At 39.2% G+C, this 64,945-nt stretch overlaps 1 protein-coding gene and 1 pseudogene across 2 annotated transcripts; both read right to left on the bottom strand.

Moving 5' to 3' along the window:
- Positions 1-26,043: 26,043 nt before the first annotated feature.
- LOC136793415 (small integral membrane protein 20-like) lies at positions 26,044-26,419 on the bottom strand. 2 transcript variants are annotated; one of them, XM_067023421.1, is made up of 2 exons: positions 26,311-26,419; positions 26,044-26,198 (listed from the first exon to the last, which is right to left on the bottom strand). In XM_067023421.1, exons 1-2 carry the CDS (start codon positions 26,417-26,419, stop codon positions 26,161-26,163), a joined length of 147 nt encoding a protein of 48 aa, XP_066879522.1. In that variant the 3' UTR covers positions 26,044-26,160. The 2 variants fall into 2 exon arrangements, with proteins under 2 accessions (XP_066879522.1, XP_066879521.1); XM_067023420.1 differs by having other exon boundaries at positions 26,044-26,260; positions 26,316-26,419.
- A 32,409-nt stretch (positions 26,420-58,828) lies between these two features.
- Positions 58,829-60,733, bottom strand: LOC131748190 (myoneurin pseudogene; annotated as a pseudogene).
- Positions 60,734-64,945: the final 4,212 nt, after the last annotated feature.

Here is a 64,945-nt window from a genome sequence, read left to right as displayed (position 1 = left end):
ACTTGTGAGCTGGGTGTGTCAGTTATCTATTGCTGCATAAGAGACTACCCCAAAACTTTGTGATTTAAAACAATGACAGTTTTATTGATCACAGTTCTGTGGACCATCAGTTTGGCCTGGGCTCATTAGGGGCAGTTCTATTGATCTTGCGTGGATCATTCATGGACCTGCAGTCAGATGACAAGTTGGCTGGGAGCTGGCTGGCCCCAGGTGACCCTAGTCACACATCTGACAGTTAGCTAAGACTGTCAGCCAGGGCACCTAAGTTGCTCTTAATTCTTCTCGTGGTGGCTGGGTTCCAAGAGGACAGGAGTGGAAGTTGTAGGGCCTCTTGAGGCCTTGGCTTGGAAGTCCTACAGTGTCACTTCCACTGCTTTCTGCTGGTCAAAGCAAATCATAAGACCAGCCTGAATTCAAGGGAAGGGAAAATAGTTTCCATCTCTTGACAGAAAGAGCTGCAGATAGTTTGTGGCCATATTCATCTACCACACTAGGTTATTTGGATCAACCTTGTCATTGAAAATGTTGAAATAATACCTTAAAAGTATTGAAGAGGGCTTCCCTGGTGGCGCAGTGGTTGAGAATCCGCCTGCCGATGCGGGAGACACGGGTTCGTGCCCTGGTCCGGGAAGATCCCACGTGCCGCGGAGCAACTAAGCCCGTGAGCCATGGCCGCTGAGCCTGCGCATCCGGAGCCTGTTCTCCGCAACGGGAGAGGCCACAGCAGTGAGAGGCCCGCATACCGCAAAAAAAAAAAAAAAAAAAAAAAGTATTGAAGAGCTAAGAAAACAATAGTGAACTCCCAGGTTAATGTTTAATTTGGGGACGATAGCCTGTAATCCGAGGTATAAGCTATCAGAGCACCAAAGATGAATTGGCTTTACACTTGGGATCCAGATGTCCAGGACCAGGACACTTCAAAATAAAGGGAGTCTTACAGGTGATTCTGCAGCATTATGGAAGGACCCGGGAAGACTGCACCTCCAGGATAAGGAGTAACCCTCACCCTAACCCTTATTCCCTATCGCAGGAGACTACAGAGAAGGCCGCCTTGGCTCTGAGCACAGCTAGAGAAGAAGAAAGAGAAGGAAAAGAGTCCCTGAGAAGTTGGCACATGCCTGTCTCATGCGGATTTGTAACACCAGAACTCATAGCTTCAATGAGCTGGGTCCCTCAAACCCTGAACTTAGTTGATGCATTCTGAACAGGAAGTGCTGCAAGGTGTCTGACCTAATCGAACCACAAAGCCTCTCCATCCTAGGCCTTTGGAGGCCACCAGAAATAATTTTCCTAAGGCATCAAGCAGCATGGAGTCCACGGTGCCACTAGAAGACAAGACATCATGAAAAAGAACCTGCTAAAATAACAGCAGAAAGAGATTTTTGTAATTTCAGATATTATCAAACAGGTTTAAAGAAATCAATGACAAACTTGAAAACATCTGCAAAGCAGGTTTGAAAAAGAATCCATCTGAACTTCTAGGAAAGAAAAATTCATAACCAAAATTAAGAATGCCATGAATGTATTGAGGATTGGACCCCTCAGAAGAGAATGAGTAAACTGGAGGATAGATCAGGACAAATTATCCAACATCGAGCTCAGAAAGAAAAAGTGGAAAACCTCTGCCAGCCCAACAGGGAGTTCTGGAGGGCAGATTGACTGTTAAAGGAGCCCCGCATTGGGCAGAAATGGCCAGACCTGAGTAGCACCACCTGCTCAGTCGTTGGCCAGCAGCCACCCCAAAAAGCATGAGCCCAGTTCAGAAACTGAGAAGGAACCCAAAGGAGCCAACAGCTGCTAACCGCACTCCTCTCAGGTGAGCAGAGCCCCTTCCGTGCCTGTCACAGACACGGTAAGAAGTGAAAACGCTAGTCAGGGAGGGGACAAATATTTGCATCATATATGACCAAGAACTTATATCCAGAATCGAAAAGAACTTCTCTAAATCAATAAGAAAATGGGAGACAGCCCAATTTAGAAAAATGCCTAGAGACATGGAGCAAGCACCTCACCAAAGAGGAAATCCCAAAGGCTATACTATCTTTTTTAGGGAGGCGTATGTGGGTAGTAAAACTATTAAAAATGCAAGGGAGAGTGCAAGTCAGAATAGTGGTTACCTCTGGAAGTCTGTGGAGGGTATTGTGGTTGGACCATGTCTTAGTCCATTCAGGTTGCGATAACAAAAATACCATAGACTAGTGGCTTAAACAACAAATATTTCTTTTTCACAGTTCTGGAGACTGGGAAGTCCAAGAGCAAAGCACCAGCAGATTCAATGTCAGGAGAGGGCCTGCTTCCTGGTACATAGACAGCCATCTTCTCACTCTGTCCTCACAAAGTAGAAGGGACAAGGGAGCTCTTTGGGGTCTCTCTTATAAGGCCAGTAATGGCATTCATGAGGGCTTCACCCTCATGACCTAATCATCTCCAAAGACTCAACTCCAAACACCATCACCTTGGGGTTTAGGCTTCAACAATATGAATTTGGGGGGGACACAAACATTCAGTGTATAGCAGACAGTAACGTGGGAAGCATGTAGGATGACAGCCATTGTATCTCATGAGTGGAGTGGTGGGTACATGGGTGTTCACCTTATAATAATACATCATTTATTTAATTGCATATTTACATTTTATGTACTTTTCTGTATGTAAATTCCATCCCACAATAAAAAGACAAAATATTTAAAATAGGTGAGACCATAGAAGAAAATATCTTAAATGAGAAATAAGCAACATGAGTAAAATCTCAAGCCTATCCAACCCTCTTTACTCTGATATTTTTCCACCATAATACTTCCCACCTTCTGACACAGTATGTATTTTATTAAATGATTTTGCTTTGTTGTCTTTTTCTCTTACCCTCCTCTGGAATGTATGCTCCATGAAGACACGGAGTTTTTTTCTGATTTGTCTATTTCTTTTTTTTTTTTTTTTTGCGGTACGCGGGCCTCTCACTGCTGTGGCCTCTCCCGTTGCGGCGGAGCACAGGCTCCGGACGCGCAGGCTCAGCGGCCATGGCTCACGGGCCCAGCCGCTCCGCGGCACGTGGGATCTTCCCGGACCGGGGCACGAACCCGTGTCCCCTGCATCGGCAGGCGGACTCTCAACCACTGCGCCACAAGGGAAGCCCTTATTTGTCTTTCTTAATCCTAAGTACCTAGGAGTGTGTAGCACATGGTAGGTGCTGAATATATATGTGTTGAATGAATGAATTGCATTCTAAGAATTTACCTTTAGCTACAAAAGAGATTGGTCTGGTGGTTTGGAAATGGCCGTTTTAGGATGCCACTTTATGAATGATGGAACTCCTGGTGGCTTGGATAATAATTTTTCATCATGTATATGGTGATTGGTCACTGGAGTGTTCAGCTTCCCACAGAGCTTGGTCTGAAGGAGGGCTCATGGGCCATCTTATCTCCTAGGAGCTGCCTCTGGAGTCACTTTTCTACTTCTAAATTCTCCTTAAAGGTTGCGGTAAAGTGAAGAAAGTTTAACAGAAATAATCAGAACTCAGAAAGCAATTCTGGACATAGTTCCTGCATATTATAGTCATGCTATTAGAACTCCATGATACTGGTTTTCTCCTACTATGGCCATTGTGATGTCAGTACAGAATGCTATTGAGATTCATAGGAAAGGTCTACACTGAACAATTAATGGTGCTTTCCTAGTGAGGTATGGGGAAGGGGACTTTCACTTTTACTGTGTAGACATCTGTATTGTTTGACTTTTTTTAAAAGGTTTATTAAGAATTGCAACTGTATAGATAACAAACTGAAAGCAAATCACAACTTGTAAGAATCCTGAAGGAAATGAAAATATGTTTTTAAAACAGAGGAAAACTAAGGGGAAAAAGAATGTGGTGGTTAAGATCTTGGGCTCTCTGCCTGGGTTTGACACACAATAATTAGTTGTGTGGCCTTTGTCTCGTTGTTCAGTTTGTTTGCATCATTCCCTTGTCTAGAAAGAAGGACAGTTACAATCCCCAACTCTTAGAGTTGTCAGGATTGAAAGAAATAATACATACAAATTGCTTAGAACAGGGGTGTCACAGAGCAACTGCTCAATAAATGTTAACTATTATTATCTTTTAATAGGAAAAATGGTAATGATAAGATAAGGTGTTACAAAAGGAAGAGGGTCTACTGAGTTTTTTCTCCTTCCTTTTGCTTCCTTCTGGTGCCTTTATGCCTTGTGCCCATGTTAAAATGTCAAGTGCCCCCAGAGGCCAGACAGGAAACTTAAAAAGGGCAGAGAGAAAGTAAAGAAAACAGGGAGAGACAGAGCTCTAGAAACACACCCTGTGTTGCTGCTATGGGGGATTTCAGGCCCCTGTTGCATATCTTAATTAGCATAATGCTACTCATATAAAGTAGACATTTGGGAAGTAAGAGTAGACAACCTCAAATTCGGAAGGTCTTGGAAGATAGAAGAGGTTACCAAAGGCTGAAAAATATTGCATGTCCTTAAAAAGGGGGAGCCAGAATTTGAATTTAGACCTGTCTGTCTTCAAGGTGAAATGCCCAAGAGGTTCAATATCAAGCATTGACCCTCTGGTTTATGAAATGTTGCTCCTGTGAGGTAGACAGTAGTAATAATATTTATTGAGATGTTATTATATATCTACATTAAGTGCTTTTATATACTTTACCATATATTATCACATTGAATTCTCATCAATACCCTTAAAATTAGTTAGTACTATTTCACTCTGACTAGATAATTTACTGAGCTATTAGAATGTGTTTTGTTTTGTTTCTGCTGTATGTTTTTTTTTTCCTTTTAGCGATTGGAGGGTTTTATGCTTGGCTGGGCATAGTGGGATACAAACATAAATGCTTGTAAGGTCAGTGAGTGAGGAAAGAAAGGACACAGAGCCCCATGTCTCCACCAGAGGGGAGACTCAGGTTCTTCTTCCTACAGAAACCCCAGGAAGGAAATTTAGAGGCCTCGTGGGTGGGCAGGGGTTGGGAGGGGCAGATGGTGGAGTGGTGCTCAAGGAGGCTGATCTTAGGACTAGAATCTTCCCCAGGACAGACAAGCTCCCTGAATCCCTAGCCATGGCTCAAGGATGTTGAGTGATTTGCCCAAGGTCAAAGAGCAAGTGAGTAACAGAACTGAGATTCAGGCCCAAGAATGTCAGACTCCAGAGCCAATGCTCTTAACCACACTACCAGATTTTTTAGCACTACTGACTCTCTTCTGATCATGATTGACTGTTGTCCTGCCATATGCATTTCTGGGGCCAGAATCTGCGTGATGTACACATTCAGAAGTGTTACCAAGAAATGATGGTGGGAGAGCAGATGGTCATGTGCAATTCAGCCACATGCCCTGAAATCCCACTGGGTGAGCTTTGATTCCGTATTCTAGTCTATGACATGGGCTTGCTTCCTAGAAATGTGGCTCACTGTCATTCAATAAACTTACCATGATGAATATTTGCAGGTGTGTTTACTTGCAAGCCTTTATTTTCTACTTCCATAACTTCTGCCATTAATATTTATGATTAATCCATAAAGCATATGTAATCGTACCTAAGTAGGTGACCCTAAGTTAGCAAATTCCTATCCCATCAACCACAGAAGATTTATCCATTCTAGGAGTAATTTATTTTTTCATCACTGATTCTCTGGGGGAGATTTCAGAGCTTCTTTTCATGGTCATTGCTTCTCCGATAACTGGCAAAATAGCCTGAGAAGCCTCTGAAAGTGCTAGGTGTTTGATAAATGTCTAGCTAGAACTTTCATTTAAAGTTAAGGATAGAAAATGATCCTTCCTCTGAATAATACCAGAAAAGGAAAGAATGTCTTGATATAGTTGGAATAAAAAGGGCACAGTGAGTGATACACTTGATATCTTAGTTTAGTGAACAAATTTCTTACCCTTCTGTTCTGGCAATTGACAGGTGTAGAAACAATAGACAAACTAAAATGTCTCTATACATTTCATAAATAAAGTGGATCAAAGACAAGGCATCTTTTAAAAAATCATTTTAAAAATTGGAAAAAAATTTGAAATAAAAAGTCAAAGAAACAAGCTACCATGTCTTAAAACCTTTTAAAAACCACATTTTAAACACGGATGAGTGGGGTGAGGGGAGAGGGAGAAGGAGAGGGAAGGGGAGAGAGAGGCAAATTAGAAAACTAACAAGCAAACCAACCAACCGGGGAACTCAGTGTGGCCAGTAGATTTAAAAGATAAGTCATTACTGAAAAATCCTTATCAGCTAACCCTGCGGATTAAGGACAATAAGATATACATGGAGCTGACTCAGATGAGCTGAGATCAGCAGACTCCCCAGCTGACCACAGACATGTGAGCAAAATCAGTGTTTATTGTATGCAACAGATTGTGTTTTGTCAATTATATACTAATAGCTGACTGATGCAATCATTATGTCTGTTAGGAAATGGAAAGCTAACATAAGCAAATGTATAGCGATCCCAGAAACACTTTAAGTCAAATACAAGAGAATATGGAGACCAAAAAATAATTCCAAGTTTCCTCATTAGAAGCACAAAACCAACAGGGGCTGATACTGCAGGGGCTGGAGAGCTTGCTGGGAATCAGTGCATTAGAGCTGTGGTGATGCAGGAGGAGAGTATCCATGGGAGGAGCGTCAATTAATTCTATGCTCTGATCTTGACTACTGAGGACACGTTATGTCACCGCAGCTAGCACCAGGGTTTTAGGCTTGCCACCTGTACTTATGTATCTTCTCACTGTTTTGCCCATTAAGTGAGTTTGTTCTTATAAACTGTTCAGAAGTAACTCGTCTGGTTTCGGGGTGTTTAACTTAAGTTCTCTTTGCTAAAGTTTTCTAGTTAAATCGTTATACAAAAGGTAAAAGGGGTAAGCTTTGCTTTTTGCTGCTTTCAGTGCTTCATTTAATTTACTTTTAATAGTTGAGCTTGGTGGGAAGTTTGGGCTAGTTTTAGTTCCAAATGTTCATACAGTATGAGATCTCCTGGGTGTAAACTAGGTGCTTTTGGTTAAGCCACACTTTTTGATTCATCCAAACACATGTTGGTACTTGTTAATAGGTTATAAGAAGTCTTCGATATTTGGGGAGGGTGAAGGGTGGTGCCTGTGTGCTTCCAGGCCTGATTCAATTAAGCATTTGATTCTTAATTTACTACTAAATCCTGCTTTGGTTTTTAATTTCATAAAAAGTGTCTTATAAAATATTTTATGTTCTTGAGGTAGAAGGCGTAGCCCATTTCTTCCCATCCCATAGGTTACAGCTTGACCTAATATTTTTATGACTGATCATTATGCTTACTGTTATTCCTTTTATGGGTTTGTTGAAGACGGCAGCATATAGACTGTATTAACAAAGGTTGGTGAGGTTTATCGGGGTTTATGGATCATAGAACAGGCTCCTCTAGAGGCGTGTGAAGCACCGCCAAGCCCGTTGAGTTTTAGCCTATTGCCAGTAGTACTCTGGTGAATAATTTTGTTTTTAGAATTATTTGGGTTTAGGGCTAAACATAGTGGGATATCTAACCCCAGTTTGGATCTTAGCTGTTGTGTAATCAGAAATGTTAAAGTCACTTTTGTAGCTTATTTTTATTTTAGCGATGGCTTATGGCAGCTTAGCTAGGACTTTATTTTGGGGTACTCTTTGGCACGCTTTACACTGGATTTCTATTAATTTGGGTTACTTGTATGACTGCCGTGGCTGGTGTGAATTTACCAACCCTGTTTAGTTAATGTAACTTAGTCAAACTCTCACTTTTAATCTTTTATGATGTAGAGGGCATTCTCACTGGGATGCAGCTACTTGGATGTGTAATTTTATTAGAAATTAATAGAAAGGCTGGGACCATACCTATGTGTTTTCAGAGTTAGTAAACTCATCTAGGCATTTTTCAGTGGCTTGCTTTAATTATTAAGCTACATTAACAGGTTGAGTTGGATTTTATATATATAAGAATTATGTATTTAAGTGCTATATTGATATTCGGTATGGTAGTTTGGATTGTGTGTTAAAATTAGTATCGAAATTTTTTTTTCTTTTGGAGACTATTAAAATGTACTTTAATTTTGATTTTGTTGGAGGTAAATGGGAGATCTAGGGGGATGTCTGTCTATATGAGCTTTACATATCTAAGTAATGCATTGATAGTTAGGAGGCTAGATTTTGATAATACCAACTTTGGTCTGGTGAAATAAGGGTAATGTTTTGTTAGGTGATTTAGTTGAATCTTGTATATTTTATATATTTTGCCTTGTTTTGAGGGTATAGCAGGGCAGTAATAGACATACAAAGTATGAGATTTAGCAGGGGATAAGGGGTGTTTGACTAAGCAAACTATTTACTTGATACACCTGTGTATGTGATGCTAGATCAAGAACACCAGGTCAAGTAGTAGTTGTACCTAGATAATGTTGAATGAAATAAAAACGTGGGAGCTGTGAGCTTCAGTTTTATTTGGTGACTTAGGACTGTAGCCCAGGAGACAGCCGTTCAGATAGCTCTGGAGCATTGCTCCAAAGAGCAGGATTTTGTGATTATGTTGATTTTGCAGAAGGGCTACGTGCAATCGTGCACACATCTTGGTAGAAGGTAACTGCTAGTCCTGAAGAACAGGCACCTTAGTTAATGATTTTAGTGCTTTTCTAAGTATGGGAAGATGCAAGAAATTGGTTTCATAAAAATTTCTCCTGAAAATATCTATTTGAAGTCCTGTTTTGCTAGTTTTCCCAGAGCACAGAGGGCCTCATTCCTGATCTCCGCCCTGAACTCCTTTCAGGGTGTGTTGAAGGTCAGCGACTGTAGCGGCTAATGACTGAATCCTCGCAGAGCCAGATAGCGAGTTGTTGTGGTCCGAGCGCGGGTTGGAAAAGAATTTCCAGACACAAGGCAGAAAGTAAATAAGATAGAATTTACTAGCGGGAAGGGGGTCGCTGCCAGAACAGCGGGCCGACTTCCTAGTAGTCTGGGAGAGTCGACCCTGAACATGTGCTATTGATCAGTTTTTATAGCCAGAAAACAAAGGAATGGTCTGAGGTGAAAATTTCATTTACTGATTGGTCGAGGCATGTACACCTTCCTTCTATAGGGTGGGAGTGGGACAGGCCAGATGCCTTTCCTCATTTGGAACAGGTCCCATAGCCCAGGTGGGCTTAGGAATTTCGTAACCATAGCAACATGGCAGGGAGGGCGATTAAGAGTCCTGTAGGGGGTGTAACGCTGACACTTTTTGAGGCAGGGTCGTCCTTTGTCCTTGAAGCACCTTTGTCCTTGGAGCACCACACGAGTGACATTCTTTAGTTGGCAGTAACATTGTATTGGTTCTACATAAACGTAAATAAATCCCTGAGATCATAGAAAATCCTCCCAGTTTTCAAGTCATTCATAGTTAAAACAATGAAACCATGTGTGGCAGATTGTTTCAGTAATTTTCCCCCATTTGGTCACATCTCCCTATATCCATGCCCCTTAGTGATCCTCTTGTACAATGACTCTGGGCTTCACTACGTGACTTGTATTATCCAATGGGTCAAAAGTAAATGAAGTGCAAAGCAGAAGTTTGAAAAGTGATAGCCCTTTGGGAATAGCTTCTCTTGTTATTCTTTGGAGCCCCGAGACCACCATGTAAAGGAGCCAGGCTTGCCTTCTGGAAGATGAGATCAGGTGGAACAGCCAATAGGTCATCTCAGCTGAGAGCTCTTAGTCAGCTAAACTTCCAGCTAACTGCATTCACCAGCCAGAGCCCAGAGGCTAGCAGTAAAGGAACCAGTCGGATGAGCACAGCTCGAATTGCCAAACCTCAAAATTGTAAGTAAATGATTGTTGTTTTAAGCCATTACATTTTGGGAGTGGTTTATGACACAGTAGAAACCGATATATCTTGTGGACGACCTCATGGATTGCCTCTGCAATTCTGACGCGAAAGAAAGTGTGTTGTTTCCATCTCTAACAAGTTGGTAATGTGATCCTGTGATTTAGAATAAGAAATACAGTGTATATATGTTGGGTCTTTGTCCCCATTTCTGGCAAAGAGCTCCTAAAGCCCTTGGAATTTCCTGTGAGGAGAGTAATCAAGGTGTCTTTTGTTATGTTAATGAGGTCATTTGGAAAGCACCTAAGCCGGGGGGCTGGTTGCCAGGGGAACCAACCACGTGATTAGAGGGTTGGAACTTTCAGTCCCATCCTCAGATCGCTGGGGGGAGAGGGCCGCTTGAGGTTGAGTTCTATCACCAGTGGCCAATGTAATGAAGCCTCCAGAAAAATCCTAAGGGACTGGGTTCGGACAGGCTTCAGGCTCGTGAAGGTTGAGTAGAGTGGCGCACCTGGAGAAGGCATGGACGCTCTGCACCCCTTTCCACATGCCCTACAACCCTCTTCTCTCCGGCTCTTCCTGAGCTATGTTCTTCTATCGTATACCCGTGACCAAGTAAGTAAAATGTTTCTCTGAGTGCTGTGCGCTGCTCTAGCAAGTTAATCAAACCTGAGGAGGGGGTCGTGATCTGACCTATAGCCAGTGGGGTCAGAAGCACAGGTAACAACCTGGACTTGTGATTGGTGTCTGAAGGGGGGCAGTTTCGTGGGACTGAGCCCTTAACCTGTGGCATCTTAACGCTGTCTCCGGGTAGATAGTGTCAGAATTGAGTTGACTTATAGGGTACCCAGCTGGCGTCAGAGAATGCTTGCTGGTGCGGGGAAAAGACACAGATTGGAATTGGTATAGATGTAGGCAGAAACCTTACTAAAGGTATTATTCAACCGTTTGGGGACCTTGGAGTCCGCTTTGATACCTCCCTCTCCTTCAGCACGACCACACCCATCACCAGAGTCTGTTTTTACCAACTGTAATTCAGAAATCCATCTCCTTTTCTCCATTTACACGGGCACCACCCTCGTCAAGGCTCCCACCTGGACTACTAAACAGGGATTCCTCCTCCTCGCTTTCCTGCGTCCACCCAGCCCCACACCAATCTCTGCTCCAACATGACAGTCAGCGCAGTCCCTTTAAAAACAAATCTGATAGTGCCCCCCCTCCCACTTAAAATCCTTCAGCTTCTCTCATTTATCTTAAGATAAAAGCCCATGTAGTTACCATGACCCACAGCCCTTCACGGTGTTACCGAACGCAAGTTTGTGTGCCCAACGCACAGTGAGGCCAAACAAACCGAATTGTCGAAGTTGGGAGCAGAGAAAGGTTTACTGCAGGGCTGTGCACGGAGAACAGGTGGCACGTGCTCAAAAATGCGCGAACTTATCCGATGGTTTTTTGGGGGGAGAAGTTTTTATAGGCAGTATTTGGGGTGAGAGCTGCAGAGTGTGTGACTTTCTCCTGATTGGTTGGTGGTGAGGTAACAGTGTGGTTGTTTCAGGATTCTTGTGCTCAGCCTGAAGTTACCATCCTCCACGTGGAAGGGGGCCTTAGTTACAGCAGAAGAACTGAAAGATACAATGGTTTTTTTTGTTTGTTTTTTTGAAAGATACAATGTTAAGTGTATTCTTGAGGAGGAACCAAGGACACCGCCCCATCTCTGTACTGTTGTTTCCTTCTTTCTTTCAAGCAAGGCTTAATTGGGACTCATGGAGGGAGGGAAAACAAGTAACAGGTGCCCTTGCTTGCTCCCGGGTTGGGGGGTGGTAAGTTGGTTCCTTATATGGGGTGAGTGAGGTTTGGGGGGAGGGTAGAGGAGGATGAAAAGATGAAGCATAGGAAATCGTAGGGATGATGAAACAAACTATTCTGTATGATACCATAATGGTGGCTGCATGTCTTGCATTTGTCGTTATTGTTTCTTGACTGCTGCTCCTTTGTTTCTGTATTCCCTCCCTTCCCTGATTAGCAACTGTTTGCACCTGCCCTTTGAAACTCAGGGAAGGTCTAGGGGGTTGAAGCCCTTTTCCTGCAAATAAGAAATGGGGGACACAGAAAAGCTTTTTCTACCCAGGAGGGTCCCACAGGATCCTTCTCAGTTTCAACAGCATGAGCCATCTCCCGTTACCCACCTCCAGTCTCGTCTCCACAACTTCTCACCTCAGTCTCTCTACCCCTCCCTTCCTTCAGTTCTGGTCACGGGCTGTGCTCCTCCAGCCCTTTTTGTGTGCTGTGGCTTTTGCCATGGATTCTTCTTCTCTTGTTCCCCCACTGGCTCTTCCCAGACCTCTAATCTCAGCTCAGACATCACTTAGGAGAGCCTTTTATGGCTCCGTAGTGCAGGCTATTCTTTTCTTTTATTGTGCTTTTTTTTTTTTTTTTTTTTTTTTTGGTGGTACGAGGGCCTCTCACTGTTGTGGCCTCTCCCGCTGCGGAGCACAGGCTCCGGACGCGCAGGCTCAGCGGCCATGGCTCACGGGCCCAGCCGCTCCGCGGCATGTGGGATCCTCCCGGACCGGGGCACGAACCCGCGTCCCCTGCATCGGCAGGCGGACTCCCAACCACTGCGCCACCAGGGAAGCCCTATTGTGCTTTTCTTATATGTCGTTTTGTGATTGAATATACTCATGTTTGTGTGATTTTTCAGATTAATGTCTGTATTCCCAAGTCCACTGTAAACTACAGAAAGTAAAAGAGTGCTGAGCTTTGCTCACCCTTGGAGCTCTGTCTAGCATAGTGCCTGGCACGTAACTGACACTCAGTGCGTATTTGTTGATTGTATGAGTTTGATATGCAGAGTTATAATTGCGTTTGGCATATAAAATATACTCAGTAGATATTTGCTGAATGAATAAGCCTGTGATAGGGAGGGGATAGCAAATGGGAAAACCATATCTTACGTGGCACTGTGTTCCTTGCACATAATAAACTAAGTATTTTTGGAATGAATGAGTAATCAGAGCACTTTGAAGAGATAAAAATATTGACCAAAAGAACAAGAATTTGTTTCTTTTATACTTGAAATAATTAAGTGGTCTCCTTAATGTAGAGAACTAACTTGTAAACCAAAAAATAAATTTAAATGGGTACTTCTCTGGTTGTAGATCTATAAACAGCGTGAGGTTCTAGGGGATCATACATTGTGATCATGATTACTTTATAGAAATATTAAGTCTACAGAATGAATTCTCTTGGTTTGTAAAACACTAAACTTCCCAGTGGGAAAATGAGCATACATTGAAGTCAATTTAAACATAAATAGAAATCAAAACAGAACGTACATACTTTCCTGTCCCCTGATTTTACCCTTCTCATGAACCTTGTTTAAAATCTCATCATCTCTCACATTAAAAAAATAATAATAAATCACCAAGGCCATAGAAAATCCATCCACAAGTTTTGAAGGAACTCACAGATGAAATAATGCACCCCTCTGCAGTAGATGGCTGCAGCGACGGTCCCCAGTTTGTATCCACACCTTTAACTGGTCCCTACGTGCACGGGCTCAGGGTTTGGCCATGTGCTTTGCTTTGCCCACGGAATCATGAGCAGTGAAGTGATTGTTTCTTTAAGCCTCTGTGGGGTTCATGGTTTTACACAGCAAAAACTAACTGTCCCAATCCTGCTGGTCTAATGGTTTTCTAAACATGAACCTGAGATGTCATGCCACTGCTTAAGAGCCTTCAGGATTCAGTAGTGGTCCTCAGGAAGGACCCTTCAATTCTGGGGGGTCAGGGGCTGGATGAGGAGGCCTCTAGGAAGTCAGGGTTCGTTCAGGAGTTGGGTCAGATCTGTGTGAGTGTGTGTGTGTGTGTGTTTGAGTGGGTCAGGGAAAGGCTCAGTGTCCATGAAATTACATATGTTTCTGAAGAATCCAATCTAGGGGCAACTTTTCACCTTATTTTGAAAATTCGAAAAGACTCTAAAACACGGAAACATGGATTGGGGATTTTTTGCCACCCATGACACTGACTGAGAGTTCTAAGTCTTGGAGAATGAGAGATGCTGACAGTCATTTCTCTCCTTGTTGAATTTCTTTTCCATGCATCCTCAGCATCTTAATGCAGTCCTCTGGTTAAGACGCAACCCCCTTCAAGTTGTTAAACAGTGATAAATAGGTCCAGATGCTTTACTTTAAAAGGGCATTTTGGTTAATGTTCCTTGAGAAGCAGTAGTAACCGATACTGCCCATTTGTCTGGTCATTCTGGGCTCCAGATGGCCTCATCACTGCTTGAGGAAATAGGAATGTTTTATTGAGCTGGAAGATTAAATAATATGTGCTGAGCCACTTCTACCACTTGGGGAGGGGTCTCAAATTTAAGCCTCCAGCATTTCTGGTAAAACATACACCAAGTGTGACAAAGTAATCAAAACTGCTCTCTTTTGCAGCAGGATGTCTGAGCTGTTATTGCCTTCACAAACAGCAGTTTCTAGAACTGTCTGTCTTTGCCTACTAGCAGAAAAGCACTTGGGAGTATTACTGACTAAATTTACAAAGGAAGTAGTTTCAACACACAAAATGTATATATATATATATATATATATATATATATATATATATATACACACACAATGTGAGTTTCCAAGATCATTAAATATCCTATGTAAAGTCCTGGAAAATGGGATTACCCTGTTAAAATGCTGGTAGGAGATTGGTTTGAAGCCACTGTTGGTTTATCAATTTCAAATGTGTTTCTTGTAAAGTTTGCCTGATTAGTTACGTGATCGTTGTGCTGAGACATGATTAAAAAAACATTCCACATTAACACTTGAAAAATTAAAAATAGGGACTTCCCTGGCTGCCCGGTGGTTAGGACTCTGCACTCTCACTGCCCAGGGCCCCGGGTTCAATCCCTGGTTGGGGAACTAAGATCCCATGAGCCGTGTGGCGTGGCCAAAAAAATTAATTAAAATGAAAATGAAAAACAGTTTTTAGCAGTAGTTGATCACAAACTATCGGAATCTAGTTTAAACTAGCTGTGGTGGATTGCAAACATGGCCATAATTATTTTCCTCCCTTCACAAGGGATAGTCTTATCTGCCCCTTGAATCTGGGTTGACCATGTGACTTGCTTTGGCCAAGGGGACCTGAAAACATCTGAGGCAGTCAAAGGTTTGAAGAGTGCTTGCACATTGGGACTTGCCCCCTCTTGTATCTCATAGAACCCTGTGATTGCCCTGTGGAGAAGCCTGAGCTGGCCTGCTGAGGACAATAAATCACATTGTAATTTACTGTTAAATAAATTGATTGTTAAATCACTAAATCACATTAGAGCCCAGTCACTTCCATAGCACCCCAGCCAACTCCCATCCACCTGCCAGATGTAAAAGTGAGGTCATCTTCTAGATCATCCATCTGCCAGCACGAGTGGTGCATGGGTGAACTCAGGCAAGGTGGACCAAGGCAGCCCAGCCCAGAATCATTCGGCCGAGTCACCGTATCATGAGCTAAATAAATGTTGACTCCAAGCCAGAGTTTTGTAATAGTATGTTACATAGTGAAAGCTAGCTACCATATAGTTTCAGCCAAACAAGAGTCATTGGAAGACCCCTGTGTGTTTTGAGGCTGAACCAAGTGGAGTAAAGGATGGGGTAAACTTGAGCCTCAGAACAACCAGTACCAGGTACTTGAACATCAGCACAAAGTAAGACTCACCATTATCTGGGGTGAAGATATTTTTAAAGGCACATATAGCTGGTGAACAATAAAAACTCCAACGTTGACCCCAATAGAACTCCATATCCACTTTGAAAATATGCCCTGCATGACTAGAGCAAAAGAAACAATCTGCTTTAATGCTGGGCCCTTCAAATACTCCCTGCCCATATTCACCAATGCAAGTATTGCCTGAGAATACCAAGCAAGCAATTCCAACCTTCATCTGGGATCCTGACGCTCGTTTGGTTTTTCATGAAAGGCAAATACATATTAGCTGCAGAAGCTATAGCCCATCAGAATGTTTCCTTTGGATCTTCTCCATTAGTAACACAAGTCACTGCATGGGCCACATAGACTTTTTTTAAAACAAAAATTTATTTATTTATTTGGCTACACCGGGTCTTAGTTGAGGCACGTGGGATTTTTGTTGCCGCGTGCAGAATCTTCCTTGCGGCATGCATGTGGGATCTGGTTCCCTGACCAGGGATCGAGCCTGGGCCCCCTGCATTGGGAGCTCGGAGTCTTAACCACTGGACCACCAGGGAAGTCCCTGGGGCCTCACAGACTTTTTGAAAAAGTGTATTAAATTTTATAAAGTGGCATGTGCAGATGAATAACGTATATTCCATGTGAAACAGCTGAAATTTAGGAGCAGAGTGTCCTTTGATATTTTTTCGGTTTGTTTTCCAGCACTTTTTACTTCTCAAACATATTCATCCTTACACATTCATTTGTGACTTACATGACTCACACATTTATTATTGATCCTTAAAATGTGCACATGAATTTCATGTGTAGTTTTAACTAGTCATCGCTATTTAAAAATAGGAAAAAAAACAGGAAAAAATATTGCGGAAGATTAAACCCGTGAAAAGACACAGAACCACAGTTTAGTAATGTCTGAGTAGTATTAACATGATGCTATGTCTTTTCTACTTTTGTTTTAAAATGAGATGAAATTGGAGGGGGGGGTGGATTAGGAGCATGGGGTTAGCAGGTGCACATTACAAAACAGATAAACAACAAGGACCTACTGTATAGCACAGGGAACTATATTCAATATCTTATAATAAACTCTAATAGAAAAGAATCAAAAAATAAATATATACATATATATGTATAACCCGGTCCCTTTGCTGTACATCTAAAACTAACCCAAAAAAAGAGATAAACTGTAGTTTATTTTAAAGTAAAAGTAAAGAATACAAAAGAAAACCTGTTTCATGTCAAATAGATGATTCTTTCCTATAGGAGTTTATCATATCCTGAAAGACTCCTCTAAACTTAATAAATAGATCATGGAAAACACGAAGAGGCTGAAGTTAGGTATTTTTCAACCATGCTTCAATTAAGACAATCTTGATCAACTTCCTCCTATGAAAGATGAGAATATTAGTGCTGTCTCGCACACATTCCTGATTTTGGTATTATTTTTATATTACTAAGATTTATACATTTTACATTCTTTTCTGTAACTGTAACTCCCACAATTTGGTATTAACTCTATTATAAAGTGATTTAATAATTTTATTTATTTTATCTATTCCTTTCCAGGGATCTTCATTTTAACTGTTTTCAAATGTCTGAATTTCAACAATGTAATGAAATGCAAATCACTTCCCCCCCAATACAAAACAAAAAGACTTCACAATCATTCTCCCTTTTCTTTTTTTTTGAACATAATCATAGACTTCTTTTATTATTTAACTTTTCTTGTGTCTATTATTTGTTCAACTAGACAGCTCTTAAGAGCAAGAACTGGTTTATGAATTGTAGTCACGGGTCTTACATAAAGCTTGGCTTAATGCTTTTGCACATAGAATTTCAACTAGTAATTTTTGGAATGTGCACTTTTTTTTAAACATCTTTATTGGAGTATAACTGTTTTACAATGGTGTGTTAGTTTCTGCTTTACAACAAAGTGAATCAGTTATACATATACATATGTTCTCATATCTCTTCCCACTTGCGTCTCCCTCCCACCCTCCCTATCCCACCCCTCTAGGTGGTAACAAAGCACAGAGCTGATCTCCTAGCGCTATGTGGCTGCTTCCCTCTAGCTATCTATTTTACATTTGGTAGTGTAGATGTGTCCATGCCACTCTCTCACTTTGTCACAGCTTACCCTTCCCCCTCCCCATATCCTCAAGTCCATGCTCTAGTAGGTCTGTGTTTTATTCCCATCCTACCACTAATCTCTTCATGACATTTTTTTTCTTAGATTCCATATATATGTGTTAGCATACGGTATTTGTTTTTCTCCTTCTGACTTATGTCACTCTGTATGACAGACTCCAGGTCTATCCACCTCATTACAAATAACTCAGTTTCTTTTCTTTTTATGGCTGAGTAATATTCCATTGTATATATGTGCCACATCTTCTTTATCCATTCATTTGTTGATGGACACTTAGGTTGCTTCCAAGTCCTGGCTATTGTAAATAGAGCTGCAGTGAACATTGTGGTACATGACTCTTTTTGAATTATGATTTTCTCAGGGTATATGCCCAGTAGTGGGATTGCAGGGTCATATGGTAGTTCTATTTGTAGTTTTTTAAGGAACCTCCATACTGTTCTCCATAGTGGCTGGATCAATTTACATTCCCACCAGCAGTGCAGGAGGGTTCCCTTTTCTCCACACCCTCTCCAGCATTTATTGTTTCTAGAGTTTTTGATGATGGCCATTCTGACTGGTGTGAGATGATATCTCATTGTAGTTGTGATTTGCATTTCTCTAATGATTAGTGATGTTGAGCATTCTTTCATGTGTTTGTTGGCAATCTGTATATCTTTGGAGAAATGTCTATTTAGGTCTACCGCCCATTTTTGGATTGGGTTGTTTGTTTTTTTTGTTATTGAGCTGCATGTGTTGCTTATAAATTTTGGATATTAATCTTGTCAGTTGCTTCATTTGCAAATATTTTCTCCCATTCTGAGGGTTGTCTTTTGGTCTTGTTTATGGTATCCTTTGCTGTGCAAAAGCTTTTAAGTTTCATTAGGTCCCATTTGTTTATTTTTGTTTTTATTTCCATTACTCTAGGAGGTGGGTCAAAAAGGATCTTGCCGTGATTTATGTCATAGAGTGTTCTGCCTATGTTTTCCTCTAAGAGTTTGATAGTGTCTGGCCTTACATTGAGGTCTTTAACCCATTTTGAGTTTATTTTTGTGTGTGGTGTTAGGGAGTGTTCTAATTTCATTCTTTTCCATGTAACTGTGCAGTTTTCCCAGCACAACTTATTGAAGAGGCTGTCTTTTCTCCACTGTATACTCTTGTCTCCTTTATCAAAAATAAGGTGACCATATGTGCGTGAGTTTATCTCTGGGCTTTCTATCCTGTTCCATTGATCTATATTTCTGGTTTTGTGCCAGTACCATACTGTCTTGATTACTGTAGCTTTGTAGTGTAGTCTGAAGTCAGGGAGCCTGATTCCTCCAGCTCCATTTTTCGTTCTCAAGATTGCTTTTGCTATTCAGGGTCTTTTGTGTTTCAATGCAAATTGTGAAATTTTTTTGTTCTAGTTCTGTAAAAAATGCCATTGGTTGTTTGATAGGGATTGCGTTGAATCTGTAGATTGCTTTGGGTAGTAGAGTCATTTTCACAATGTTGATTCTTCCAATCCAAGAACATGGTATATCTCTGCATCTGTTTGTATCATCTTTAGTTTCTTTCATCAGTGTCTTATAGTTTTCTGCATACAGGTCTTTCATCTCCTTAGGTAGATTTATTCCTAGATATTTTATTTCTTTTGTTGCAGTGGTAAATGGGAGTGTTTTCTTAATTTCACTCTCAGATTGTTCATCATTTGTGTACAGGAATGCAAGAGATTTCTGTGCATTAATTTTGTGTCCTGCTACTTGACCAAATTCATTGATTAGCTCTAGTAGTTTTCTGGTAGCATCCTTAGGATTCTCTGTGTATAGTATTACATCATCTGCAAACAGTGACAGCTTTACTTCTTCTTTTCTGATTTGGATTCCTTTTATTTCTTTTTCTTCTCTGATTGCTGTGGCTAGAATTTCCAAAACTATGTTGAGTAAGAGTGGTGAGAGAGTGGGCAACCTTCCTGATCTTAGTGGAAATGCTTCCAGTTTTTCACCATTGAGAACAATGCTGGATGTGGGTTTGTCATATATGGCCTTTATTATGTTGAGGAAAGTTCCCTCTATGCCTACTTTCTGCAGGGTTTTTTTCATAAATGGGTGTTGAATTTTGTCAAAAGCTTTCTCTGCATCTATTGAGATGATCATATGGTTTCTCTCCTTCAGTTTGTTGATATGGTGTATCATGTTGATTGATTTGCGTATATTGAAGAATCCTTGCATTCCTGGAATAAACCCCACTTGATCATGGTGTATGATTCTTTTACTGTGCTGTTGGATTGTGTTTGCTAGTATTTTGTTGAGGATTTTTGCCTCTATGTTCATCAGTGATATTGGCCTGTAGTTTTCTTTCTTTGTGGCGTCTCTGTCTGGTTTTGGTATCAGGGTGATGGTGGCCTCATAGAATGAGTTTGGGAGTGTTCCTCTCTCTGCTATCTTTTGGAAGAGTTTGAGAAGGATAGGTGTTAGCTCTTCTCTCAATGTTTGATAGAATTCGCCTGTGAAGCCATCTGGTCCTGGGCTTATGTTTGTTGGAAGATTTTTAATCACAGTTTCAATTTCAGTTCTTGTGATTGGTCTGTTCATATTTTCTATTTCCTCCTTGTTCAGTCTCGGCATGTTGTGCATATCTAAGAAAATGTCCATTTCTTACAGGTTGTCCATTTTATTGGCATAGAGTTGCTTGTAGTAATCTCTAATAATCTTTTGTATTTCTGCAGTGTCCGTTGTTACATCTCCTTTTTCGTTTCTAATTCTATTGATTTGAGTCTTCTCCCTTTTTTTCTTGATGAGTCTGGCTAATGGTTTATCAATTTTATTTATCTTCTCAAAGAACCAGCTTTTAGTTCTATTGATCTTTGTTATCGTTTCCTTCATTTATTTTTCATTTATTTCTGATCTGATCTTTATGATTTCTTTCCTTCCGCTAAATTTGGGGGGTTTTTGTTCTTCTTTCTCTAATTGCTTTAGGTGCAAATTTAGGTTGTTTATTCGAGATGTTTCCTGTTTCTTAAGGTAGGATTGTATTTCTATAAAATTCCCTCTTTGAACTGCTTTTGCTGCATCCCATAGGTTTTGGGTCGTCGTGTCTCCATTGTCCTTTTTTCTAAGTGTTTTTTGATTTCCTCTTTGATTTCTTCAGTGATCACTTCGTTTTTAAATAGTGTATTGTTTAGCCTCCATGTGTTTCTGTTTTTCACAGATCTTTTCATGTAATTGATATCTAGTCTCATAACATTGTGGTCAGAAAAGATACTTGATACGATTTCAATTTTCTTAAGTTTACCAAGGCTAGATTTGTGACCCAAGATATGATCTATCCCAGAGAATGTTCCATGAGCCCTTGAGAAAAATGTGTATTCTGTTGTTTTTGGATGGAATGTCCTATAAATATCAATTAAGTCCATCTTGTGTAATTTATCATTTAAAACTTGTGTTTCCTTATTTGTTTTCATTTTGGATGATCTGTCCATTGGTGAAAGTGCAGTGTTAAAGTCCCCTACTATGATTGTGTTACTTTCGATTTCCCCTTTTATGGCTGTTAGTATTTGCCTTATGTATTGAGGTGCTCCTATGTTGGGTGCATAAATATTTACAATTGTTATATCTTCTTCATGGATCGATCCCTTGATCATTATGTAGTGTCCTTCGTTGTCTCTTGTAATGGTTTTTATTTTAAAGCCTATTTTATCTGATATGAGAATTGCTACTCCAGCTTTCTTCTGATTTCCATTTGCATGGAATATCTTTTTCCATCCCCTCACTTTCAGCCTGTAAGTGTCCCTAGGTCTGAAGTGGGTCTCTTGTAGACAGCCTATATATAGCATATATATGGGTCTTGTTTTTGTATCCATTCAGCCAGTCTGTGTCTTTTGGTGGGAGCATTTAATCCATTTACATTTAAGGTAATTATCGATATGTATGTTCCTATTACCATTTATTTAATTGTTTCGGGTTGTTCTTGTAGGTCTTTTCCTTCTCTTGTGTTTCTTGCCTAGAGAAATTCCTTTAGTATTTGTTGTAAAGCTGGTTTGGTGGTGCTGAACCCTCTCAGCTTTTGCTTGTCTGTAAAGGTTTTAATTTCTCCATCAAATCTGAATGAGATCCTTGCTGGGTAGAGTAATCTTGCTTGTAGGGTTTTCTCCTTCATCACTTTAAATATGTCCTGCCACTCCCTTCTGGCTTGTAGAGTTTCTGCTGAAAGATCAGATGTTAGCCTTATGGGGATTCCCTTGTGTGTTATTTGTTGTTTTTCCCTGCTGCTTTTAATATGTTTTCTTTGTATTTAATTTTTGACAGTTTGATTATTATGTCATATTTATCCTTGGGTTTATCCTGTATGGGACTCTGTGCTTCCTGGACTTGATTGACTATTTCCTTTCCTATATTAGGGAAGTTTTTAAGTATAATCTCTTCAAATATTTTCTCAGTGCTTTTCTTTTTCTCTTCTTCTTCTGGGACCCCTATAATTCGAATGTTGGTGCGTTTAATGTTGTCCCAGAGGTCTCTGAGACTGTCCCCAGTTCTTTTCATTCTTTTTTCTTTATTCTTTTCTGCAGTAGTTATTTCCACTATTTTATCTTCCAGGTCACTTATCCGTCCTTCTGCCTCAGTTATTCTGCTATTGATCCCATCTAGAGTATTTTAAATTTCATTTATTGTGTTGCTCATCGTTACTTGCTTCCTCTTTATTTCTTCTAGGTCCTTGTTAACTGTTTCTTGCAATTTGTCTATTCTATTTTCAAGACTTTGAATCATCTTTACTATCATTATTCTGAATTCTTTTTCAGGTAGACTTCCTATTTCCTCTTCATTTGTTAGGTCTGATGGGTTTTTATGTTGCTCCTTCATCTGCTGTGTGTTTTTCTGTCTTCTCATTTTGCTTATCTTACTGTGTTTGGGGTCTCCTTTTTGCAGGCTGCAGGTTCGTAGTTCCCTCTGTTTTTGGTGTCTGTCCCCAGTGGCTAAGGTTGGTTCAGTGGGTTGAGTAGGTTTCCTGGTTGGGGGGACTAGTGCCTCTGTTCTGGTGGATGAGGCTGGATCTTGTCTTTCTGGTGGGGAGGTCCACGTCTGGTGGTGTGTTTGGGGATGTTGGTAGCCTTAGTATGATTTTAGGCAGCCTCTCTGCTAATGGATGGGGCTGTAGTCCTGTCTTGCTTTTTGTTGGGCGTAGGGTGTCCAGCACTGTACGTTGCTGGTCCTTGAGTGAAGCTGGGTCTTGGTGTTGAGATGGAGATCTCTGGGAGATTTTCGCCATTTGATATTGCGTGGAGCTGGGAGGTCTCTTGTGGACCTGTGTCCTGAGGTTGGTCCTCCCGCCTCAGACACAGCCCTGACGCCTGGTTGGAGCACCAAGAGCCTGTCATCCACACGGCTCAAAATAAAAGGGAGAAAAAATAGGAAGGAAGGGAGAAAGGAAGGAGGGAAGAAAGAAAGGAAGAAGACAAAATGAAGTAGAATAAAAGATAGTTATTAAAATAAAAAATAATTATTTAGAGGAAAAATTTAAAAAAAAAATACGGGTCAGTCAGAACCCTAGGAAAAATGGTGAAAGCAAAGCTATACAGACAAAATCTCACACAGCAGCACACACATACACACTCACAAAAAGAAAAAAGGGGGAAAATAATAGTATATGTTGCTCCCAAAGTCCACCTCCTCAACTTGGGATGATTCGTTGTGTATTCAGGTTTTCAACAGATGCAGGGCACTTCAAGTTGATTGTGGAGCTTTAATCCACTGCTTCTGAGGCTGCTGCCAGAGACCTGTCCCTCTCCTCTTTGTTCGCACAGCTCCTGGGGTTCAGCTTTGGACTTGGCCCCGCCTCTGCGTGTAGGTCGTCTGAGCGCGTCTGCCCTTCACTCAGACGGGACGGGGTTAAAGGAGCAGCTGATTCGGGGGCTCTGGCTCACTCAGGCCGGTGGGGGGGGGCACGGATGTGGGGCGAGCCCGCGGCGGCAGAGGCCAGCGTGACGTTGCACCGGCCCAAGGCGCGCCGCACGTTCTCCTGGGGAAGCTGTCCCTGGATCCTGGGACCCCGGCAGTGGTGGGCTGCACAGGCTCCCGGGAGGGGCGGTGTGTAGAGTGACCTGTGCTCGCACACAGGCCTCTTGGTGGCGGCAGCAGCAACCCTAGTGTCCCACACCCGTCTGTGGTGTCCGTGTGCCCGTTTCTGGAGCTGCTTTACGCGGTGCGCTTAATCCCCTCTCCTCGTGCCCCAGGAAGCAAAGAGGCAAGAAGAAGTCTCCTGTCTGTTCGGTAGCTCCACGCCCGTTTCTGGAGCTCCTTTAAGCCGCATGCTTAAGCCCCTCTCCTCGTGCACCTAGAAGCAAAGAGGGAAGAAAAGGTCTCTTGCCTCTTTGGCAGCTCCAGACTTCTCCAGGACTCTCTCCCGGCCAGCCGTGGTGCACTAACCCCTTCAGGCTGTTTTCACTCTGCCAACTCCAGTCCTCTCCCTCCACATAGACTTTTAAAAAAATGTATTAGGCTTTTAAGGACTGCCTCAGAATGCAAAAATAAAATTTGCATTAGTAATGTATACTAATGAATAAATGTGAATATTTCAAAGAGTGTAGACTTCTGTAATTAATTTTAAAAAATTTATTATTGAGGTATAATTGACATAAGTTTAAGATGTATATGTTGATTTAATACATTTACATATAGTATTATGATTAACACCATAGTGTTAGCGAACACCTCTGTTATATCACATGATAATTCTTTTTTGTGGTGGGAACAGTTAAGAACTTACCTCTTAGCAACTTTTAACTTTATAATACAATACTGTTGACTGTAATCACTATGCCGTGCATTAGATCTCCCAAGACTTATTTATCTACTCTTCGGAAGTTTGTACTCTTAACATCTCCCTAATTCTCCTGCTCCCCAGCCCTTGGTAACCACCGTTTTACTCTTTGATTTTACAAGTTTCGGTTTTTTAGATTTTCAACATAAATGATATATACAAATATATCATAAACGATATATTTGATTTTTCTGCACATGGTTATCCATTTTTCCCAAACCCATTGTTAAATAAACTATACTTTCCCCCTTGAGTGTTTTTGGCTCTTTTGTCAAATATTAGTTGATTGTAAATGCGGGACTTTATTTCTGGGGTTTATTTTGTTCCATTGCTCAAAGTGTCTATTTTTATGCCAGGACAATACTGTTTAAATTACTATAGCTTAATAGTATAGTTTGAAACCAGGATGTGTGGGGCTTCCACTGTTGACCTCCTGGCTATTCGGGGTCTTCTGTAGTTCATGCAAATTTTAGAATGTTTTTTCTATTTCTTTGAAGAATGCCATTGGAATTTTGATAGGGAATGCATTGAATCTATAGATGACTTTGAGTAGTATAGACATTTTAACAATATTACTTCTTCTGATCTATAAACACAGGATATTTTCCTTTTGTTTGTCTTTTTCAATATCTTCAAAGTCTCATTGTTTTCAATGTACAGATCTTTTATTTCCTTGATTAAATCTATTGCTAAGTACTGTTTTTGATGCTATTATGAGTGGGATACTTGGTATCTCTTTCAGATGTTTCACTATTAGTGTATAAAAACTGATTTCTGTGTGTTGATTTTATATCCTGCAACTTTTTTGAATTTATTGGTTAATTCCAACCATTATTTTTGTTGAATCTGTAGGCCTTTCTGTCATAACATCGGTAAATAATGACGATTTCTTCCTTTCTGATTTAGATGCCTCATTTCTTTGTCTTGCCTAGTTGCTCTAGCTAGGACTTCCAGTACTATGTTCAATAAGAGTGGTGAGAATGGGCTCCCTTGTTTTATTTCCTGATCTTACAGGAAAAGTTTTTAGCTTTGCACCCTTGAGTTATGATGTTAGCTGCAGTCTTGTCTCATGATTTTTATTATGTTGAGATATATTCTTTTTTTTTTTGAAGTAAAAAGAAAGCATTTTAATATTCACATTTTCACTTCAGTTAATTCAACATGATTTCTACTAGGCATGCATACCCATTTAGTTTGATTTGCTTCATATTTATTTTTCAAAATGCAGCAACCCTATGAGATAGTTGAGTTGAACTGTTTATTCTTAAAGAATACAACGTACCTTGTCCTCAGAGTTTTATCAACTTTAACATTTGCAAAGAGCCCTATGAGGCTGCTCAGTATGGTGGTTTTTTACTGAAACTTCTTATTTGGAAGAAGGCAAAACAGACTAGGATCTTCCCAAGTCTAACTGGTTGCTTGTGTTCATATCACAGCTCAGTTGGGTAAGAGGTAGAGACTGAATAATAAGTAGATCACCTCCAAACCCAGCTGGGTGAGAAAGCTTCCTTTTTAGAAAGGAAACCAAGTCATGAAAACTTTCGTAACGGTGTGATTTGTTTCAGGGTTTTTTTGATACTTAAGAAGGGAATTAATCCTGGTGCACAGTATTCTTCTTTTACAGCCTTCCAGAGTTTTCTTCCCCAGGCATCGTTCTTTAGCCAGGTGATTTATTGTACTTGCTGCAGAACTGAAAGCATGAAGACTCTGTTTACTTTCATAATCAGAGGTGGTGATAGCCTTTTCATTTCCTGCCAAATGGATATGACCACACTTTTAACCCTGGTGGCTGCACATCTTCTTGGACAATACCAGCTTGATTTATGGCTTGTTCCTTCTTAGCTGTGTGTCCTTGGGCATGTTGAACAACCTCACTGAGCCTCAGTTTCCCCATGGTATTCCTCCAGCCGCATTAGGGACCGGAAGTAGATGGGGTAGAAGGTGGCGCCGATCAGGGAGACGAAGCTGCCGATAATGAGCACGGTGCTCAGGTTTGGGGTCATGGCTCCAGCCTGTGGCCTCCCTGACCTGCAGAGCAGCCCTCTGAGATATGTTCTTTATGTACCCAGTTTCTTGAGGTTTATTTTTTTTAATCATGAAAGGGTGTTATATTTTGTCAAGTAGTTTTTCTGCATCTAATTAAATGATCATAGGATTTTTACGTTTCGTTCTGTTAAAATGGTATATGACATTTATTGATTTACATATGTTGAACCTAGCCTTGCATCCCAGGGGTAAATTCCACTTGGTTGTGGTATATAATCCCATTTAAGTGTTATAAATTTGGTTTGCTATTATTTTGTCACGAATTTTTGCATCTCTATCGGGATATTGATCTATAGTTTTATTGTAGTGTCTTTACTTGACTTTGATATCAGGATAATGCTGGTCTGATAAAATAATTTTGGAAGTATTCCCTCTTATTTATTTTTTTATTTGGGGGGGATTTTTGTTTTTGGAAGCATTTGAGAAAGATTGGTATTAATTCTTCTTTAAAATTTTGATAGAGTTTGCCAGTAAAGCCATTGATCCTGAGGTTTTCTGTATTGGGAAAATATTTTTTAATATAAATTTATTTTATTATTTTTGGCTGCATTGGGTCTTTGTTTCTGTGTGTGGGCTTTCTCTAGTTTCAGCGAGTGGGGGCTGCTCTTTGTTGTGGTGCATGGGCTTCTCATTGCGGTGGCATCTCCTGTTGTGGAGCACGGGCTCTAGGCACGTGGGCTTCAGTAGTTGCAGCACATGGGCTCAGTAGTTGTGGTGCATGGGCTTAGTTGCTCTACAGCATGTGGGATCTTCCTGGATCAGCTCGAATCCGTGTCCCCTGCATTGGCAGACGGTTCTTAACCACTGCGCCACCAGGGAAGTCCCTGTGTTGGGAAATTTTTCATTAGTCATTCTATCTCCTTACTTGGTCTGTTCAAATGACCTATTTCTTCATGATTCAGTCTTGGTACAAGGTTGTATATTTGCAGGATTTCATCCATTTCTCCTTCTAGGTTAGCTAATTATCCAGCATATAATTTTTCATAGTAGTCTTATAATTCTTTGTATTTCTGTAGTATCAGTTGGGATGTCTTCTCTTTGATTTCTGATGTTGACTCTTCTTTAGTCTACTTAAAGGTTTGTCAGTTTTGTTTATCTTTTCAAACAATCAGTTGTTAGTTTCATTTTTTTTTCTGGTCTCTATTTATTTCCACTCTGATCTTTGTTATTTTCTTCCTTCTGCTAATTTTGGGCTTAGTTTGTTCTTTTTCTAGTTCCTTGAAGTGTAAAGTTGTTTATTTGAGATCTGTTTTCTTAATATATGCATTTATCACTTTAAACTTTCCTGTCAGAACTGCTTTTGTAGCATCCCATAGGTTTTGATATGTTGTATTTCTATTTTCATTTATTTTGAGAGATTTTTAAAAATTGCCTTTTTGACCCAAGGTTGTTCAGGAGTCATTGTTTAATTTCCACATATTCATAGATTTTCCAGCTTTCTTCTTGTGACATCTAGTTTCATACCAGTGTGGTTGGAAAAGATACTTGGTATGATTTCGATCTTTTTAAATTTGCTAGACTTGTTTTGAGTACTATCAGTTGATCTCTTCTGGAAAATGTTTCATGTGCACTTGAAAAAAAATGCATTTTCCTGCTGTTGAATGGAATATTTTACAAATGTCTGTTAAGTCCATTTGGTCTAATGTGTGTTTCAAGTCCTTTGTGTCCTTCTTGGGTTCCTTTCTGGATGACCTATCCATTGCTGAAAGTGGGATATTGAAGTCCCTTACTATTATTGTTGCCTATTTCTCCATTCAGATCTGTTACTATTTGCTTAATACATTTATGTGCTGTGATGTTGTGTACATAGATATTTATGACTTATATTTTCTTGATGGTTGACCCCTTTATCATTATATAATGACTTTGTCTCTTGTTACCATTTTTGGCTTCAAGTGTACATTGTTTGATAGGAGTGTAACTACCTGTGCTTTCTTTTGTTTTCCACTTATGAAATATATTTTTCTATCCCTTCACTTTGAGTCTTTGTGTGTCCTTAAAGTTGACATGAGTTTCTTGTAGGCAGCATTTGGTTGGGTCTTGATTTTTTTAAAAAAATTCCATCCAGTCACTCTGTGCCTTTTGATTGGTGAATTCAATCCACTTACATTTAGAGTCATTGTTTGTAGGTAAGAATTGACTAATGCCATCTTACTGTTTTCTGGTTGTTCTGTATTTCCATTGGTTCTTTTTCCTATCTTTGTAAATAGGTGATTTTTCTGTATTGGTAAACTCTATTTCTGATTAACTTTTGTGCCTCCGTTCTACGTTTTTTGCTTTGTGGTTACCATGAGGCTTATGTAAGACATCTCAAAAATAAAACAGTCCATTTTAAGCTGATAGCAACTTAACTTCAACTGTCTACAAAAACTTCATCCTTTTACTCCCCCCTTTTCTATTTTTGGTGCCTTTATTTACTGCTTTTTGTATTGTATATTCATTAACAAATGATAGTAGCTATAATTATTTTTAAGTTTTCCTTTGATCTTTATACTGTAGTTAAGTGGTTAACACACCACTGCATTACATAATTAGAGTTTTTAAATCTGACTGCTTATTTTTCTTCACCAGTGTGCTATATACTTTCATATGCTTTCATGTCACTGATTAGTGTCTTTTTGTTTCCATGTAAAGAACTACTTTCAGCATTTCTTACAAGATAGAGCTAGTGGTGATGAACTCCCTCGGCTTTTGTTTGTCTTGGAAAGTCTTTATTTCTCCTTCATATGCGCAGGATGGAGTATTCTTGGCTGGTGATTTTTTTTCTTTCAACTCTTTGGATGTCATTTCACTCAGTCCTGGCCTGTAGAGTATCTGCTGAGAAACCCATTGATAGCCTAATGGGGATTCCTTTTGTAGGTTATCGTTTCTTTTTTATGGCTGCTTTTAGGATTCTCTTTATTTTTGAGTTTTGACAGTTTTATTATAATGTCTTGGAGAAGATATTTTTGCATTGAGATAACAAGTTGATCTATTAGCTTCATGAATTTGGATGTCCACTTCTCTTCCCAGGTTTGAGAAGTTCTCAGTTATTATTTTTTTAAATAAGCTATCTGACCCCTTCTTCCTCTCTTCTCTTACAACAACCCTGAATATTCTAATATTTACTCCTTTGACGGAATCCTACAAGTCACATAGGCTTTCTTATCTCTTTTTCATTCTTTGTTCTTTTCTAACTGAATTATTTCAAAATTCCTATCCTTTCACTCATTCTTTCTTCCATTTGTTCTACTTTATTGCAGATGCTCTCTATTGCATTTTTCACTTCATTCATTGAGTTCTTTAGCTGCAGAATTTTTGCTTGGTTCTTTTAAATGATTTTTCTCTTTGGCAAATACCTCATTTTGAACATTTATTTTTTGGCTACATTGGGTCCTCATTGCTGTGCGCAGGCTTTCTCTAGTTGCAGTGAGTGGTGGCTACTCTTCGTTGTGGTGCAGGGGCTTCTCATTGTGGTGGCTTCTCTTGTTGCAGAGCACGGGCTCTAGGCGTGCAGGCTTCGGTAGTTGTAGCTCGTGGGCTCTAGAGCGCAGGCTCAGTAGTTGTGGTGCACGGGCTTTGTTGCTCTGCAGCATGTGGGATCTTCCCAGACCAGAGATCGAACCCATGTCCCCTGCATTGGCAGGCAGATTCTCACCCACTGTGCCACCAGGGAAGTCCCGAACGTTTATTTTTTAATTGACCTAAAGTTAGTATATAACATTAGTTTCATGTCTATAACATAATTCAGTATTTGTATGCACCGCAAAGGGATCACCACCAAAAGTCTAGTTACCATCCATCACCATACAGTTGACCCCCTTCACCCATTTTGCCCACCCCCACCCTCTTCTCCTCTGGTAACCACCAATCTGTTCTCAGTATCTGTAAGTTTTTGTTTTTTTCTTTTGATTTTTAGATTCCACATAAAATGAAATCATACAGTATTTGTTTTTCTCTGTCTGACTTATTTCACTTAGTATAATACCATCAAGGTCCATCTGTACTGTCACAACAGGCACAATTTCATCTTTTTATGAATGAGTAGTATGCCACTATACACACACATGCGCACACCTCATCTTTATCCATTCATCCAATGATGAACACTTAGGTTTTTCCATATCCTGGCTGTTGTAAATAATACTGCAATAGGGGCTTCCCTGGTGGCGCAGTGGTTGGGGGTCTGCCTGCCGATGCAGGGGACGCGGGTTCGTGCTCTGGTCCGGGAGGATCCCACATGCCGCGGAGCTGCTGGGCCCGTGGGCCATGGCTGCTGGGCCTGTGTGTCCAGAGCCTGTGCTCCTCAATGGGAGAGGCCACAACAGTGAGAGACCCACATACTGGGGAAAAAAAAAAAAATAATGCTGCAATAAATATAGGGGTACATATATCTTTTTGAATAAGTGTTTTCATATTCTTCAGATAAATAGCCAGAAATGGAATAGCTGGGTTGTATAGTAGTTCTATTTTTAATTTGTTGAGGAACCTCCATACTGTTCTCCATAGTGGCTGCACCAATTTACATTCCCACCAACAGTGGACAAGGTTTCCCTTTTCTCCACATCCTTGCCAACACTTATTCCTTGTCTTTTAGATAATAGCTATTCTAACAAGTTGTGAGGTGATATCTCATTGTGGTTTTGATTTGCATTTACCTGATAATTAGTGATGTTGAACATCTTTTTGTAGATGTATGTATGTCTTCTTTGGAAAAATACCTACAGTTGACTGTTGAACAAAGCAGGGGTTTGGGGCGCCAACCGTCTAATGCAGTCAAATTTGCAAATAGGAGTATAGTCGGCTCTCTGTATCCCTGGTTCTGTATCTGTGGATTCAACCAATCATGGATCGTGTAATGATACTATAGTACATATTTACTGAAAGCAACTCACATACTAGTGGACCTGCATAGTTCAAACTTGTGTTATTCAAGAGTCAGCTGCATTTAGATCCTCTGCCCATTTTTTAAATCCGATTGTTTGCATTTGTGCTCTTGAGTTTTCGAGTTCTTTATATATTTTGGTTATTGACCCCTTTCTGGATATATAATTTGTAAATGTTTTCTCCCATTCAATAGATTCCCTTTTCATTTTGTTGATGGTTTCCTTTGCTATGATAATCACAATTTTTTGTGTGTTTGTGTGTAACTTCATTGAATTGTCTTTCTGGTTTTCTTGTACCTTGTTGAGTTTCTTCAAAACAGCTCTTTTGAATTCTTTACCACTAGATCACAAAACTTTGTGCCTTACATCTTGGTTGTTGAAGAGTATCTTTTGTTGATTCCATGATTCCTTGATTTTTTTTTCATATTGCTGGTAGTTTTTGCATTGCTATTTCAGATGTGAAAGCAAGCAGATACTTCCTTAAATCTTTGCTAGTTGTCTTCAGGTAGAGTATTCAGTTTGTTAGTGCTGTTACTATCTAGGTTTTCTCCACTCTGTATGGGTACACATGCTCCACTCTTCCTGCTCCCTCTTGTGGCAGAATTCTTGAGCTTTTATGTCTTCTCTTCTTACAACTCTGTCAGGGTGGCTATTGGAAACCTTTCTTGCTTTACAGAAGGTGGCACTATAGCTCACATTATGATTTTTCCCTTGCCTGTAAACCCTGGCCTGTTTTGTGAGCTCACTCACTATCTGCAGAGCTAGCTCTCACTGCAGTACTTGGGAGTGTGCACAAGCAACCAGCTGCAGCATGGCGGGAGGTGTGTATTTAGCATTCAGGGAATTGAAGGTGCCCACGGACCTGGTAGGTAGATCCCCAGGTGTCCTACTCCCAGAGTCTTGACTTCCTGCTGAGTGTATTCAGCAGGAACCATGTCCCTTTAACGCCCTTTGATATGATATTCTTTAATGCCTTTTTCTTGTTCTCTTCCCTCCTCCCAGTCATGGAGGTCCTGTCTCTGTACTCTGGGTGCTGGTGGGGAAAAATGGGTTTCTTCACCTGCATCCTATACAACTAGAGTAGTCAGCACTCATTTCCTGCTCTTGTTCTTCACTACTAGAGAGGTTGGGAGAGGTTGACAACCCCTGATAGTTCAGCCCCGTGCAGCTTAGGCTGAAAAATTATTGGTGTTCTCTATACGATAGCTTGCTTTCTTAGTGATCTCAATGTTATGAATAGCAAACCACAAGTAGCGTTAGCTAGAAACTGCTAGCTGAACTCTCCTAGGAAATTAGCTTGCTTGTTAGTTACAGAATATTCCTTTTAGGGCATATTCTTACCCACTAGTATAAAACACAGTATTTGAAAGCTGTACACACACACACACACACACAAAAATCACTGTCAAAAGTTTGATTCATTTCACACAACCAAGATTTGAATAATATATTTCAGGTATTGCTTTAAATAGATCATAAATAGCAAGTTATACATATGTATCAGCTGTTTCTATTTACCTAACGTAACTCGTACAGAAAAAACTGAATGGATGAAAGTGACCACATTTTGAAGCACTCCAGGTCATGCATTTGACTAAGTTCAAAGTAATACTGCAGTATAGCTCTAGTCTAGCAACTTGCTTCTCTTTATCTCATTTCTCTTTCTTTGAGATAAAATAGAAGGCCGAAAATAAAGGGCAGGGAAAATGTGATTATAAGCAAGAATCATTAAGTTATCAAAACTGAGTTCATAAATATTTGGTCATGCATCATGACCACAGACAAGAATGAGAGAATAGAATGATGTCTTCTTTATCACATATTTACCTAGAATTCTTCTTTGTTTATTTCCTTTAGTAAATTATTCTTGAATTAAATATTGTATACTAAAGAGATAAATATAATTACTAAAAAGCATAACATACTACGGAGTTTAATGTGCTGAATAGGTTTTGCATAAAGTAGTATTTGATTATTCATTATTGATCATGTGAAAAGTATCTGTATCTGCTACTATAGAATATAGTTTAAAATTAATGATTCTGATTTCACTCAGTAGATTTGGCCTTTTTGAAACAGGCAATTTGGCTTCAAAGAGCATTTTCATGATTATTTTTTGCATATGCTAAAAATAATTTATGCTACCAGAAAATTAAACTTTGGCCTTTGTGTTGATTAGTTTACTTATGCAAAAACCTGTTTCATATCATCTAGACTTTATTGCTTCCAGACTGCAGTTTTCTATATTTTGTGTGGCTTTTGTGTTTACAAATGACATCATTGCTTTACCACCTACATAAAGTTGTAATTATTATTTTTAAAATTAGTTTATGTTTTCTTGATTAAATCAGTGTTGTTCTTCAAGTCATTGCCTGGTATATCCCAAAAGTACAAATTATGTGTACTCACACATTCAGGTATATGAAATATTTTAAAGATTTTTATCACTGCATTCCTATAAGCATGAACACTTTCATTATTAAACAGAAAAGCACTCCTTTCTTTCCAATGAAGTTTTAGAACAAAATTATAATGGTGAGGATGGCTGTTGGTTGGTACACTGTCTCCTTTGGCCAGAATTCCACAACACCCTTTATACTTCATGATGTGTTAACTTATTGCAACAGACAGATCAAACTACCTTATGGGAAAAAGGAGCAGAAAATTATCATCTCATGTCACCCATCAGCATTGGAGCTAGATAGGCATCAGTGATGTCTTCTCCCACTCTCACTGTTGCCAACACACACAGGCACAAACACACTACATTATCTCTGCTGCTGTCTCCCTACTGGTCTCATTCTCTTCCACAGCAGAGAGAATTTTCCACAGAGAGAGTACCTCACATGGGAACCCTGGGCACCCATCTCGACAGTTTTCTGACCAATCTTCTCTAGCTACAATTCAGAAAAGTCTGGGGAAGAACTTTGGCCCAGCTGGGGCCATTGGACTTCTTCTCAGACTACTTACTGTGGACAAGGGGACAGAGACTGTGGTTGGCAATTCCAGAAATGCCTGGATGAAGTGAGAGAGGAGCATCTCCTTAAAGAAGATTATTGTTCTGACGAGATAGATGATAGAAGTTCTCCAAGACAAGTATAATCCACTTGTAAGCCAAGAGATCTAAACAGAGAACAGAACACCATGCAAAAAGCCTTTCCAAAGATTTTTTTAATGATTATTATGATAAAGTTTCAGTATGCCAAGAAGTCAGAACAACTAAAAATCTTATATGCTTAGTAGAAGACTGCAAATATATAGTCAAAATGGATAGAAATGCAAGAATAAAGAGAGAAATCCACAATCATAGTGGGAAATATTAACTCACTTCTCGTTTAATATATCAAAAAGATAAAAATCATTAAGGCTATGGACAATTTGAACTACACAATCACATTTGACCTGAGAGAAGTACTGCACCCAATAGAGGCAAAATTACATAACTTTTCAAACACACAATTTATAAAAATTGGTCCATAAAACAAGTATCAACATAGCTCAAAGAATCAGTACCATAAAGGTCATGTTCTCTGAGCTAAATGTGATTCAGCAGGAATTCCACTTCCTGTGTGGCCAAGTAGGCTCCTCATAAAGTGACTCTGCAACTGAGAACTAAAAACTCTGAACAAAATATAAAAAACTGTCTAAAGGCTCCAGAGAGTGAACCAAAGCAGGCGTATTTTGGATGGGAGTAAAATTTGGAGAAAAGGATTAGCCTAGAGTGATTTCACCATTTTTATGAAACTACTTTTTAAAAAGTAAACAATGCACAACAACTTTTGGCAGTGCTCCCCACTTGTTCACAGATTGCTTGATGGGGGAGATTGATTAACTTGAAGTAGAGATTTGGTAACTGCTAAACAGATGTCTTTTGATTGTGAAAGTATATGCCTAACGTCATCTCAGTCAAATAATCTAATGGTTGGCCAAAGAAAAAAATTTTTTCCATTTCCCCCTAAAATCAATTCTTTGACTTTACCCCTAGGCTATCTGGACTCCCTCAGCCCATTCCATCATGACTGTGATTCTGAAACTGAGTAGTCCTAGCTCACTTGGTTACCTTTGAAAATTCATTCCAAAAGGATGTGTTATTTACACAGACATAGAAAGATGACTTAATCCTTCATGATGGGGAAATGAGAAATCACTCACTAGTCCTTCCTCTTCTCCTCCCTTCCTCCTTTCTTTCCAGTAAGTTAGAAATAAATGTAATGCCTCTGAAGTCATCTTTGTTAGATTAGTAGCATGTCACTAAGTCAATGATGGGTTTGTGGGACGTCCCTGGTGGCACAGTGGTTAAGAATCCGCCTGCCAATGCAGGGGGCACGGATTCAAGCCCTGGTCCGGGAAGATCCCACATGCTGTGGAGTAACTAAGCCCGTGCACCACAACTACCGAGCTAGTGTGCCACAACTACTGAAGCCCGTGCACCTAGAGCCCGTGCTCCGCAGCAAGAGAAGCCACCGCCATGAGAAGTCCACGCACCGCAACGGAGAGTAGCCCCTGCTCGCTGCAACTAGAGAAAGCCCCTGTGCAGCAACGAAGACCCAATGTAGCCAAAAATAAATAGGTTAATTAAAAAAACAAAAACAAGATGGGTTTGTAATTAAAGTTCTTTCTATTTGCCCATTACTTTTTTAACCATGTGTAAAGTCTCACTAATGAAGGAGAAATCTGGTAAATTGAGTCTATGTAAACTACATTCATGTAGCTCATGTGTATTTGCAGCAGTTTTGAATGGTAAAGACCCCAAGGATACACCAATACACTTGCTAAAAATTCAATGAGAAAGTCAACTGGAAATTGATCAGGGCAACCAAGAGCTGAATAAGGAGCACATGAAAAAGCAGAAACTGCTGAAAGATTAGAATATAGTCTATGTAAAAGACAAACAAAAACACACAGAAAAAAAACCTTTAAAAAGGTGGAGCTGCTTTTTCCACTCTTACATGGAGGAGATACTCTTAGCAAAAGGCACCTGTAATGAGTCAAGTAAAGGAAATGTTTTTGATTATGTGAGGAATTTTTTAAAGAAAGAAAATAGGGTATATTTATAACTTGTCAGTTATTTTGAGTTTTATGGCTGTGACTTCTTGTTAGCTGCCAAACAAGCAAATTGAATGTTTTTCTGTCTCCTGGCAATCTATCAGTAACCATTCCTGATGCCCTATTAACAAAAATTATATGGTATGTCAGTAAGTTGGGTTTTATTTCAACACACAGATGTTTTCAATAAGTTTTCAAAGTGGGAATAATCCATTTTCTCTTTTCAGAAGCTGTTTTAACTTTGCTTGTAAGCTATTAACAAGAGTGAAATCTCTAGGAAAAAGATCCATAGAGAACAAGGTTGTAGAGGAATCTGATGGGATGTTAACAGTGGTTCTCTCTTAAGAATGGGATTTTAGTTAATTTTACTTTCCTTTGTACTTTCCTATATCTTGCTACCCTGAAGATATATTTCTAAATCAGGAGACAAAAGTCATTAAGATGGAAAACATCTCTGACAAAGGCCATATTACAACCAGTCCATTTCTCAGGGCAGTCATTTTATTTCTATAAACAGCAGATATTTAGTGACACCGTTTGTTTATCTTTATGGTCCTTCTTAGTTCCTAGCAAAGTAATATAACAATAGGTTTATGTGTAAGGCACAATACTGAGCATTGCAAGAGATATACAGAATTTACATGTAAAGAATTAAAAATTATTCATCTTTACAGGGACCATACAATATAAATGGTATCTGCATTTTACAGATTAAAGAAACACTGTCAGTGAGGTAAGTGACTTGCCCAGTGTCACATAAACAGGAAGTGGCTGGGCTAGACTGTGGCAGTAATAACCCCCAAAGCAGGACATCTCCTTATATACATACCCTTTTATCCACACTGACTCTAGGCCATGTGACTTGTTATGTCCTAGGGACATTAACAAGACACAAGTAGACACAATGTTATACGTTAATTATACCTCAATAAGAAAAAGACACAACCAGAGCCTTGAAAAGTACTTGCTCTCTGGGGCTTGTCTTCTCCTACTGCTCTTTGGGACCCTGAGTCTACCATACAAGGAAGTTTGGCGTAGCCTATTGGAAGATGAGACACCATGTGGAGCAGAGATGGGCTTGGAGAGGAAGGCAGAGTCTTGCAGGTCATGACTGAATAATAGCCTTGATCAACAACTGTAACAAACTAAGAATGGAATTTTATTTTGTTTTAAGTGTAGATTGCTAAGCCAAATTGTAGTAAGATGGCTCAAAAAAACATGGAATCAGAGCAAGGAAGAAGAGATGGGCCATAATCGCAGCCATTTTAGGGAAGAAGCTAGGTGATGGCCACATTTTTGGAAACGATGCATCAGATTCAAAGCCTGCTACAGAAGCTGAATTCTCACGACTTAATGCCTAACATTTTGAGACGTGCATGGAAGAAGTATTTTTTATATCTGCTCTGGGCCAAGCACTTTACACTCAATGTCTCCTTTAATTTTTATACCAATCCTAAATAAGGTGAATATTATTCTTCCCATTGTATGAAAGAGAAAACTGAAGCTGTGGACAGTTTGAAAAATGTGCCCAAATTCAAGGGTGGTGAAGTCAGAATTTGCAACCAAGCCTGTGTAACATATCATAAGCAAACATGGGACAAGGTGGAGGGAAGAGTTGAGTTGAACTTGAAACCTGCATCTGAGACACTGATGACCATTTAGGTGTGGATATTCAGCCACCAGAGGAAGGGAAACTCCCAAGGGTCTTGGGAGATGCCAGGAAGCAAATGGGGGTCAGCTGAATTTGACTTCCCTCACACAATATACTTATATATACACTGATAAATTCAAGTTATCCAAAAATGTCATCTAAGCCAACCAAGTCAAATCTTTGTCATCTTGAACAGAGTGAGTAAATGCTCTCTGAAACAAAAATAACTCATCTGGTAACTGAAGCATTCTTTTAATGTTTTCAAGTCAACAGTGGCACAAGTCATCAAGGTCTTATATTGCTGATGTTGATGTACTGTGTGCTGAATTTGCAGGAAGCCAAAAACCAGATAGTCGGTAAAACATTTGGAGGACATGATAAGATAAATAACAACCATCTATATTTTATATCAACATTCTTCCTTTCCCCCTTAAATACGAGGTTGGCCAAGTTTTTATGTAAAGGGCCAGATAGTAAATATTTTAGACTTTGCAAGCTACAGATTCCATCACAACTATTCAATTCTGTTGAAACTACTCAGCTCTGCCATTGTAGTAGGGAAGCATTCATAGAACACATGTATACAAATGGGTATGGCTGTGTTCCAGTAAAACTATTTATAACCAAACAGTGGGCTAGATTTGGTCCACAGGGTACAGTTTGCTAACCCTTGCCTTAGATAATTATGTAAGCTAGTAGTGTTATTTTCTGGTTTACATGTACCTTCTAAACCTTTTCTTGGAATGGATACTTGACTCATTTTATTGTTTTAAAAATTATGTTATCTATGAAACTAGAATACTAAGATCATTCAGATTTTGAGGGAAGAAACTATTTCTTTTGATCTCTTGCACTTCACTCAGGATATGGAATATATTAAGTGCTCAGCTAATGCCCATTTATACATTAATGCTGAATTAATTGCATCTAGTCAACCCCCTTGTCTCAGAGGTGAGGATATGGTACATTTGAAGAAGCACTGTGGCTACTAGGGCATGCTCAGAACTGCACAATGAGAAAGTGTAAGTTCTAGGTCTGATTCTGGCCATAACAGTAAATTGCTACAAGTCACTTCTTTTCTCTGGACTAATCTTCATCATCATTGAAACCAGGGAGCTGGCTTGTGGCATATACTCTTTTGACTGCCTAGTTGACTGCCATTCCCAGTTTTCTTCCTTGCCTATCTCTGTACAGAGACTGAAAATGCTAAATCTTCACTGTCCAGCCAATTTTGCAGTCAGAATTGGCCATACGACTCACTTGTGGCCAGTGAGATAGAAGGGAAATTATAGGAGACTTCTGGGAAAGATTCCCTCCCACCCACCCCCACCATGAAAGGTGCAGGGCATGTAAGGAGAACTTTTCGTTTCCTACTTGTACACCCTGTCATGCATGAGCTGTGGCATCCATATCACAACCATAAGGCCATAAGCCTTTGTGAAGGCATAGACACCTCTAGTTTGATGCTGTTATTTTGCAGCCAGATTCATTTCAACCAATATGATTAACTTTATGGTATGTTTTCGATCTGTGACTAAAGTCACATAGGCAGTTAATCAAGGAACAAAGCCTTGAACTCAGTCACCTAATTCATGTGCTTTTACTCGTATATGAATCTGCTTCTTTATTTAATGTTCCATTTTATATTTCATTCATCCATTCATTTATTTAACTAAATTTATTGGGACTACTTCTGCAATGTAGTCATTCCCTTAAGTAGACACTGGTACCCATAGTTCATAGATGGTATTTTGCATGAATGAACTCAAAAACGACGTGCAATCAACTGAGATTTGCTTTGATTAAAGCTGAGGGTTTGGTGTTTTTTCCCCCCAGATATGTGATCCAATACAAAATCATAAATGATTTTTTAAAACTTAAAGCCAGAAAAGACTGAGCAGTGTCGTTTGATTTTTGATGAAGACCAAGCAGTTCAGTTCTAATTAGGCCAAGCAGAACAATTCTAGTTGAGCTGGGGGGGGAGGGGGGAAAGCTGCTGTGACAACTTCAAAACAAAAAAAATACTCTCAGATCACACTAGAAACATTTAGAAGCTATATGTTAATCAGTTTATTCAATCGCCCCCAATTCTGAATAAGTATTTTTCATTGGGTGTTTTATTTGTTTTCTTTTCATGATGAAGTCAAGACTACCCTTTGTAACAGTGAAATATTTGAGACCAAATATTTAGGGAAGATTCTTTTTATGCAGCCAATGGACCAGAGAGGATTTTAGAAAACTAGAGATATACATAAGAGCGGGGGTGGGGGGGATTAATCAAAATCTGATAATCTAGGTCGTTAATGGGGCAGATGGGGAATGGCAGGAAATCAGAATATAAAAATAGTACTAAGCTGCTGCTTACTATTGAATTAATGATAATATGGCATCTTGGAATAATTTTTATAATATTTAATTATAAAAAGTTTACAAAATAGAGACTGAAAAAATGAGGAAAAAGGAAAGTAACAAATTCATGATATAAGTAGGAGTAACAAGTTAAATAATGTATGTTCTTTGTAAAGAATAAATTATTTAGACTTTTTCAGTAGAGAATGATTTTTTTGGTGGAGAAAATATCCTACTTAGTCTCTTTCAGTGGTGACTCAATTTCATGATTACAATAATAAATTGTTATCTGTTTTTAATGTCTTAATTTTATATTATATACCAAAATATTAGTTTGGACATTCATCTCCCATGTCATTTGTATTATAGAATGTCTCACTTTCAAACCATGTAACTAACCAGAAGTTATATGATGGACTAACATTTTCATTGACTCTGATATTCAGTCTTATACTTATTGGTCCCTGGATTTACATAGGAGGTTTCTATTTCAAAATGACTTCTTATAATTTAAAATTTTTCACTTCACATTGTTTACCACAATGTAAGGGTAACTTTTCATTCTTGGCTTATAAACTTTAACAGTACTAAGCAAATACTGTTTAGTCTAGCTAAATTTTAGTCCAGATAATTTTATATTACACAAGTAAAGTTCGATATTTCTGCAAATTTGCTTTTATTCTATTGTGCATATGTGGTAGATTACAAATATGGCTACAATATTTTGCAGTTCTTCCCACCAAGAAGTGAAATCTATTTTCTCCTCCCTTGGATCTGGGCTGGCCAAGTGGCCTGCTTTGATTATTAGAATGCAGTGTAAGAAATGTCCAAAATTCTGAGCCTAGGACTAGAGAGTCCTTCCAGTTTTTGCTTTCTTGTGGCTCTTGGGACCTTTTCACCACCATGTGAGCTAGCCAGAGCTAGCTTGCTAAAGAGTAAGAGACAAAATGGAGTAGAGATAAGTTATCCTAGCTGAGGCCCCCCAAAACCAAGTAGCCCCCAGCCAACCACAGAAACAAGAGTGAACCCAGCCAAGACCAGCAGGAGAAATTCCCTGTTGAGCCCAGCCTAAATTGCTGATCCATAGAATACTGAGCTAAATGAATGAATGATTGTTCTTTAAAGGTAATCAATTTGGGGGTAGTTTGTTACACAGAAATAGCTAACTAACTGGTATGACCTGCCTCTAAGGGACATTAGTGCATTTTTCCACTTTCGTGTTTCCATTTCCACAGGTTTATTTATTCTTTTGTAATTTGGTGAGGCTTAAAGATCATGTAACTGATTTTTTAAGTCATTTAAATTATAGTCTTGGGTATGACAAAAATAGATGTGTGCTGGACTTTGAGGGGGATCAATAATAAACACCTTCCCCTCAAAACTCCCCTCAAGTTTAGAACCAATTAAGTGACAGGCCCAGGAGTAAGGCAGAAGGAGAATAAACTGTCACTGAAATCACTGGTTAGTCCTGGCCTGGAGGAGGTGGCCTAGATTATGAGCTTGATGCTACTGAGTTTACAAACTGAGAATTACATACCCACTCACAGCCCCTGCTTGAATTGAATGACTTTCAGCCACAGTCTGGTGGGGAGCCAGCTCTTGTGAAACTTAAAGCAGGGGGGAACAAATTAGATCATATGCCCTTGGTAGGCAGGAAGTGCCTGAGGACATGGAGGAAAAATTGTGTCAAGATGGGCAAGTTTCTTTTCCCAGGTTCACCAAGAGATGAGTCACTATCTTCAGCAAAGGAGCACAGAAAGGCCAGGGATACCACTTTAATGAATTGTTTCTCCCAATGTACAGCTATATCAGGAGTAAAAAATAGGTGCTAACACTGTCACAAACTGAAAATGATATGGGTAACCTGAACATTACTTACAAGATTTAAAATAAGAAGTAGGGACTTTCCTGGTGGTGCAGTGGTTGAGAGTCCGCCTGCCAATGCAGGGGACTCGGGTTCGAGCCCTGGTCCGGGAAGATCCCACATGCTGCAGAGCAGCTAGGCCCATGAGCCACAACTACTGAGCCTGCTCTCTAGAGCCCTCAAGCCACAAGTACTGAGCCTGCGAGCCACAACTACTGAAGCCCGAGTGCCTTGAGCCTGTGCTCTGCAACAAGAGAAGCCACTGCAATGAGAAGCCCGTGCACCACAACGAAGAGTAGCCCCCACTCACCACGAATAGAGAAAGGCCCGCACGCAGCAATGAAGACCCAATGCAGCCGAAAATAAATAAATTTATTTTAAAAATAAATAAGTATATTGAGAAAAGGCAAAAAACCATTTTGTCATAGATGATGATGATAATAATAGTAATGATAGCAGCAGGTGGTTTTTGAGCATTTGCTATAGCCAGAAGTGTTCTCATGAAAGTATTTCCTTCTCATATAACCCTATGATATAGGTATTCTTGTTATCCCCTTTGTACAGATGGGTATAATGAGGCACAGATAGCCTAAAAATGGCCCCACAATAGACAAGATGGAATAGGGTTGGAATCTCTTTTGTACTGTTTGCATCCAAGAGTAAGAAGTATATTTTGAAAGACAGATAACAAGTATTGGCAAGGAAGAGGAGAAATTGGAAGTCTCATGTTTCTGATGGGAATATAAAATGTTGTGATTTTATTTATGTCAGATGTATACTTGGAAGTGGGATTGCTGGATCACATGGCAGTACTATTTTTAATTTTTTTGAGGAACCTCCATACGATTTTCCATAGTGGCTATACCAACTTACATTCCTATCAACAGTGTACAAGGGTTCCCTTTTCTGTACATCCTTACCAATATTTGTTATGTCTTGTTTTTTTGATAACGGACATCCTAACAGGTATGAGGTGATATGTCATTGTGGTTTTGTTGTTTTTGTTTTAATATTTATTTATTCTGGCCACGCTGGGTCTTAGTTGTGGCATGCAGACTTCTTAGTTGTGGCATGCATGCAGGATCTAGTTCCCCGACCTGGGATTGAACCTGGGCTCCCTGCATTGGGAGTGCAGTCTTACCCACTGGACCACCAGGGAAGTCCCTCATTGTGGTTTTGATTTGCATTTCCCTGGTAATTAATGAGAACCTTTTCATGTAGTTGTTGGCCGTTTGTATGTCTTTGATGTATGTAGTTTGATGTAGTCCTGCTTATTAATGTTTCTTTTGTTGCCTTTGCTTTTGGTGTCAAATCCAAAAAATCAGCACCAAGACCAATGTCAAGGAGTTTATTCCTGTGTTTTCTTTTATGAGTTTTATGGTTAAAGGTCTTAAGTGCAAGTCTTTAATCCACTTTGAGTTGATACTGTATATGGTATAAGACAGGGATGCAGTTTTATTCTTTTGCATGTAGATATCCAGTTTTGCTAACACCATTTATTGAAGAGACTATCCTTTCTCCATTGTATATTCTTGGCTCCTTTGTCATAAATTAACTGACCATATATGTATGGATTTATTTCTGGGCTTTCTCTTACGTTCCTTTGATCTATGTGTCTGTTTTTTGTGCTAATACCATACTGTTTTGATTACTATAGCTTTATAAAATAGTCCAAAATCAAAAGTGTCATGCCTCCTGCTTTGTTCTCAAGATTGCTTCAAATTTTCTGTATCTTTTGTGGTTCCATACAAACTTGAGGACTGTTTTTTCTCTTTCTGTGAAAAATGCCATTGGAATTATAACAGGGATTGCATTGAATCTGTAGATTGCTTTGTATAGGGTGGACGGTTTTTTTTTTTTTTTCCCCCAATTTATTTATTTATTTCTGGCTTTGTTGGGTCTTCGTTTCTGTGCGAGGGCTTTCTCTAGTTGTGGCAAGTGGGGGCCACTCTTCATCGCGGTTTGTGGGCCTCTCACTGTCACGGCCTCTCTTGTTGTGGAGCGCAGGCTCAGTAGTTGTGGCTCACGGGCCCAGTTGCTCTGCGGCATGTGGGATCCTCCCAGACCAGGGCTCGAACCCGTGTCCCCTGCATTGGCAGGCAGACTCTCAACCACTGTGCCACCAGGGAAGCCCCTAGTGTGGACGTTTTAACCATATTCTTCCAAAGAATGAACACAGACATCCTTCCATTTTTTTGTGTTTGTTTTAGTTACATTAATGTTTTATGGTTTTCTGTGTATAGATCTTTTACCACATTGGTTACATTTATTCCTAAATATTTTATTCTTTGTGATGCTATGTAAATGGGATTGTTTTCAAAATTTCTCTTTCCAGTAGTTCACTGTTTTAGTGTTTAGGAGCACAACTAATTTTTGTATATTGATTTTTGTGTCTTGCAACTTACTGAATTCATTGATAGTTCAAACAGTTTTTGGCAGAGTCTTTAGGGTTTTCCATATATAAGATCATGTCATTTGCAAGTAGAGAATTTTACTGCTTTCTTTCTGACTTGGATGTCTTTTATTTCCCTTTCTTGCCTAATTGCTCTAAGATTTTCAGTACTGTGTTGAATAAAGTGGTGAAAGTGGGTATCATTGTCTTATTCCTGATATTAGAGGAAATGTTTTCAGCTTTTCATCCTTGAGTATGGTGTTAGCTGTGGACTTGTCTTATATGGCCTTTATTATGTTGAGATACATTCCCTCTATGCTCAATTTGTTGCGAGTTTTTATCATGAAAGGATGTTGAATTTTGCCAAATGCTTTTTCTAAATCTCTTGAGATGATCATATGATTTTATCCTTCATTTTGTTAGTGTGGTGTATCACATGTATTGTTTTGCATATGTTGAACTATCCTTGCGTCACAAGGATAAACTCCTCTTGATCATGGTATATGATCCTTTTAATGTACTGTTCAATTCAGTTTGCTGTTATTCTGTTGAGAATTTTTGCATCTATGTTCATCAGGGAAATTGGCCTGTAATTTTACTTTCTTGTGTCCTTCTCTGGCTTTGGTATCAGGGTAATGCTGGCTTCATAAAATGAATATGAAAGTGTTCTTTCATTTTCTATTTTTGGAAGTTTGAAAAGGATTGGTATTTTTTGAATGTTTGGTAGAATTCACCAGTGAAGCTGTCTAGTCCTGGACGATTGTTTGTTAGGAGATTTTTGATTATTGATTCAATCTCCGTACTAGTAATTGCTCTATTCAGATTGTCTATTTCTTCATTATTTAATCTTGCTAGGTTGTATGTTTTTAGGAATTTATCCATTTCTACTAGGTTATGTAATTTGTTGGCATATGATTGTTCACAGTAGTTTTTTTTTTTAAACACTTTAAAAAATATTTATTTCTTTTTGGCTGCGTTGCTGCACGCAGGCTTTCTCTAGTTGTGGCGAGCGGGAGCTACTCTTCGTTGAGGCTTGTGGGCTTCAGTAGCTGTGGCTCGCCGGCTCTAGAGCGCAGCAGGCCCAGTAGTTGTTGTGCACGTGCTTAGCTGCTCCGCAGCATGTGGGATCTTTCCGGACCAGGGCTCGAACCCGTGTCCCCTGCATTGGCAGGCAGATTCTTAACTACTGTGCCACTGCGTGTGCTCCTTTGGTATAAGAAAAGAAGCATAAGGGATCCTTTTCTTCCCCCTCCCTTAATATTAGTGAATTGGCTGGTAAGTCTAATTCTGCCTAACAAAGTCAAGTAAATAGCAGACATTCATGATGATCTGCAGCACAGGCTATTGGGACTTACTGCTTTATTTTTTTTAATAAACTTTTAATTTTGTAATAATTTAGATGTATAGAAAAGTTGTAAAGATAGTACAGAGGTCTCACATACCCTTCACCTGGTTTCTCTTAATGTTAACATCTTACATAATCATGATACCTTTGTCAAACCTAAGAGGTGAATACTGGTACATTACTACTTACTAAAACTGTAGAATTTACTTGGATTCCACCAGTTTTTTCACTAATGTCCTTTTTCTGTTCCAGAATCCAATCCATGATACCATAGTGTATTTAATTAATGACATTATTTAAATTACAGGAAATCATCATGTTAGACAATTAAAAAATTGTAGAACAATTCTCTTTTTGATGTTAAAATACTTGCATGTTAAGATGATATCCAAATCCATACATTTAATAAATAATACTGGTTTAACATTTTTCGAGAAAGATCTGCCCTAGTACCCAGAGAAAAAAATTGAGCGAGTAAACTGATGGGCTCTTAGGTATTTCAAAGTACTTAAGGAATTGTGTTCATAATATTTCGTAGTTATTTGCTTGGGAGATATCAGAACTGGAATATATTTAAAAAGAAAGTTTGAAGGTTCACAGAAACAAGTACCATTGTCTGTAGGTTTAGTCCCACTTTCTGGGTGATGGGTATATAATTATTTTAGAAGTCTTCCTTCAACCATATTCATTATTCATTTAGTTCAACACTCTTTCATCAGATATTTGTTGAATGCCCATGTCAACGTAGAAAATATTCACAACCTAAAAGTTGAAAGTTATGTTTTATTCGGTGGGAATTTTTAGGACTTCAAGCCCGGGAGGCAGCATCTCAAGTAACCCTGAGAGAACTGCTCCGAGGTGGGGGGGCGGGCAGGTTATACAGACGTTTTGCCACAAGGGGCAGGTAGTTCGGAACATTAAAATATTGTTAATTAAAGAAGAGCAGATATCCCAAGGTAAGGAATTTAGTGCTTTTCTATGTATGGGAAGATGCAAGAGTGGGCTCACTGAAGTCATTCCTTTGATCTGCACCTCAGCTCTCTGCGGCCAGTATCCTGTGTTTTCACAGCCTGCGTTTCCTCAGGGCTCACCGGCTCACGTTCGAGGGCTGCAATAGCTGATGAGTGTGAAGTCCTTTGTTTACTGATAATGGCAGGAAATATTCCATTTTTCACCTGCAATATGCCCAGTACCATTTGAAACCCTTGGGACTCATCGGTACAGAGTGGACATCCTGATTATAAAGGGTTCTCAGTCTCCACTCACACATCACAGCAACTGTCTTAATCTTTCTAGCTTTTATTTATCCTACTTGCCTCTGCAGATAGATCTATGTTGGACTGAAATATTAAATAGTCACTCTCCTCCAGTGGGACTATACTCATGACTAAATCCCTCTTGTCATAGAAAGTGTTTCCCTTTGCAGCTGCTATGAGAAGGGTTTTATAGCTCACCCTGGCTTTTTTGGTAGGAGGAGAACACTCCCAGAGTGAGTTAGACTTGGAAAGGGACTCCTTATACTCTACCTTTATTTGTTTTTCTGTTCGTTTTCACTTCTCAATCCCACCATTAAATGTCATCTGGGCTATAGCAACCTTTGTTAAAAACTGTCCTCTCCACAAAAAACAAACAACCATTCCACAAATTGTATGATTCCTTTATATAAAGTTTAAAATTGGCAAAACTAGTCTGTGATGATAAATTAAAATAATGGTTACCCTTTGGGGACAGCCAACATGCAGAGGACACAAAGAAGTCTTCTAATACTCCATACCATGATGTGGTTGACGGTTACATGAGAGTCTACATATATAAAGTTTTTCAGGCTGTACACTTAAAATTTATGTACTTTTATGTACCATTAATAAGTTAAGGAAACAGTCCCTTATTGTCTCTCATTAAAATAATTATTTTCTTTTTTTAAAAAAATATTTATGTATTATTTATTTTGGCTGCGCCAGGTCTTAGTTGCAGCATGTGGGGTCTTTAGTTGTAGCATGCGGGCTCTTTTAGTTGCGGCATGAGGACTCAGTTGCGGCATGCATGCGGGATCTAGTTCCCTGCCCAGGGATCGAACCCCGGCCCCCTTCATTGGGAGCGTGAAGTCTTACCCACTGGAGCCACCGGGGATGTCCCAATAATTCTTTTCTTGCTATCTGTGATATTATGATTTACAATGAGAAATATATATTTAGTCTTTGTCCCTTTGGTGGCACAGAGCTCCTAAAACCTTTGGAACTTCCTAAGTAATGAGAGTGATAAAGGTGTCTTTGTTATGTTAATGGAACTTTTGGAAAGCCCCTTTTTCTCCAAAAATGGGAGCTGGGTGCCAGGGGAACCAACCCAGTGCTGAGAGGGTTGGAATTTTCAGTCCCACCCCCAGATCTCCAGGAGGGGAGAGGGGCTGGAGGTTTAGTTCAATCGCCGATGGCCAGTAATTTTATCAGTCTTGCCTATGTAATGAAGTCTCCATAAGCACTCAAAAGGACAGAGTTCATAGGGTTTCGGATTGGTGAGCACTTGGAGATGTGGTGAGAGTGGCGAGCCCAGAGAGGGCATGGGAGCTCCGCACCCGTTCCCCACGCCTTGCCCTACGCCTCTCCTCCATCTGCCTGTTGCTGATTATATCCTTCTATCATAAACCTGTGATCTAGTAAGTAAAATGTTTCTGTGAGTTCTCTGGGCTGCTCTAGCAAATTAATCGAACCTGGGGAGAGGGGATTGTGGGATCTGTGACTGGTGGGTCAGAAGAACAGGTAACAACCCGGACTGGTGATTGGTATCTAAAAAGTGTGTGTGTATGTTGGGGGTGGGAACAGTCTTGTGGGACTGAGCCCTTAACCTGTGGCATCTGATGCTATCTTCAGGTAGACAGTGTCAAAATTGAGTTGAATTGTAGGACACCTGGTCATTGTCCACTGAAAATTGGAATGGTGGTATGAAAAAAAAGACATTGGTGTCTCTCTTTTCCACTTAATCTCCTCATGTTTATTTACACATGTATGTGTATTTTCAAATCTCCTGTATATTCAACTCTTTCTTTAGCTTTGTATCATAGAACATTAGTAAAATCCCTGGTATGGTAATGTGGTAGGGATTCTGGAATAGACTGGAATAATGTGGAGAATTAAAATTTTTCATTAAGTAACAGAAACCCTCATATATACGACAAACAGAAGCCATATACTTATATGCCATAAACTAGAACTCAGGGGGCTCTAGAACTAAGAGGAAGATGTGGGAAATGAATCCTGCAGGGCAATTAGGAGGCTGTAGAGACCAAGTGTTTCTGGGGATCCCAAACCCTTTACATGTGTCCACAGTTCTGGTGAAGAAGGCCATTTTGGCTAGAGCAGCTGGGGCTTCAGTGCTGAACCTCCACGCCACTGGAGCTGAAGTTCTCAGCTGTGCCTTCTTGTTCATTCCTGATAATGTAAACAATTTTCCACTAGTTATGCTCCTAGAAAGAAAAGGCACAGGACCCTCGTTCCCTCTGCGTTTTTCTCAGTAAGAGAATGATCCCAGAGAAGGGTGCTGGGGCCTGGGAACATTGTGGTTAGTTCAGCTCATGCCTGAAGGCTTTGTTCTCAGGGCATAGCGCACCTCCTTGGAGGTCAGAATTATCACTTCCTTTCAACCCTCAGCTCAGATAGGCTTGCTGTACCAAGCTTCTCTTTCTCTTATGACAAAATCTCTCTCAGTGGGTCCCATTGTTCATTCATAAAATCTGACTCTTGTCAGTTGCTCATCCCCACTCCCGGCAGCACCCCCTGCTCATTGACCCAAGTATCCCAAACATTCCTTCAACTAAGTCTTTATTAAGCGTTTATTACTTACCAGGCAATGTACACACTTCATATGCCTACATAAAACATCACTAGGGACATGGGTTGACTTGCTTTTGTCCTAAGTTGCTCCTCAGCAGTGCATAAAATCAGGGGATAGAATTAGGTGGTAGGAAGGTGTTGCTTAAATCTACCTACCAGAGAAGAAGATTCAAGTCCCAGCCCCAAGTCAGCCAAAATGCTCAGTTACATTCTCTTTTAAGTGAGAGAGAGAATTAAGAATATTACACGTGGAAAGCCTGTCCATTACTCAGTTAATGTGTTTATAGTAGTCTCAATAACTAGATAGCAGAAAACAAGCCAGAATTCTGAATCTAATATTGCAAAGTAAGCCTCTGTGTGTGTGAGAGAGAGTGTGAGTGTGTGAGAGAGAATGTGTGAATGAGAGAAATTCATGTGTGAATTTCAATTTGACTTTTTTTCATGCCCAAACAGCAGCATAAAATTTGTCAGAGTTGAAAAGAGTTAATGATGTAAGGGTACTTCAGGCCAAATATATTTTGATGAGCATCTGATTCAGCCAAATCTATGAGTCACTTCCAATGAAGATACACTTGGAAGTCTCATAGGGAAAGAACGCCACTCCCTCAGGACTGGCGAGGTCAAATTGCTGAGACACTTGCTTCAAGCACATAGGATCTCAGGTATTTCACTTAAGTAGGCGGTATGTCAGGAGGACAAATCTTAGTGCTCGGACATTTTAAAGTAAAGAGGCTAGTCTAGTTCACTGGTTCTAATCCTTGGCTAGAGATTAGAATTACCTAGGGAACTTTGTTAAAATATTGATCCCTGGGTCCCACAATCCATACATTCTGATTCCGGCGGACTAGGGTGAGGTCTGAGTGAGATCTAATCCTGTGGAGCAACACTGTGCCTTAGAAGGTTGGGAAATAAGTTTCTGTTATCCACATTGGTTGAAAAAGATAGTAAAGGGACTAAAACAGCAATCCATCCATCCTCTGAAATTCCATAACTCCAGCAATCTTAAGGGAACCAGTCATCAGGTGTCGTGCTCCAGGCAAATGTCCTTAAAGACCAAAACGAGGACAAAGGTCATCTGCTCAAAGTTGGGGTATAAACCTTAATCTCATCAAGTTTCTAAAATAGAGATGGGCTAGTTCCATCCTGTTGTTGGAAATGAGACATGGGGCTCCCTCAGAGGAGACCTAGACATCAGAAATGAGATCAGCAGGTGCTTTTGTCAAAATACTCATTTGTGAGTTACATCAAACTCAGGAACATTAAAAAAAAGCAGTCCATTGGAGAGTCCTCACTTCAAAAGTTGTGAACTCATCTGCTGCCAAAGTTTACCTAATCCCCCTTTCTGTGAAAAATTGTAATCATTTTTAGCTTGGTTTTAAAACCGTGGACTTCAGTTACAGTTTTGTAAAGCTATTTTCTTGGTGTGTGAAATAATTCAAAAGCCTTAAAAATTAGACACTTGTTAAGTGATGATAGCACTTTGAGACACACACACTTTTACGCCTACAATACACATTGCTTCATTTATTTCATTTCATCTCCCTGGGGGAGAGAGTATGTGGAATTAATTTCCAATTGGGGAAGTAAGGTATGATCTGTAAGAAATTCTTTTTAGGACACACAAAGTGATCCTGGGGAAAAGTAGAAATCTAAGCAGAGAGGGTCCATCTTTTTGGTGTCCTGTATTTCTCTATGCATGGACCAAGTTGCACATTCCCAGCAGCACAAGTTCACGTAATTTTTTAAATTGAGGTAAAATTGGCATACACCGTATTAGTTTCAGGGGTACAGCATAATGATTCGATAATTGTGTATATTGCAAAATGATGACTATAAGGCTAGTTAACATCCATCACCATACATAGTTACAGAATTTTTTTTCTTGTGATTAGCAGCTTTTAGATCTACCTGCTTAGCAACTTGCAAATTTGCAATACAGTATTATTAACTATAGTCACCATACATTACATCCCCATGACTTACTTATTTCATAACGGGAAGTTTGTACCTTTTGACTTCCTTCACCCATTTCGCCTGCCCCTATTGCCTCCACCCCCATCTGTGGCAACCACCAATGTGTTCTCTGTAACTTTGAACTTGGTTTGCTTGTTTTTGTTTTTTTAAATTCTGCATAAATGTGAGATCATAACAATATTTGTCTTTCTCTGATTTATTTTATTTAGCATAATACCCTCAAGGTCCTTCCATGTTGTTGCAAATGGCAAAATTTCCTTCTTTTTTATGGCTGAGTTGTATTCTGTTACGTGTGTATATATATATATATATATATATATATATATGCCACATCTTCTTCATTCATCTATCAAAGGACACATAGGTGTTTTCATATCTTGCTATCGTAAATATTACTACAATGAATATAGGGGTACATATATCTTTTCAAATTAGCATTTTCATATACTTCAGATAAATACCCAGAAGTGGAATATCTGGGTCAGAAGGTAGTTCTATTTTTAGTTCTTTAAGGACCGTCCATACTGTTCTCCATAGTGGCTGTATGCATTTACATTCCCACCAACAGTGCAAGAGGGTTCCCTTTTCTCCACATCCTTACCACACTTGTTATCTCTTGTCTTTTTGATAATAGCCCTTCTAACAGGTATGAGATGGTAGCTCATTGTTTTGATTTGCATTTCCCTAATGATTAATGATATTGAGCATCTTTTCACGTACCTGTTGGCCATCTGTATGTTGTCATTGGAAAAATGTCTATTGAGATCTTCTGCTGGATTGTTTGGGTTTTTCGCTAGTTTTATGTATGAGTTCTTTATATATTTTGGATATACCCCCTTATCAGGTATATGAGTTGCAAATATTTTCTCCCATTCAATAGATTGCCTTTTCACTTTGTTGTTGGTTTCCTCTACTGTGTAGCAGCTTTTGAGTTTGATGTAGTCCTATTTATTTATTTTTGCTTTTGAGGCTTTTGCTTTTGGTATCAAATCCCCCAAAATTATCGCCTAGACCAGTGTCAAGAAGCTTATAAGCTTTGCCTTCTTTTAGGAGTTTTATGGTTTCAGGTCTTAACATTCAAATGTTTGATTCATTTTGAGTAAATTTCTGTGTATGGGGTAAGATAGTGCTCCAGTTTCATTCTTCTGCATATGGCTGTCCTGTTTTCTCAACACCATTTATTGAAGAGATTGTCCTTTTCCCATTGTATATTCTTGGCTCCTTTGTCATACGTTGATTGATCATGTATGCGTGGGTTAACTTCTGAGCTTTGTCTTCTGTTCCAGTGATCTATGTGTTTTGTTTTTCTGCCAGTACTATACTGTTTTGATTACTGTAGATTTGTAATATAGTTTGAAATCAGGATGTGACAAGATTCACATCCCCAACAGCAAAAGTACATGCAAATTTTAATGCCATAGTTTTTTTTTTAATGAGTGAAACAGTGTTTTCCTTACTTTTTAAAAATATTTTTATTTTTTATTGAAATATATTTGATATGTGATGTGTAAATTTAAGGAGTAAAACATGCAAATTTGATACATTTATATATAGTAATATGATAGCCATTATAGCAGTAATTATTAGCACGTCTGTCATGTTACATAATTATTCGTTGCTTTTGTGGTTGGAGTAATGCTACAGTTTTTCTGTATCTGCTTTTTTAAAATGTTCAGGTCAACTTTTAAAAAAATTTTCAGGTCAGTTTTTTTTGTTAATATTCAAGTATAGTTGATTTACAATATCATGTTAGTTTCAGGTGTACAGCATAGTGAATCAGTTATACTATACATACACACATTCTTTTTCAGATTTTTTTCCCTTATAGGTTATTACAAGATATTAAGTATAGTTTCCTGTGCTATGCAGTAGGTCCTTGTTGATTATATGTTTTATATATACTAGTGTGTATCTGTTAATCCCAAACTCCTAATTTATCCCTCCCCAGCCCCTCTTTCCCCTTTGGTAACCATAAGCTTGTTTTCTATGTCTGTGAGTCTCTTTCTATTTCATAAATAAGTTCATTTGTATCATTTTTTAGCTTACACATATAAGTGATATCATATGATATCTATCTTACTCTCTTTGGCTTACTTTGCTTAGTATGATAATCTCTAGGTCCATTCATGTTCCTGCAAATGGCATTATTTCATTGTTTTTTTATGGCCGAGTAATATTCCATTGTATATATACCATACATTCTTTATCCATTCATCTGTTGATGGACATTTAGGTTGCGTCCATGTCTTGGCTATTAAGATAATGCTGCAGGGACTTCCCTGGTGGCGCAGTGGTTAAGAATCCACCTGCCAATGCAGGAGACACAGGTTTGAGCCATGGTCCTGGAAGATCCAACATGCCATGGAGCAACTAAGCCTGTGCTCCACAATTGCTGAGCCTGCGCTCTAGAGCCCATGAGCCACAACCACTGAGCCTGTGTACCACGACTACTGAAGCCCGCGTGCCTAGAGCCTGTGCTCCACAACAAGAGAAGGCACTGCAATGAGAAGCCTGCACACCGCAATGAAGAGTAGCCCCTGCTCACCGCAACTACAGAAAGCCTGCGTGCAGCAATGAAGACCCAATGCAGCCAAAATTAAATATAAAAAAATAAATAAATTTATTTTTTACAATGCTGCAATGAACATTGGGGTGCATACATTTTATTAAATTATGGTTATCTCTGGATATATGCCCTGTAGTGGAATTGCAGGATCATATGGTACTTCTACTGTTAGGTTTTTGGTTTTTTTTTTTTTTTTTTTTTTTCTGTACGCAGGCCTCTCACTGCTGTGGCCTCTCCCGTTGCGGAGCACAGGCTCCGGACACGCAGGCTCAGCGGCCATGGTTCACGGGCCCAGCCGCTCTGCGGCATGTGGGATCCTCCTGGACCAGGGCATGAACCCGCATCCCCTGCATCGACAGGCGGACTCTCAACCACTGCGCCACCAGGGAAGCCCTACTTTTAGTTTTTTAAGGAACCTTCATACTGTTCTCCATAGTGGCTGTACGAATTTACATTCTCACCAGTAGTGTAGGAGGGTTCCTTTTTCTCCCCACATTTTTCCAGCATATGTTATTTGTAGACTTTTTGGTGATGGCCATTATGAGGGATGTGAGTTGATACATCACTAGTTTTGATTTGCATATTTCTCTAATAATTAGCGATGTTGAGCAACTTTTCATGTGCCTGTTGGCCACCTGTATGTTTTCATTGTGTTTTTTTAAAAAATTTGAGTCTTTTTCCTCTTCTGTCAGTTTTTTTTTCTTTTTTAAAAATTTTTATTTTATATTGGAGTATCGTTGATTTACCATGTTGTGTTAGTTTCAGGTGTATGGCAAAGTGATTCAGTTATGTGTGTGTGTATGTATGTGTGTGTATGTACTTTTTCAGATTATTTACCCACTTACATTATTACAGAATAGTGAGTACTGTTCCTGTGTGATAAAGTAGGTCCTTGTTGATTAAAAATTTTACATATAGTAGTTTGTATTTGTTAATCCCAAATGCCTAATTTATCACTCCCCATTGGTATCATAAGTTTGTTTTCAAAATCTGTGAGTCTCTTTCTATTGTGTAAATAAGTTCATTTGTATCACTTTTTAGATTCCACATATAAGTGATATCGTATGGTATTTGTCTTTGTCTGACTTACTTCATGTAGGATGATGATCCCTATGTCCATCCATATTGCTTCAAATGGCATTATTTCCTTCTTTTTATGGCTGTGTAATATTCCAGTGTGTGTGTGTGTGTGTGTGTGTGTGTGTGTGTGTGTGCGCACACACACACATCTTTTTTATGTATTGATCTGTTGATGGACACTTAAGTTGCTTCCATGTCTTGGCTATTGTAAATAGAGCTGCTTTGAACATTGGGGTGCATGTATCTTTTTAAATTAGAGTTCTTGTCTTTTCTGGATCTCTGCCCAAGAGTAGGATTGTGGATCATATGGTAACTCTATTTGTAGTATTTTAAAAGACCTCCATATTGTTTTGCATAGCAGGTGCATCAATTTACATTTGTACCAACAGTGTAGGAGGGGGCTCTTTTTTCTCCACACACTATCCAGCACAGTAAATGGAGTGTTGTCTTTTCTCCACACCCTCTCCAGCACTAATTATTTGTAGACTTTTTGATGATGGCCATTCTGACCGGTGCAAGGTGATACCTCAATGCATTTTTTTTTTTTTTTCCCCTGCGGTACGCGGGCCTCTCACTGTTGTGGCCTCTCCCATTGCGGAGCACAGGCTCCGGACACACAGGCTCAGCGGCCATGGCTCACGGGCCCAGCCGCTCTGCGGCATGTGGGATCTTCCCGGACTGGGGCACGAACCCGTGTCCCCTGCATCGGCAGGCGGACTCTCAACCACAGGGAAGCCCCCCCCCCCTTAGACTTTTTGATACTTGTGATTATAAAATTATTACATTGTCATCATAAAATAAGAATAATTCTAAAAATTCAGTCAAGGTTTAGAAAATAAAGATTATCTGTAATTCCATCAATTGGATATTATGTAAACTATGACTTTTGACAAAAATTAATAATATCACGTAGTTCTTACACAATTTACTTAACCAACCCCATTAGTGATAACTTGTTTCTAATTCTTCACTGTGGCAAACAGTACGGTAACTGGAATGATACATGCTTCTTTGCACATCTAATGATGTCTTTGTGAAAATTTCCCAGGACTGGACCACATTTAGACTTTGATTAAATGTTGCCAAATTGATCTCTAGCAGTGTGAGAAAGTCCCCGAGCACTGGGTATTATCAATTTTCACATTTTTACTGTAGTATCTGTTCAGGTAGATTCCTGTTGAATTCAAGCTGGATTAGGTTAGTTCAGCATTTTATAAATTCATGAATTTTATTTAAAGCCAGCATATTAAGTTAGTTAACACGTATAGTTAGTTTCTTAGATAAATAATTAAATACTAAGTTTAATGTGTATTATACAAAGGCAGTATTTCAAATTCCTTCTTCAGTGAAGTCAATCCTGCTGGTGGTACTTTCTTGTGAAAATGCTGAACATGCTGTGAAATAGTGAAAATCTCTACAAGAATTGAGTAGTTGTAGTAATTACTATATTTTCTTTCATTGATTCTTATGACCTGGACCTCTAAACAGAGAAAATTACAATGAAAGAAATCACTACCAATAGAAAATACATTAACTATATTACAGGTCTAGTTTAAAAGTAGGAAATAAATAAACCACAGGTAATGCATGGCAGAAATAAAAAATAACGTCACCAGGCAGTTCTGTCAGCAGTATAGGAACTGAGTTTGTGGAACTGATTACTTAATGACCAAAGATGAGACAGTGAAATAAATCAATGCAAGAGCAAAGAATAAAGGGGAAGGGGTAGCAGTTAACATCAGGTAGCCCTAAATTTTTTTATATCCATTAAGCAAGGAAAAGGACCCTGTGAAACTATAATAACCAAATGCTATCTTTTAATACATGAAAAAATATATATATATAGCTTATAGACACTCAAATATAGAATAAATTTGCCTTCTAGTAGCTCAAAATATCATAATTGAAGTTAATTTCTCATTATTTATGTAAGATAATAACACCAAATTCAGAAAACAAGGGATTTGCAGTTATGCATTGTTTACATTCAGTAAATCTCTTTTAGATTTTAATACTCATTTTTAAAAAGTGCATAGCAGGAACACCAGAGGATTCTCAAAATAATTCAAAACTCAGTATATTTTCCTTATCTTCAGCAAATTAATCTATTAAAAAAATGAATCAGGGACTTCCCTGGTGGCGCAGTGGTTGAGAATCTGCCTGCCAATTCGGGGACATGGGTTTGAGCCCTGGTCCGGGAAGATCCCACATGCCGCGGAGCAACTAAGCCCGTGCACCACAACTACTGAGCCTGTGCTCTAGAGCCCGCGAGCCACAACTACTGAGCCTACGTGCCATAGCTACTGAAGCCCGTGCCGTAGAGCCTAAGCTCTGCAACAAGAGAAGCCACTGTCATGAAGAAGCCTGCGCACCACAACAAAGACCCAGTGCAGGGCTTCCCTGGTGGCACAGTGGTTGAGAGTCCACCTGCCAATGCAGGGGACACGGGTTCGTGCCCCGGTCTGGGAAGATCCCACATGCTGCCGAGCGGCTGGGCCCGTGAGCCATGGCTGCTGAGCCTGCGCGTCCGGAGCCTGTGCTCCGCAACTGGAGAGGCCACACAGTGAGGGGCCCGTGTACCGCCAAAAAAAAAAAAAAAAAAAAAAGACCCAATGCAGCCGTAAGTAAATAATTAAATTTTAAAATGAAAGAAGTTAAATTGAATTTTGAAATTCTTTTTTGGCAAGATAAAAACACCAAATACCTATTTAAAATTAATTTTGAAAATGTAGTCTCAAAGCAAAACACTGTCCTTGAGTTTCCTCCATAATGCTGAGTTCTATACAAACATATCCATTATACTTCAATAAATTAGTTTTAAAAATTATATACATTTTAGTTTTTATGAGAAGCTTCTATACTTTTTCAGAAAAGTTATCTCCAGTCGAATATGTTAAGAAGAAAGATAGCTCAAATATTCTAGAAATGTAAAATTTCAATTTTTTCCCCATTGCTTGCATATTGGTCTTTGAGGCTTACAAACAGCAACACTCTTGGGCTGATACTGTTAAGAACTTTGCTTAAATTTTGAGGACAGAAAAATAAAAATTTCACAAGTCAAAAATGAATCTTGAATAGATTATATGCTGGTGCACACTATAAGATAGGTTCTACTTAAATAAATGAAAGGCAATAGTTAATGCAAAATAAAAATGGAATGAAGGCAACTTGAAAATAAATTTAACGTATATTAAAAAGTAAAAGAGCACTCTATGTAAAAGTACTGTCATATTCATTCCTTAAAAAGCTGTGTGTATATCTAGACCTCAAAAGCGAAAAGTCAGAATGAGCACTGCACAGTGAAGATGCAGCAAGTTTTACCAGAGAGATTTGTACTTTCTGTCCCTCACAGTCAGTTAGCTGTTCTCCCCAGCCCCCAGTACACAGCGAGTCAGCTCTAGTCCCAGCTAACCACAGCAAGTGTCTGATGGAGGACACTGATTATCATCTGGTAAAGTCATTTCAGAAAGCCTCAAATCCATAGCTTCCAATACAGGACACTTCCATATGGAATCTAGCACTGGAATCTAGAGTTTTGCCTAGACTGGACTTGCATTTTATGATTCTTTACATTTTCAATAGCTTTGTAAGTACTTCTACATAATGAATGACCTTTCTTATTGATGAGATTGGAAGTTTTTGAGCTGAAGTTTTCCCACATTCAACCACCTTTGTATGGTGTCCCCCTGCGTGTTTGGAGTGTGTGAGATAAGAGAACTAGAGACAGCACATGCCTCCTTGTGGGTATGACACCTGTAAGGGTTTCCTTCAGTAAACCTGCGACTGTGAGAGGTCAACGTGCTGATACGGGCAAATCTTTGACCACTCTTATCTTAGACATAGGACTTCTCTCCACTGTCTGTCCATGTTGTGAATCTTGAAATTGTGGAAGTTGTAAGTGGTCAGTTACATACATCACACTTAAAGGGTTTTTTTTCTCACCACAGTGAATGCGACTGCGGGTGAGTACCTGGCATTTTTGAGCAAAAGCCTCTATCACATAATTCATTTATATGGCTTTCTTACGTGAGTTTTCAGCTGGTTACACTGGGTGAACACCTTTCCACACGTGTGGCAGAGGTAGAGTTTGACTGCCTTGTATGTATACTCACGTGCCTTCTCAAGCTGCTGGCTTATAAAACCACTCTTCCATACATGTTACACATCAGCTTGCCCTTGGAAGACCTCTGATCCAGCTCTTTCCTGGAGCTTTCCAGCTCGTAAGGATTCTTGACACTGCCTATATTAAATACAGTGCGTTTTCTCTCAGAGTACAGTTGAACTGTGATTTTTCACATTTTCGTTTCACTGTTAAGAGTTTGCACAGAGACATCTAGTAATGGAAATGTATTTCATCAACTCAAGTTCTGAATTATTTCTTTGTGCAACTTGTTCTGTTACAAGTGTGGACAATTTACTTGCATCTAGAAATATTTCAACAGATGCATTCTCTAAAACGTCACTGAGATATCATACTCTTTTATTCTGCCCTGTTTTCTGGGAGTTGAAAGCTTTCTTTTGAGTTTGAGATAACATCTTGGCTAAAGCCTCTTGTTGAGGATTTGCCTGAACTAAATCTGACTTTGTTTTTAATCAAGAGCTTTAGAAGTTTTTTTTTTTCATCTTCCCCTTTTAGGTGGCTTGATTTGATTCAGTAATTTTTAAAGATTTAATGTCTTGCAATTAGGAAAATGTGGCCTGTATAATTGTCTTAAAAATTGAGGTTTTCTGGTTATCTTTTTTTTGTTAATGTTTGGTGGACATTTGAAAAAACATTTAGTTCACATGAGATACAAAATCTTATTGTATGGAGATTTAACTGCCGATTATAATAGTTCCTATTTTGTCTGTTTTGCATGTCAAAATTAGACAGATGTGTTCAAGTTTTACACACAAAATTTAGGAGAATTGTGATGTCACCTTTGTTTATTGTTTATCTTGATAAACAATATAAATATTGTTTATATATATAGTTATATATATTGTATATATATATTATATATATATTGTTTATATATATATATAAATAAATATTACCTTGATAGGTAATATTTTTAAACCCTCTCATCCCCATGTTTCTTTTTTCTATATTTCTTGCTTCTTCCCTATCTGCTGTGTTCATTCCTTGTGGTATGCCTTATTGCATCTCCTGGATCTAGAATTCACATTTCTTATGTGTTAGCTCTTCATCTCTATCCCTTTCCTCTGAATTCTAGAATAGTTTCTCTGTTGACTCAGTTTTGTGAAATCTCACTACCTATATTTTTAGTTTACAATTCCATAAAAGTTACTTTTCGTTTGAAAGCAGCCATCCCTGATCTGATTAGTCCTTTTTGAGAGATATGACATAGCTGTAAATTTTTGTTTGGAATTAAAATTAGAAATCAAAGTTTGCTCTTCTGCTGTGATTCTGTAGAATGAAGTCCTTTTTTCAGGAGGCAAAACGTTTCCATATGTTCACTGATTTTTAAGGAATTTTTTAAAAAGGTCATGTGGGTCACGCTGCTTTAATCTTTTAATCCTTAATGAGAAAGCAAGCATAAAGCTTTCTACTTTTTTCTGTAGCTTCTTCTCAGTTAGAAAATTACTTGATTACAGAGTATAGGAAAGACAGGGAGGTTGAATGTTTTGCTAAGCATTTGTTTCTAGCCAGTCAGTAAGCAAACACCAGTGGCTGCTGCTTTTAGGTTTTACAGCAGGTTTGTTTTTTTTTTTAACATCTTTATTGGAGTATAATTGCTTTACAATGGTGTGTTAGTTTCTGCTTTACAACAAAGTGAATCAGTTATACATATACATATGTTCCCATATCTCTTCCCTCTTGTATCTCCCTCCCTCCCACCCTCCCTATCCCACCCCTCTAGGTGGTCACAAACCTGCCAGCTGATCTCCCTGTGCTATGCGGCTGCTTCCCACTAGCTATCGACTCTACGTTTGGTAGTGTATATATGTCCCTGCCACTCTCTCACTTCGTCCCAGCTTACCCTTCCCCCTAGTAGGTCTGTGTTTTATTCCCGTCCTACCACTAATCTCTTCATGACATTTTTCTTTCTTAGATTCCATATGTATGTGTTAGCATTCGGTATTTGTTTTTCTCCTTCTGACTTACTTCACTCTGTATGACAGACTCCAGGTCTATCCACCTCATTACAAATAACTCAGTTTCATTTCTTTTTATGGCTGAGTAATATTCCATTGTATGTATGTGCCACATCTTCTGTATCCATTCATCTGTCGATGGACACTTAGGTTGCTTCCATGTTCCGGCTATTGTAAATAGAGCTGCAGTGAACATTGTGGTACATGACTCTTTGAATTATGGTTTTCTCAGGGGGTTGAAAATTGCTCCCTGGAATCCCGAGCTAGGCTAAGGCAGCTTGAAGTTACTGGGTGCATCATGCTCCTTGTCAATGTGGCCAAACCAAGTTGTATTAAGTACCTTTCTTATTTAGTCAACTGTGGTGCAAGTGAGACAGAGGGCAGTTGCCGCAGTCTCCCTGCTTTCTGACCATCAGATCTTTCTATTTGTGGGCTGCTCAGAATTTGGGGGTCTTCATGGCCTCTGTTGGGGAGCCCAATAGACTTGATTTATAGGTTAACCTTCACTGGCAGCTAGAACTGTGGGTTATTGATATTGGTTGCTACTGCCCTCAGTACACACACACCCCGCATCTGCATCCTGTCATTTCCTACCCCGAGAGCACCCTTCCCTGTTCTCCAACCCTTAAAAATGTTTTCATTACTTATTTCCGTAGAATTGGGGAAGAGAAACTCGAATTCAAATCTTGAAATAGCAGTACCCCTGCCATCTGTGACCATTTCATTCGTTGTGAAAGTGTAGGAAAGTGTAGAGGGAATGCAAGGCACTTCAATACACTAACCCAATTTTCTCCTCCCCCAACCCCAAATGCCTTTCAAATAAAGACCTTTTTTTTGAATCGTGTACACCCAAAGCAGACTTTATAGTGACTTAAAAGAAGTCATAATTGGGGGGTGGGATTTAGAAATGGCTATGTTAGTGGTTCTTGATCAAGGGAATAGAACTACCTCAAAACAGATTCAGTCCCCAAGAGAAGAAATGCATAAACAAGTCAAAAGGAAGCAAAGTAATGTAGTACATAGTAAGTAGCATTTTGCTCCCGAATCACAGTGCAAAACCGAAGGAAGCTAGGCTGCATCACCTGATTTTCCTGCATTCTCTTTTTCTTACCACTAGAACGTCATGAGAGGCTGGTCAGAAGCACATCCACTACTTTTCCAAAGGCAGAACAAGTGAGATGATTTGACAGCTCTAAGAGTATGGAGCTGGCGAAGCAAAATCTCACCCACATATTATATACACCCTATTAAAACCTTTGAAACCTCTGTCACGAAACACCACCTGGATAGTGAGTGTCCTAGAAAAAGGCCAGTAGGCCAGAGTCAAGTCAGGAAGTCTTTGGAGGAGTTGGGGTAGGAGACAAACCACAGCCAGCACACTTCCGTGTGGGAAACTGAGTGGTCAGCACCTGAAGTCATTGTATGAGTAGTGGGGTTACAGCCAGATGCTGCAGCTCCCACAGACGCCTAATTAACCAAATGAGTAGTACAGGAAATCACTATTGTGGTAACCAGATTCGAAGTAATTTCCTATTTCAAAACAGACTGTTTAAAAGGGACAACACAGGATGTGAGAAGGGAAAGAAGACAATAACAAAATACTTCACATACTATTTTTAAAGTTATCTTTGATGATCTTTCTTTGTGTTACTTTACACCAAGATGTGGTAGAGGGGAAGCAAGTACTCGATGAGGTAAAGTTTCCTTGTAACTTCTGAGAGGGAAGGAGGGAAAGTATATAGGCAGGTTAGAGATGTAAGAAACATAACCATCATTGTCAAGTATTCTATTTAGACCCTAATTCAGAGGTACTTATAAAAAAAAAAACGAACTGTGAGACCAGCTGGGAAACTTAACACTGGATACTTGATATTACCTTGTAAGGTGTGACAGATGGTACTTTTTAATAAACTTTAAAAAGTTTATTTACAGATGAGTTGCTAGGATGTCTGGGGGGTTTGTTTCAAAATCATGGTGGGGGTGGTGGATGAGAATATAGATGAAATAAGTCTGCTTATATTTGGATAATTTTGGAAGCCGGGTAATGAGTGAGTGGGGGATTATAGGATTCTTCTGTACTTCTGTATGTTTGCAAATTTTCTTATATTCAAAAAATGTAGTGGGAGTGATTTTGACTTTAAATATGCCTAATCATTGGAAATACTATCTAGCATAATTCATCTGTGGGATTTTCTGTGCACAGGTCGGGAAAGGTGACTATAGACCCCCTAGCAAGAAGGAGGTGATTACATCCCTTTGAAAACCTAACTACGGATGACATAAAGATACAAGAAAATCACTCATTCTTTGGTAAGTGACATATATTAAAGTGGAATGAAAAATGTGAATTTTTAACATATGCCACTATTTTTTTAAACATCTTTATTGGAGTACAACTGCTCTACAATGGTTAGTTTCTGCTTTATAACAAAGTGAATCAGTTATACATATACCCATGTTCCCATATCTCTTGCGTCTCCCTTCCTCCCACCCCTCTAGGTGGTCACAAAGCACGGAGCTGATCTCCCGGTGCTATGCGGCTGCTTCCCACTAGCTATCTATTTAACATTTGGTAGTGTATATGTCCCACTTTTATATACAATTTGCATATTTATACTTCCACCCAATTTTTAAGTTAGAGTATTGTACTAATTAATACTTAATAACCCAGACCTAACATTAGTACATGTTCTAAGAGAAGAACAGAAAAGATTAGGTTTCTAAGACAGCATATTTCAGTCCAGAAATACATGAGTACTGGAACTAGGACTGGTTTGATATTGTAAATCATTTCTAATTACACAGAAAGGATGCAGAATGTAGTGTTTGCTTTTAGTTTATTAATTTATTTCTCAGGAATCTTTGACTTGCCGAATATGTTCTGTTTGGAGGTACGATGCATGCACAGCCTTTTAAAATGCCTTTGTACAATTTCGCCTCAAAATAATTAAATTCACAACATACACAGAAATCTAAGCGAGACATGGTATTTACAAGATTTAATAAGTTCTTGCTGTTTTAGGGAAGAAATTGAGCAAATCTTTTACAGTGGGGAAACATGGACAACTGGGTGTCATTATAAACAATTCAGAATTGTTCAGTGTCAAAGCCACTTTTCATGGCTTTAGAAATTAAAATTGAGTCATCATTCTATTAATCTCTGAGTGCTCAAGCCATGCAGAATCTACTTGTATTAAATATTTGGGGACGCAAATAGGGAAAAAAACGCACGTCTGGTGAATGAAATTCATCATCAGAATTACCTTTTACAGAAATTCATCATCAGAATTACCTTTTACAATAAGAAAATACTGTTAATTCTTTCAAAAAGATACAGTAGTGGTGCAACAGACAGTGCCAAATTTATTTTGATTTTAAAATAACATTTCAATTGCCATTCTTCTCTACGGATATACAGACACACA

Source organism: Kogia breviceps, chromosome X, assembly GCF_026419965.1.
Source record: "Kogia breviceps isolate mKogBre1 chromosome X, mKogBre1 haplotype 1, whole genome shotgun sequence".
In the NCBI taxonomy this organism is placed as follows: domain Eukaryota; kingdom Metazoa; phylum Chordata; class Mammalia; order Artiodactyla; family Physeteridae; genus Kogia; species Kogia breviceps.
This window is presented reverse-complemented; position numbering and strand designations above follow the sequence as displayed.

What these genes read in the sequence shown, in the direction of transcription:
- LOC136793415 (XM_067023420.1), bottom strand. Translation starts at nt 26,419, where the DNA reads ATGACCCCAAACCTGAGCACCGTGCTCATTATCGGCAGCTTCGTCTCC. An exon ending in TCCCTAATGCGGCTGGAGGA is followed by an intron (nt 26,261 to 26,315) that starts ATACCATGGGGA and finishes CCAAGGACACAC; the next exon opens with AGCTAAGAAGGAACAAGCCA.